General features: G+C 48.8%; 2 protein-coding genes and 1 long non-coding RNA gene across 6 annotated transcripts in view; 1 reads left to right on the top strand and 2 right to left on the bottom strand.

Annotated features, from left to right (window-relative positions):
- LOC122375511 (translation initiation factor IF-2-like) overlaps positions 1 to 6,011 on the bottom strand; it is a 6,481-nt gene extending 470 nt beyond the window's left edge. Inside the window, exons 1-7 of the mRNA XM_043354933.1 lie at positions 5,634 to 6,011; positions 3,449 to 3,645; positions 2,834 to 3,062; positions 2,564 to 2,650; positions 2,022 to 2,305; positions 1,459 to 1,582; positions 1 to 1,195 (exon numbers count right to left, since the gene is read on the bottom strand). The exon at positions 1 to 1,195 is cut by the window's left edge and continues 470 nt beyond it. Of these exons, the coding sequence (XP_043210868.1) occupies positions 702 to 1,195; positions 1,459 to 1,582; positions 2,022 to 2,305; positions 2,564 to 2,650; positions 2,834 to 3,062; positions 3,449 to 3,645; positions 5,634 to 5,658 (1,440 nt within the window). The 5' untranslated portion in view covers positions 5,659 to 6,011 and the 3' untranslated portion in view covers positions 1 to 701. The remainder of the gene's footprint in view (positions 1,196 to 1,458; positions 1,583 to 2,021; positions 2,306 to 2,563; positions 2,651 to 2,833; positions 3,063 to 3,448; positions 3,646 to 5,633) is intronic.
- A 7,309-nt stretch (positions 6,012 to 13,320) lies between these two features.
- Positions 13,321 to 38,483, top strand: LOC122375509. Its single transcript, XR_006255413.1, has 2 exons — positions 13,321 to 13,646; positions 37,349 to 38,483. It is a non-coding gene; the product is annotated as an uncharacterized LOC122375509 (long non-coding RNA).
- On the bottom strand, positions 18,705 to 68,514 carry LOC122375508. 4 transcript variants are annotated; one of them, XM_043354929.1, is made up of 15 exons: positions 68,121 to 68,514; positions 67,763 to 67,917; positions 66,444 to 66,702; positions 45,639 to 45,758; positions 44,728 to 44,847; positions 41,070 to 41,144; positions 40,345 to 40,543; positions 39,465 to 39,608; positions 38,532 to 38,634; positions 33,607 to 33,791; positions 32,731 to 32,929; positions 27,248 to 29,088; positions 26,909 to 27,099; positions 26,434 to 26,667; positions 18,705 to 19,478 (listed from the first exon to the last, which is right to left on the bottom strand). In XM_043354929.1, exons 1-15 carry the CDS (start codon positions 68,209 to 68,211, stop codon positions 19,078 to 19,080), a joined length of 4,317 nt encoding a protein of 1,438 aa, XP_043210864.1. In that variant the 5' UTR covers positions 68,212 to 68,514; the 3' UTR covers positions 18,705 to 19,077. The 4 variants fall into 4 exon arrangements, with proteins under 4 accessions (XP_043210864.1, XP_043210863.1, XP_043210865.1 ...); XM_043354928.1 differs by having other exon boundaries at positions 26,467 to 26,667; positions 41,070 to 41,177; positions 68,121 to 68,500; XM_043354930.1 differs by having other exon boundaries at positions 26,467 to 26,667; positions 68,121 to 68,458.
- Between the last annotated feature and the right edge of the window lie 3,094 nt (positions 68,515 to 71,608).

The following is a 71,608-nucleotide window of genomic DNA, read 5'->3' as shown; positions in this document are numbered from 1 at the left end:
TCACAACCCAAAATCCCACCCACATTTCGGTGAATATGCGAGCCTACGACTGAGCTGCAATATCCAGCTCTGCGGTAGTAGCCTGGCCGTATTACAAACCCACTTCAAGCACGCTCCCGAAGGCACAGCGACGCATCGCACACAGGCTGGCGGGTTGAAATTCTGTCGGCACTAGCACTGCAACACTACGCTACTGATTGGCACTCACCCAGTCGGGACTCGTCGTGAACAGGTGCCCACGTCACACGTGTGACGAGCCGGACGCTCGCTCGCCGCGGCGAACTGAGCGTCACCCGACGCCGCCTGGTTAGATAGACGGGACGTCTAGCTGCACATGCGTCCGGGTTTGGTGGCTCCGGCCCAATAGGCAGGCAGTGGTAGCTACGGAGTCTAGGCTATGCATTGGCGCTCTTCCACAGACGTTCCACTGACCGCTGGTTCATCTGAGCTCAGCCCTTGCATTACTTCGCCAATGACTGTTGAGCTCAGCCAGCAGCCCACTCAAATCAATAATTTAGAACAAAATCACATCAAAAGTCTCATGCATCAACTCGACCGATCCGGCGGCTTCTAGAAAATTCTGTCTTGAAAACCTCTTGAAGTCAGCTGTCAGGCGGCTTTTTCTCTGTACTCGGCCCTCAGACAGCCCTCTCCAACCGCCTTTCTGAGTTTATCTCTCAGCTCCCCCTCATGTGAACGCTTTACCGTCTGGTATCGCCCAGCCGGCTGTAGACCGATGATCCCTTCAACTTGATCACCTTGCCTCCAGCAGTGGTGAGCTGCATCCGGCCGCCGCCGCCTGCACCCAGCCGAGCCTTCACTCCCGCCGCCGGAGGCGGCTTCAGACGCGACGCGACCGGTCGGGGACGCTCCTCCGCCCACTCCTCTTCGACAGCCGGCCGCGTGCGGACCACGGTCGGACGCGCCAGCGCCGGCGGTGGTTTCAGCCGACTTCCAGCTGTTCTCGGCACTTCCCCGCCGCCCTCGCGTGTCGTCCTGACGCGGACGGGAACATCACGCACCTCCCGTGTCGCCGCTGAGCGGAATCCCTGGTCGCGCCCGGCCAGTCGCTCTCTGGCAGCTGCCGAGCGGACTCCCTCCGTGCGCGACGGAGGCGCTCGGTCGGAGTCCGGGGAGTCAACTTGAGGCACGACGCGTCGCCTAGCCACGGCCCCCGCCTCCACCCGAGTCCGCACTGCCGGGCGGAGGACGGACACGCGTCAGACGGCTGAGAGCTTTAGAGACACTCGGATGACCCTGTTACAACTGGGTCGAGGAGACTTGTGGGGGAAAGACTAATGCTACAAGATATGACAGCTGTTATACGTGAGACAACCTTTCGCGAACTGTTCCTCAAAGCTGATTCATTAGGCTACGAATGTATTAAAAACTCTAATATGGATGATGATGAGCTCAGAGTATTTCCAGTTTTCCAAAATGACATGCTCCTTTCCGTACCTGTCCCCACAGTCCTGCGCGGCGGGTCGGCTGCTCCGCCCGGCTCGCTATTGTCGAAGGTGATTTTCTGACGGGGCAGTCCGGAGGCAGTAGGCAGATCCGGCTGCAGGCCCAGCGGCCGGCGCTGTCGACACAGGGCCACAACAGGTGAAAATGGGGCTACAACTGCCACACCAGGCAAATACAGGATCAAATGGTAGTCAGCATGACGTCAACACATGCATAATTGCAATGCTCACAGCGGATAAACGCAGGGTCACAACAGTTACAGCGACTTCGCAGGACTTGAAAAATATTCGTGGACTCGTGAGGGCCGAGCTTGCATGAAGAAAATATCAGGTTTACAGCACAAATGGTGGTGATCCTAGGACAAGGAATAAGCGCAAAACTTAAGCACTATCAGACAAATAAACATAAAATCATCAGTCCTTGGAGCAAAACCATTTCTAGTCAACCTATCTTCATCCTATTCAATGATACCTTCAATGCACGTGTCAACTCTCCATGCTCGACATCTGTGATTGTGTGGCATGTCTTCACGCTCCATGTCCTCCGTCACGTACCTGGTGAGGCTGCACCGCAGCCGAGATGCCTCCCAGTCCAGTGATGGTGAACCGGGTGGATCCACCACCCGTCCTGCTGGCGCCACTGGCAGAGGCAGCGGCGGCGGTAGTCCTGCGCGGCGCCTCTGCCCGTTCACTGTCCGGCCCACGGAACCCCGGTCGGATGGGCGCCGAGGAGGTGTGCCCGACACGGGAGACGGTCTGCGTGACGGGCCGCGCCCGTGCCGCGGGGGACGGAGCCGCCCGCACCCGCTCCACCATCGCTGAGCGGCGCGGCACCGGCTCTGGGGGAGGAGGGGCAAGGTTAGCGGGTGAGTTGCTGGAGAGGGGGCCGCTCTGGCGCCAGGGACCTGGGCACAAGTCTGCAGACGCGCCACTGGGGGTGACTAAAAACGGAGGCCAGTTGGGAACCACGGAAAGTCAAGCATCCAATAGGTAACAATGTAACACGATGATGTTGGCTAGATGATTCGGTGAGCCAAGCACTTGTATCATGACAAACCCAGCAAGGAGGTGCCCAGAGAGCACGATAAGCCACTTACCCGGTTCTTCATCGTCGATATCGGGTGCATCCGGTCCCGGAGGCACGATTCTTCGCTTGGGCGTCGGCGGTCCGGCCCAGCGGCCACCTGAGGAGCGGGGACAGCACTGTCAGTTCGACGCAAACTCTCACTCACGGTACGGCAGAAGTTCATTGTCGTCAAAGGGGCATCATCCCATACACTGCGCACACATATTGAACTTAGAACCGTCTACTTACAGCACGAGTCCGACCACTTCCAGATGGCGGGACAGCCGTCACAGACACTCACCCTCGTCGGCGACGTCGCTGCTGCGTTTGGCGCGGATCGGCGTGGTTGGCTCGGTCGGCCGCGGCGCCGGCTCTGCCCTCACGGGTCGCGGAGAGGGATCCGACCTCAGCGGGCGGACAGCGGCGCGCGGAGCCGCCACAGCAGCGGCCGCAGCGGGGGCGGCGGCGGCCGGGCGGGCGCGCGACGCAGCCACCGCCTTGCCGCTGCTGATCTTCTGGGCGGTGTACGCCTTTGGAGGAGAATGGAAACAATGTGTAAATACATGATCATACATAATTAAAAGCTAAATGGTAGGGTTACCAATTACCACGCCATTTACCAACACATTGATGTACTCGTAGCCCGTAGGTCGGGTTTATTTAGGCTTTAGGGCGCGTCGAATACGAAGGTCATTTTCCGCCCAGCTCGTTGATTTTGAGGCATACATATGCATATTAAGAGGAAATGTGCTATGAAAACATTCAGTTCAGATGCAAAAGCCACATGACTATACAAGAAGAAAACTACAGAGTTAAATCAACAGTTCAGCAAGAATATGATAAACTTAACTGTTACCTAGTTCATAAGCATTCTATACAACAGAGAGGACACTAACGAGCTTTTCGTTTTCCATACCTTCTGGCTGACCGATTTGGCATGCTTCAGGATGGCAATGACATCGCCCATGAGAGTGATGTTCATGTCCCTGAGGTAGTCCTTGCTGAGATCAGGCAGCATGTCCAGCCTCATCCTGTTGTCGCTGAAGGTGACGGCGTAGTCTGCAGCCACCCGGTTGGGGATCCCAGCACCCATGAAGAATCCCAGCCAGTGATCTGTGGCACATGAGATGCTTGTAAGTCACAAACTTTCCATCAAATACTATAAAAGTTGGCAATGCAAATCTCAAGAAACATGGAGGCAGGTAGCATAGTTATAAAAATTGTGCAGTAACTAGGTTGGGCAGGTCACAAGTGGGAGGTGTGAAATTCTGGGTTAATTTTTGGCAATCAATGGTCAAATAGGTGTGATTTATGATTGTTATATTATATTGAAAAACATTGATTGTAATGTGATTGTAACATTGATCAATATGCCATGTAAATAGATAGATAGACAGATAGATAGGTTTGGATTCCAGACTAAGAAGTCCATCGACATGAGAAGGTGATAGATGGAGATGGATGAAACATACACCCACACATACACACAAAGACTATGACACATTCATGAACAAAGCACATTCATTGTTGAACCGCATGACAATAGAGCCTTCTGGTCCAGAAGCACTTAATCTTTGATTGAAAGCGAAGATCACTGGAATTTATTGCTCGTATGATACCTACTATTGTTACTCTGTTCAAGTCTTCTAATAAATTTATAGGTGAGTTTCCTCAAAACGCTTTCACATTTCAGCACTCTAAAATATGTGCATTTCACACCTTTCAAACTTAGATAACCCAATAACTTGTTTCAGTTCTAGCACTTATCCTCTGTTTGGAAGCCAAAGGAAAGGTGCCCTTAAAATACTTGACTCATCGATTATTGTTATAGGTCTGTTTTGTTTTTGTCATCTGCCTAATTGATTAAACATGCGAGGTATTACGAGCGAGCGAGCGAAGTGAGTCTTTTCAATATAACGGAAAATCTCAGCATGAGCGGCCCGGCTCGGCCCGGCCTGTAACGCTTTTGAGAGGCTTATATCTCAGCAACCACTGGACCGATTTGCCTGCGGTCTTTTTTGCTGGGTAGCCCCATCCCTTCTACCCCGTAATTGACTACTTTTGACACATCTCAGTGACCGTCGTGGCACATGCCACGTGAAAAGTCAAGGGTGTCCAAGCTGTTTTGCAAAAGTAGTGATTTTGAGAGACTCATATCTCAGCAGCCGCTTGGGAGATTGTCTTGCGGTAATTTTTATAGGGTAGCTGCATTCCTTCTACCAAAGGTCGGATACTCTTGATATATGTGAGTGACCCCCACTGCACATGCAAAATACAAAAAGATGTGCCAAATTTGTTCCCATTTCAATAACTCGGTAATTACTGGGGCGATTTCGCTGAAACTTGGAATACAGGTAGGCATCCACCAGGCAATGGCGCATGCCCATGTGTTGCGGGCTAGGGTGCTACTCCACGTGCGCATATGCAGGAGGCGCTTCCAGATCTCGAGAACGCCTGGGCTGATTGCGCTCAAATTTGGTACACAGTTGGGGACCGGTTAGTAGGATGCCGTGCAAAAGTAAGTTTGGACCCCGTTTGCACATGCGCACGCGCAGAAAGCCGCTTCCAGGGCGGTGTTTCACGGGCTGCTGCTACCACGCTGCTATCAAATTGCGCGAGCTGACATCACACTTGTGGTAGTGTTGGAGCAATGGGCCTGTTGATGTCTCCATGGAAACCCAATTTGACAAGTCATAAAATCGGCGTGCTGCTATCACCGGTGAAACAGGGCCCTGATCTCAGGAACGGCTGGGCCGATTGCGTTCAAATTTGGCACACCGCTAGCGACCGGTCAGAAGGGTGCTTTGCACAAGCCTGTTGGAAGTACCCTCTCGCCCTTCCGCACATGCAGGGCTCACTATCTCGCCCGCTCGTTCTTCGCCCAAAAGGCATTTTACCTACTGGTTAAAAATTTATCAAGTAATAGTACCAGTAAAAGCATGAAATGTCGGTGAAGGTGCATTGCCTTGTTTTGCATCAGCTTGTAGGCATTGCTCACCAGCTTTTTCCAAACCTCAATAGTGGGTTCTGCCTCGCTCGTAAGACTGCTCATTATTATGAATGCATCGCATGCAAATAAGCACTATGAGAAAGACACTTACCAACGGAACACTCTCCGGAATCCATTTTTTCGTCTTGGAGCAAACGAAAATTTATGATCTGCACACAATGCCCTTCCAAATGCAGGTGCTATAACTCATATAAAATGTGTCTGAATTCTTCTAAGCGCTTCTAAGCCACAAAAGCGAGGTTTCAATTTCAAAGCTAACTGCGTTGATCAAAAGGAAATTTCGGGATTTGTGTTCTATTAGTGACGCATGAGCTGAATAGACGAATATTGACGAATCAGCAGATCAAATTTTCGTTTACAAGCGCAAGCTGAGGCAGATCGATGTAAAAAAAAATGTTAAATAAACACGACATTTAATGGCGCATATCTTTCGAAAGCAGTTGCAGGAACAGTGCAACCAAAATAAAATAGTGTTTCTGGTATGCGTGGGGGTTGATTGTAAAATCAGGGAGGCACCGGTTCTAACGTCACACGAAAATATCAGTCGGCTGGTTGTGGCACTGCCCCCTGCCGGCGCGACTGTGCTGCCACCTAGCTAAGCCTAGTCAGCCTAGGACGGGACGGTTTTATTTGTTCTCGTCTAGTGGTGCAGCTTGCGACGACACTCGGTCGACATAGCTGTGCTGCAACATACCCCAGGTTCGGAGTCTCTCGGACGGCCAATCCTGTTCCATAACCACAGCTAAATCCCCGCTGACCTTAACCAGGATTGGCCGGACGACGTTAAATCTTCGTAGTTCGAGAGACACCGAACCCGGGGATAGTCTATCGAAGCCTTGGCGGCTGAAGAAAGGCTAGACATATCTCACTTGATTTTGGCGTGGCCAGCCTCACTCCTGTAGTTTTGCTTCACAGAATTCTGCGTCCTATTGAGTTTCCGGTTACGTAGTACACGACCACGTTCAGGAACTCGATGTTTTTTAGATACATCACGTAATGACAAACTTTTGGCAGCATTTACATTGGTTGCCTGCATATTTTGGTGAGGAAAAATCGCTATCGCAGTAGTACAGTCAAGACATACCACAAAGGATCAGAGCTAAAGCAGCATTATTAACCAAAAGTGTATTGCATTGATCACCAGCATGTTCGTAAAATAAAATACATCAGGAATAAAGATGACAACCAAGCCGCATGGACACTTATAACAAACATGAACGATAAAGTGGCAACACAAATGAAAGAGAGAAGATGAATCTGCCCTTCGCAATCGTCAACTTAAAATAAAACTTCAAATATACAACAACAGACCTCTGTGCATTAAAAGAACACGAATACACTCGCTTTGTCGTCGACACATAATGGGAACATCCTGGCGGCCCAGCCAAACAGCGCGCCCGCCTTCGAGTAGGAAATAGCAGCGGCCGCAGAAGTGGCCAACAGATAACTACCACATTGTTCGTCACGCCACCTGCACTGAAACGTAACAGCTATTTAATCGTGAAATGTAGCTATCCATCCAAAAATGCTGCACTACACCAGCACCACCGCACAGTTAGCAGATAGGTACGTAACGCAGGTCCTGGTCTCTGTCTCTTCCGAGTAGGGTCTCCGGACCGGTCACCAGCGCCACCATCTCCGCGCGGTAGCTAAAGCACAGCTCTCCGGCCGGGGCCCGCAGTTCCTCGGCCTCTTCGTCCAGCCTTGTCCTTGTTCGCGGGGCGGCCGCCGGCAGCCACGCGACGGCAGCGTGTTCGAGCGCCCCTCGGACGTAACCGATTGGCCACCGTACTAAGGGCACCCTCGTGAATGTGCAAATGTTTTGAATGATTAGATCAGCAGCCGCGGATACGGATTCTGAGCAGTAATCGCCACGCACTTTGTATGTGGATCGCTCTTAAATGTAAATACAAATACAAATACAAATACAGCCAGACCAGCACGGCTCCCGCCCAGCACCTGAAGACTCCGCCCTCCGCAGATCCGTCCGTCCAAAGCCGGACAGCACACAGGGGCAGGAACGCGAGGTGCAGCGTAGCCACGCTTTCCCTTTCCGCCGCCGTGGCCCCAGCCCGGATCGGGCACACGTCCAACCGGAAGGTGACGCCAGCCGTCTGTTGACACGGTGGGATTCTCGCTCTCGCCCAGGCCTGGCGGCCTCGCAATCTCCAGCCTCGGACCGAAGACAGGCGCGCCGGTGCCGAGGCCTTGGCGGTCGCGCGCAGGGGGTCCCCTGATGGCAGAGCCAGCGCCCTCCCCAGCAGCCTGGCAGCCAGCGTCCAGCTTCTCTCCTCCATCGGAGAAAGTCGGGCTTCCGCCATTAGTGCGTGGCACGGTGTTGAGCGCGGACACAGGTGATGATGCGGCCGCCTCTCGCAGTCCTCGCTCCAGAAGATTCACGTGCGAGGGGGCGGCCGCCGGCAGCCACGCGACGGCAGCGTGTTCGAGCGCCCCTCGGACGTAACCGATTGGCCACCGTACTAAGGGCACCCTCGTCCAGGCCCCAGCTATTCAACCAGGTCGACGGCGCCGTAGCCGTCACTCGAGCCACGCCACAGAGCTCACGCCTCAAAGCGGTTGGCTCTCCGGTCCTCGGCATCCGGCATCCGCAGTGATTTGGCGTAGCCAGGACAGGTGAGATGCCGGCCTCAGTCATAACCGGAAAGCCTGTAAAAAAAAATATGTGATTGACAAATGGAAATATATTGTAAGCATAGAGTTGAGAAATCATGACGCACACTGCATTGTGACAGTAGATACTTAAGTGCGATTGGCAGAGGAGGGACTTATTGTAAGAAAACAATGAGCAATTGAGGCATTGATTTGGTTCTGTAGGTAGCTACCTACCCTTCACATATGAATGTGGATGATTTGTACCATTAAGAAAAACCATAGGCGTAGGAGCGGAGGGGGGGGGGCATGCCCCCACTTTTCAGCTATGCTAATTTTTAAAGTAAAATATTTATTTTTCATTTAAATTCAAAACTAAGAGCAAGAAATGGTTCGGCAAGGTGAGATGAGCACGAAACTGCAAAGAATTTGTTCATAGGGGTATTACGGTTCCCACAAAGTGACATTGAAGTTCTCTGCCCCCCCCCCCCCCAACTTTACGTGAGGTTCCTGCGCCCATGGAAAAAACACATTGCATTATGTGCATCAACACTTAACCCTTGCACGAGGGCCACAAAGCCCACTATAAAGCCCACAAGACACCATCTGAAATCAAAGCATGACAAATGATAGCATGTAGGCACCTGACGGCTCACCTACTACATATAACCTACTGGACAAAACATACCACATATATCAATATGTATGTGCAGATAAAGTATGAATGCTAGGTTGATACCAAGGCTGTTTAGTAGGTTGTAGGTATGCTGAAAGGATGAAAGATGGGTATTTTTTCAAAAAAACATATGATCTACAGTTCATATGAACATGCAACATGGGGTTAGGTAAGGTTTGATTTTTGTTTTGTACCAGACTGGAAATAATACACGTGATGCCTAATATGTCCGGCATAGTGGCGGGATTGCGCCGAAAATTTCAGCACATGTCCGGCGTAGGTAGGTAACTTCGCATGCGCCGAATTCGGCGCATGGCGGCAGACGCCATAGCCTTGATATAGCCTTGATTGGTAGATGTGCACATGTGCTTTATATAAAAAGGGTTTAATTTTTGCACAAATAGGTACCTAATTTTTGGCGCAAATTACACAGAGACTTCAGTGTCTGGGTACCCACCTTCCTGTCAAGTTGATACTTGACACACCATCCTGCTATCTGAGGCGGCCCAGGAACCAGCTCAGGCAATCTATATTATGAATTTTACAATGAAAGTCAACAGTCGTGCGGGAATTACACCACTCCCCATTAAAATCTGATATCAAGTAATTAGTTAATGACGATAATCCCGCCACCACAAATCTTATGAAACACATCAACAAAGAAATACCCAGGGGGGTTCGCTCCCGTGCCTTCAGCATTACGAAAAATGGCAACAGCCCGTGAGCAGCATCAGCGCTCACGCACATGTTCAAGGAAAACAACGTGTAATTAGCTGCTGACGACGGCCCTCTCCACCAATCAGCGCTCGGTAACTCGAGCGCTGATTGGCTGGTAGCAAACGCGTCATATGTGGGTCTCTTTTTTTGCTATCAGTGAACGCGTTATTTAATACACAGTGGCCTATGGAGAATGGCACGCGGAATTGAAGGTCAGTGTTTTATTGCTTCGTACATGCGAATGGGGGTATTTGAGTGGCATTTGACACCATTTTCGAAATCTACAGTGAATTTCTGATCGACTCATGTATATATTTTTATGAATTTGACAGTATTAATGCTACATAGTCGATGTTTTATGTTGGTGTTGTTTCTCTCGACCTTTGTCTTGGACTTTAATCATATCTTTTCTCGAAAGTGCTTGCCATAACCAGGTCTAAACTGTATCTGTATAAAGGGAATATGTGTTGAATATGAGGGGAAAGTAGTAATGACCATTCTGAGTAGTAAAGTAATCTTGATTCTGCCTATCAAACTGCCAGAAGGTGTGCTTGTAAGGTGATTGAAACTGCAGTACGGGTTGCAGATGTGGGTTTGACATTAGCATTGTTGTTGTAACCCCACTTGCTCTAATAAAATGGCAACATGGGGTTATGTACACACTATTGCACAGCCTGGTATCAAGCTGGTTGATATGTGGAGGATAATGAAAGCATAAAAGAATAGGAGCGTTGCGTCTTGTGACTTATGTCATGTCATTTTAAATCAAATGATTGTGATTGTAACTTTTACTTCAATTATTATTGCAAGTTTTGACCTTTTTTATCATCAATTTTTATGTGTACCAATTTCATATGCCTGTGTAATGTCTGTGCGGCTTTGTGCAGTGTGCGTGTCTTGAAACAAACCAATTTATTTTGTACCTTTTTGTACTTCAACAAATGTATGTCAAAGGACAAAAATGTCATGTCTATTATCATTGACACTACTACAGCTAACTTTGCCTGTATTCCTATCTTTCAGAGGCATTCAATTCAATCTGCTTTCCAGTGCAGTACCTTAAGGAGGCTGCAACTGAAACTTGCACAAAGGCAATCAAGTGTCACTTCATCAGCCTACAGTAACAGCCCATCTGTAATCAAGATATGGATGAAGGGGCATAGAAGAACAACCAGTTCAAACATGAAAAGATTGTATTTTGTTTTGGACTATTTCTTAGCATAACAGAACAGTACACTTGCTGCTTTTTATGTTTGCCCTGTGTGCAGTTTTGAATAATTTTAACCATGAGATGCTTTTGTCAACTATTCTCTTTACATAAACTTCCTTTGTCATGCATGTGTAATTTTGAGTTTACATGCATAATGTAGGCACATTTCCCTTGGCTTCATAGAAGTTAAAACTACTTGCAAGCTTTGGTTATGGACATTGGTGCTATATATGATGCTTCAAATGTGTCCAGTAGTTGATGAAGGGAGAAGAGGAGTAGGACAGCTGATAGCTATTACCAAAAGTATGTGCTTGTCTGCACTTCGGGCTGTTTTACTTCCTTGAGTTAAAAAACCCTCATCTTTTGTTTCTTTCCTGTGTGCCCATTGTTTCCATGGTGCTATACATAAACGTCAAGTGTGAAGTTGGTATCCAAGTGAGCAAAATGTGTATAATTATTTCAGTCCGTCTTGAATCATTCGTCTTGAATTATATCCCTAACTGACATCCTGTTATTTGTCCTGCAATGTCTGTGCCTGTGTCCGCCCCTACCTCCGGCTCCAGCCTCCAACCAGCCCTGCTGAGCTCTGTCGCCGGCGCGGTGTGTCGCAACGTGCTGTTTCTCCACTCCAGCCGACAGCTGCTAGGAATCGTCCTGTGCCATGCGCCATGCGACACAGCAATTGTAAGCTGCAGGTCACATTCGGACTGATTGGCTCCGCGTATGTGCATCCGGCCGGGAGCTAGTCGATATCAGGGACGTGGGTCGGACTGTTGTGGCGGCGTGCACTGTGCTGGTTGAAGTTGTATTTCTGTTAGTGAAAAGCATTAATACATAACCGTGGCCGCAGCCCAATGTTATTGTGGATTTCAGAGGGAGTGGCCAGTCAGGAGGGCCCCATGTGGGTATGGATCCAGTGTCCAGTGGGATTGGCTAAGATTTCCGGTGATTGATAAACGCTTCTATGATAGTAAACCTATTGAGTTATGAGGGGAGGTCACGTGACGGACCTGACCTTACTAAACTCTTGTGAAAACACGACACATACGAACGGTAAGAAACCGACAAGGACAACTCTTCTTTCTGCCAAGTGTCATCTTTCTGTGAAGGATTTCTTGGCACTGAGGAGTGTTCAGAAATTGCGTTGTTTTTGGACTGTGCACAGGGGCGTCGACGCGTAAGGAAAACTGGTCCGACTTTTTCTCGGGGGGGCCCCCGTGGCCGCAGCAGGGGCCCCTGCTGCGTTTTCCCGTGGCCGCAGCAGGGCCCCCCGAGAGCCCCAACAGGGGCCCCCGCGGCCGCAGAAGGGGACCCCGCGGGCCGCAGCAGGGCCCCGCGGGCCGCAGCAGGGCCCCGCGGGCCGCAGCAGGGCCCCGCGGTGTCTAGCAGGGCCCCAGAGGCGCAGCAGGGCCCCCGCGGTCTCTAGCAGGGCCCCCCGAGCCGCAGTAGGGCCCCCGCGGTCTGCAGCAGGGGCCCCCGCGAGCCACAGCAGGGCACCGCCTAGTCGAAAAAGTGGTCCGACTAGTCGGAAAAGTCGGACCGGTGTCGACGCCCCTGACTATGCAGAGGCTCACGAGCGGCAACATAGGTCAACAACCTGACCTACCTTAAATATGCGACTTGTACCATAAGATCCAGCTTGATCAAAAGATAGGACATGTCAAATTTCATCTCTTTATCTCAAAAGAATTTTGAGCTATCGTAAAAACCGCCAGTGTGGCACCATATCGCCTCCGCGCGCGGTCGGAAGGCAAAAGTTCGCCGGCTCTAACTAAACAAATAGTCGTCGTATCGCAAATTCATTGACGGCGTTCGAAGCGTCGTTCAATTTACTTTCGAAACATATCCTAACATTACCATTCAACTGCCTAGCGCAATCACCAACAAGCAAAAGTTCCGCGCATCCCTCCTCATACAGTGTTAGCGGCGGCCGGCCGCCGGCCGCTGACCCACATTCGCGTCATCAGGGAATGCCGCAACTAATTTATTGTTTCCAACTTTTTTCCCGGAGCGTTCTACCTGGTTTATATAGCCTTGCTAGTATTCTATGTACCGTGTGTAAAACGCAGTTCACACTTGCCCGTAAGGTCTGCCGGTGACGGGCCCGACACCGTCAAAACGGCCGAAACCGACGGAGCGACGGCCGTCAGGTCGACGGGCATGTGTGAACCGGCAGCGTTTGACGGCCGGCAACAGCTGACTGCGCCGGCGCCGGACCTGACGGCCGTCGCTTTGGAAAGTTCAGCAATGTTCAACTTTTGACGGTGACGGGCCCGTCGGTTTGAATGTCTGCGTGTTGGAGGAAGAGGAAAAGGAACGTTATCATGCAGCATGAAGCTCAAATGCATTTTTAAGATAGTTTATATCATTTTCTATCCATTTGTTGAGATGAAAGTGTTTATTACGGCACGATATCTTGAGATTCGATCCCTGATTTAAGTCAGCGAACCGATGTGTCTTTCATTAAAATAAAATTGCAGCATTATTTGACATAAAAATGTAAAAGCGTGGTATTTTATTTCTGTAATTCAAAGAATATTTTTAACTTCTCGGCCTTTACCCTCCCCCATCCCCTTCCCCCATCTGCGTCCATCTCGAAAATAGTGCGCCATTTCTGTCACAACATATGGCAGCCAATGGGAGCTACCAAATCTCAACTTTCGTTTGACGGGCTGCAGGCCGTCAGGTCGACGGTGACGGGCCCGACACCGACAGACTGACGGTCATGTGTGAACTGCGTTTAAAATGAAAGGCTGGAATGAGTTCTATAGCCTTGGCTGGAATAGCGATAGGTTCAACTTTCAAGAAGCCATGGACCATGGAAACAAATATCTTTATATACCCTGGAAACACTGTCTCGAAACGCCTGGATTTGCAGTGCGAGCCGTAAGGTAAGGTGAGGTGGGAACTGGGAACCTCAATCTGAATCGTCATCCGATGTCCTGATACCTACTCCGTAGGATAGGGCCTTGCGATGTATCAGCTTACTCGGGTAACGTCTGACTAGTGACTGATTGGAGTTCTGAATGACTGATTGGAGCCTTGGACTAATTCATTCACTTCACGGTCCAAACCTTCAGGAAAGTCTCGGTGATAGCATATAAATCTCACTGTTAAGGCCTCAATCGCTCGAGTACCTATAAAGCCAGAACGGTTGAGAGAACCGCCCGGGACGAGACGACTTAAATCCAGGGGCGTCGCCACGGATTTTTGAGTGGGGGGGGGGGGTCGGGTTTCTAGTCTTCACCCGATGGGTAGGGGTGTTTTTTTTGCCACACTTCCCAGTTTTGTGCGTGCGTATGTGTGTGTGTGTGCGTGTGTGAAAAATCGGCGCGCAGCGCCGCCAAATTTGGTATAACCTATTAGGTAGGTATACCTACCTACATCACTTGCGTAAAAATTATCACTGGTCGCCATGTCAAGTTCAGTTATACGGTATGCCTCTATAAAAACTTTCCCCTCTTGCCATTCTTTTAGCTTTTCTCCCATAACTTCGAAATTTGGTACACTATACTGTACTGGTACCTAATGTCAGTTGGGCAAACTAGACCTTTGGAATCAAAATATGGAGGCATCAAAAGATTGATTCCTTATGACCATATTTGGGCATAAATGCAGACCATTTCTAACTTGTCAATCACATAAAAATAAGAGAGTGTTTCAAGAAGGAGCATGCCTGATCTTGAACAGAAATGCTGGAACTATCTCCTAAGCAAAATAATATTGCTCCTATCATAACAATTTGAATTCTATAGGTAGTGAAAGGCAATCAAGGAATTGATTCACTTTAAACAGATAATCATAATATTGATTCCCCATCAGCTGGCTAATCATTATTTTGATTCACAGGTAATGTTAAGAGATAGGCAACAATGACTTGCAGGAATACATCATTTATCTTGCTACTATTCTCATTTAGTGGTATCCTTAGCACTACAACAGATACCTATAGCATTGTTGTAGTTAACCTTCACTACATTTGATAACAATTCACAATTTTTAAATGTCAAGAACACAAAAACTGAAGCAACAGGTAAAAACCATATAATAAATATAAAAGCACTACAACAATGATAATAAGGGGTTTGAAAAATTCATTTTGCCATTTTACACAAATACTGATTGTTTAGTATGCGATTCATGATACAAAAATAACATACAGTGTGATTTCCTCAAAACAGCTTTTACGTGATGGACAGTGGCTCTGTCTTTCTCTCATTCACAAGGCCAAAGGGACAATTTCTTAGTTTTGAGGTAACACTTTTTGGAAAGCTACCACATTTTTCTACCTTTTTAAAGAAAAAACTCACCGTCATGGGCCTTTTTTCAACCGTAACGATTCATTTGAAGTCAAAAGTGTACCCAAATGACTCAAAAAATTGATTCCATGCCCATATTTGGTCATGGCTCCTCCCACCAGAATCAAATTATTGATGCCTCCATATTTTGATTCCAAAAGTCTAGTTTGCCCAACTGATGTATGGGGTTATACGTGTCAGCAATTCATGATTCTAACTGAGGATTTACATCTATGATCTGAAGGCAGGTCAAATACGTGACCTCATCATTAGAAAATAATGAGAAATTAGAAAAAGCACGAATGCCTCCTGCTTTGAAAAAGTTCGACAGAAACGCAAAATATCTTTGGAGCCATGACAAATCAGCTCATCATTGCCAGGGACAGGGTGCAACTTATGGCGAGTGATGACTCGAAAGGTCATTCGTGGAAATGTCCATCGATGGCCACCAGCATTTTTTTCTACAACTTTTGACGAAGACGCGGTAGAGCGATGACAGCACCTGGAAGGTGTTCACTGTTCAGCTCAACAACACGGATCCATTCATATGCAGCAGGAGGTCCTTTTTCGATCAGGACATAACGTTGACCTGAGGTCGTTTTAACGTTAATTCTGAATGGTCAAATTTTAACTCATGTGACGCGTCTCAAAGAGATCAAGACGGTGGTGACAAGACATGACATATGTAGGGGAAGGTGGGGTAAGACGGACCAGCTAAGGTTTGAGGCCGCATATCTTGCTACACTGCTCTCGTAATTCATATTATTTATAGTCTTCGGAATGCTCAATCCTTCCTCTGTTGATATGTGTAAAGACTAAATTTCAAATTAAAGACATCTAGGTGGTGGATGCGTCAAAAACTCAGACAAGAAAAAACGTGGGGTAAGACGGACCACCCAGCAGTGCCTACTACCCGTCCATGTGTGTTACACTTCTGCTCTGTACTCTTGTAAGAAAAAGTAACCAGAATGGTAAAATAACAAAATGAGCCTTTATTCTTTACTCATGTGTGATGAAAGTGCAGCTAAAAGCAGGGAACATGTGTGTTGATTGTCGTTTGGCATGAATGCATGCTAACTGAGCACTTTCATGCATGGCTTACATGCAACAAAGACTCCTTCCTGAAAAATTAGCTTACTTAAACTTGTGTCAATGTTTTGGAAAAAAAAAACTTTCCATATGCAGGGTACAATGGACCACCACAGGGTAAGATGGATCACAGTGGTCTGTCTTGCCCCAAATCTAAATTCTGTCATTATCATGACGTATATGTCAAATAGCCCAACATTGCAAAACCTTGCCTTTCCTAATGTGTGACTATAACTATGTTTATAACTTTGTTCTTCACAGTAAAGTGCAAAATAGAAACTAACCATGCAAGAAAGGCGCCGTAATTGAATCACCCGTAGACCTCTTATATTAGATCGGTTTGACGAAAAACAACATTTTTCTCAATAACTCAAAAGCTATGCGTCCTAGCAGCATGAGCTCAAGGTGGCCATTGTTACGAAGGAAAACAAACATAGTGAGTGCATAAAGCAGTAGATACCAGCAGCGGTTCAGCCGGGAGGGCTGGTGGTCCGTCTTGCCCCGCTGGGCCGTCTTACCCCACCTTCCCCTACATACCATACAAATTCACGGAATCGAAAGTTATTGCAAAGCAGATGTTTCGACAGAATCTGTCCAGTTAGCTGTTTGCCTTCTTATGGGCCAAACATAGACCTGAGATGAAATCTAACGCGAAGCTAGCAAAAGAGCGTTAAAAGAGCTATCGAATAGTTTTCTGCTTCACTGTAGCCCTTCTATTGGTGGTTTCCCAGTCGCTACCGTATGTATAACGTATACTAAACTAACGCTGAGGCATGCTTTCGACCCCTGATCGATCTACAGGTTTGCGGATAAAAGAGCATGCTGCCCGTGGCCGTGACGAGAGAAAGCCGATGATACCCATTTACAAGTTTTCGAGTCATCTCAGGACTCAGGTCATCGCCAATAAGTAGAGAAACTCGGGACCTGCTAGAACTTAACGAATGTAAGTTGTGATGGTTTTTCGAGGTTCTGATTACGAATGTTATCTTAGTTTTGAACGAAGATGATGACTCCATGCATTTGGGGTAGATCAGGTTAGGTCAGATCGACCAGTACCTAATAGTGGATGACCACCACCGATTGCTTCCTAGCATGTTATATGAATAAGCAACACAACTACTTCTTAAATGTTCAGATGGGCGCTAAGTTCAAAATCAGCTCCAAATACTACCCTATCAATTAAAAGCACGTTATGAAAAAGTGAACTAAGGTCATCTTTATTTGAATCAGGGATATCGATTTATTTTAAGTAGGTGATTAACTCGAGCGCACCGGAAGTTTTGTTGCAATCGGCTCCTTTTTGCGCGACTTCTTTGCGAAAGCCCGAGACGGTTCCATCTGACTCCCTTTCCCCTACATGTGCACTGTACAGCTAGTTGTGACGGTAGCCATGGGGCTGAGGCTAGTTTGTAGTTTTGTAGTTAGGTACTGACTACTGATCCGACGAATCGACTGCGACCATTTTTTTTTTTTAAACGATCAGACGAACGCTCGGGGCAGTTTTGGCGCGTCCAATCATTTGAGGGATAAAAAGGTACTAGGTTGGGGGCTACTTAAAAACATTGTTGTGCTGGTGTTCCCCGCCCACAGCTAATTGACCTTAAGGTAATTGGCTAATTGGCTTTAGGGAGCTCTTGAAGTGATTTTGAATCTGATGTATTTGTTGGTGTTGCTGACGCCTGCTTCACTGACATAAAAGCTAAAAAAGCATACTCAGCATCGCAAAAGTGGGGGGGTCGACACCCCCAGTTTTCAAGAGTGGGGGGGTCACGACCCCCCCCCCCCCCGACCCCCCGTCGGCGACGCCCCTGCTTAAATCCCTAATGCCTTGTCCTAATGAGCGTAAAATAACTGAAAAATTTGCTTGTGCAGACTCCGTGCTTTCTTAAAAAATCTTAAACCCAATAGCTTATTTCCATAAAGATAGGTGCTCGGTACTCAGTCCAGTCCATGCATCGATCCTCGCAAGCCCTTCGTGATTCGAGCTTTAAGCCACCGGTTGAGGTCACAACTCTCCCGTGCCGACTATCATCATGACTCAACGCCCTGTACCTTCTGGGCTCGCCTCATGGGATCAGTGATCCGCGCCGGATCATCAAACGGTTAGGACGTGCCCGGGGATCAACCATCCCCTTCGTTGCGGTTGATCACACGGCACCCGTTTTCGGTTTGACGGTCATCCACATCCCTCAGCAGGTAACCGGTATCTATAAGTGTCAGCTCCGATTATAGCTCACTCGGCGTCGGCACTCCGCTCTTCGGTGGCCGTTTGACGCGACTGGATGACCGCGTCTGTTCCATGCGGGCGAGGGCGCTAACAATTACCTACCTAAGTACAGAGTACTCGCCTCTGTCCACGCAATGTTTTATGTTTCCCCCTACTAATGTTATCGTTTCTGGTTTCATGACCCTGCAATGGGCTGGTCAGACCAAAGCCATTGGTTCACCGTTCGATCCGTCGAAGTGTCATGGCTGGTTTACCGTTTATACTTCATTCAACTGATCAGCATTCATTTGGTTGACGGTTACCGGTTGAAACATTTCGGATCTGTGAACGCTGTGTTCTTCAAAAGCCAACCATGCCATTGTATTATTTCAATACTGGCAACATCACAAGAAACTCACGATAAATATAATTCGCGATGCAACAATTATCGTCCCCCTTTACGGCGCCAGCCCAGGAGGCGCCCGCAACAAACAAACAGATCTCCGGCCGGCGTCACAACGACAGAGAAAAGTCCTGGGTTGAGACGCGATAGGCGACGTTCGACAAACGCAGATCAGCACATCAGATCCCAAGCGTAGATATGGCAAAGGGAGATTCGCGGGCGAAGAACGCCACATCACAAGTTTCACAAATAGCAATGTTTGACAAGGTTCCGCACTGGTGGTCCGTTTCGATTTCTGCCGGACTTTGTCCGTCGCCCCGGTCGACCTACAGCGACTTTGCGTGCGTGTGCCGGTCGGGGTCGCCGGGCGCCGACCCACCCGTCTGCTCCTGTCTCTCAGTCCGCGCGGCCGCCTCGCCGTCGCTGAAGGCGCCGCGCTCGTTGGTCGCCGCGCCCGGGGGTTTCTCCGCCCCTCCCTCCGCCGTGCCGCCGCCGTCGGTCGGTCGGATGCTGAACGACACCTGGTACTTCCTGTTCTTGTCGAGCAGCTGTGTGGGCAGCTCGAGCGCCTGTTTCTGACCACCGTGGTTGAGCTCCAACCGGAGCGGTTTGCTCGGATCGTACGAGCGCAGGTCGACAGGCTCAGGCAGCTGTGTGCTCGGGTTGATCTTGGGCAGGATGGTCTTGGTGGGTGCCTTGGCCGCGCCGTGGTGGTTGTTTTTGGTGACTGTCGGATAAAACACGGTGTTAGATCGGTTTAGTGTCAGCGGTGATGTGGAGCTTACGTTAAAGGGACCCTCCCACCTTCAAAAAAGTTAATGAATTGGCATGAAAGTAATGTCGCTCGGTTCAGAAAGAGCAAAAACGAATATCTACCAAATTTCATCGAGAAATATTCACCAATTTTCAAGATATTAGACTTTTACTTTTGTTTACTTTTTGGGATCTCCGCTGTTCCTAGCGACTTTATTTGAAAGTGCGGCATTTGTTGCGTGCAAAGCAGCATATACCACCGCGTGCTACAAAACGTTTTAGTCAAACATTTAACGGACGTTCGAAAGCCTGATGACGTCATCAGATTCCCGTAATGGTTAAGAGATAGGGACCAAGCTGGTCCCACCCTGCAAGTAAAGGGAAGAAATTTCTTGAACACCATAAAGCTGCGGGGGTTGCGACCAGGATAAATGGTGGTTTCTGAGCCTGGCCGCAAACTTGGCTATCTCAACTCAAAACTAATGTTAAGGTGGGAGGGTCCCTTTAACCCGCGAGTTGCTGGGGGGGGGGGCGTTAAACGCCCCCACTTTTTTCGCCGGGCCATAGCATAAAAACGGCGCGCCGCAGGCGCGCCAAATGTTGGGTACCTGTAGGGAATTGATTGAAGTTTATTGTGACAAAGTTTCAAAAAAATCGGTCGGAAAATTTTTGAGATATCGAGGTTTTAGTGACGTCATGATTTTTGAATTTTCGACCAAAAACGGCGTATGTTCAAAAAATCATATAAAATCACAGAATAGACATACAGACATGCCGTAAACGCCATTAGACTGCCAATACCATGAACAATCAAATGGCTATCTTCGATTATTGATTATCGTTCCGCATTTTCCAAAATCTTGAACTGAATCTTGACAATTTCTCGTGACTACTTCACGACTATGATACATGCATTTCTTAAATTAAACTTTTTTAGCCAAACACGTACACATATGATAAAATGAATGTCACCATCGTGTTCTACGCCCCAAATTACCCATAAAACATGTGTCACGGGATGCGAATATCAGTTTTGATTTTCGGGGATATGTGCCTACCCGGTTGACCTGACCTTGACCCTGACCTATGCTTGACTGACCCCTACATGGAGCTGACACTCTTGTAGGCCTTATACGATGGATTGTGCACCATTTTGACAGAGTTTATGACGAGAGGCGCCCATTGCGAAGTCCTGAAGTCCATGCTACTGAAAGGCCGATTTCAGGTGTTTGACCTGACCTTGACCCGACCTGTGACCTCAAAACTCAACTTTAAAGTACTCATCTGAAGCGTCTCATCGCGCTCTTTCGTTTGCCGCCTCGTGCGTTTCGTTGCGCCTATTGGTTCTCGAGTTATCGGCTGGGGGCGTTTAACGCCCCCCCCCCCCCCCCAGCAAACGGTGGGTGGCGAAATACCCCAGCAACTGCCGGGTTAATGTATTAAACACTGGACATCTGCGGACAATAAAAATGGAGACCGAGAGCTAGCACATTCCATGAACGCTTGACTCATGTGTATACTAACTGGACAAACGACCTGAGTGGAGCGGGACAGGTGACATGTCACGTAACATGCTTACGAAAATCATTCACTTTCCGGTCATGCCGGGAAACGTCTTACACATTTGTTCCGCGGGTTACGGTTCAAACACACAACAAGCACGATTGTGTTAACTTTATTATCATGATGCTGTGGATGAAATGTATGTTAGATGAGTTGCAAAAGTAACTCGTGAAAACGAGTATTAAATCATTGTTTCAAAAATATTCGCAGCAAAAACTGTAAGAAGCTTTTCCTTGAAATTATAGCTGTGAAAGCAGTGATTTGATGCAAAATATGCCACTCTCCTTTCATGCTCTCTCTCTCTCTCTCTCTCTCTCTCTCTCTCTCTCTCTCTCTCTCTCTCTCTCTCTCTCTCTCTCTCTCTCTCTCTCTCTCTCTCTCTCTCTCTCTCTCTCTCTCTTTCTCTTTCTCTCTCTCTCTCTCTCTCTCTCTCTCTTTCTCTCTCTTTCTCTCTCTCTCTCTCTCTCTCTCTCTCTTTCTCTCTCTCTCTCTTTCTGTTTCTCTCTTTATCTCTCTCCCTCTCTCTCTCCCACACTATCAATTACTTGCTCTCCCACTCTTCTCGCTCTCCCCATTTCATAAGCCGTTGTGAGCCGCCACCAGCAGCCGCCACGCGACCTGGTGCCTTGCACAATCGTGGGGTCACGTGAATTATGGGGTCATCCCCTTGCCGTTAAAATTGGTCCTCAGCATGTGTAGTGCTGAGGTAGCAGTGCTGTGCATAAACGAAATCGGCAGAGAATTGAACTATACAGCTGAAAGTAAACATAGGTGATAAAATAGACGGCGCTCTTTTAAAGCTCTTAGCGTCATTGGTATCTTTTTACGCTAGATATAGTTTTATGTTTCAACACTTCACTTTTTGGTTATGTACATAAACTGCAGTGTGCTTTTTGCGTATCCAAATATGGTCACAATTTATAAAATAGGTTATCTCAGGCCCTCGAGCTGGATCCGGTCCGAAGACCGTCCCATGTCTGTCCCGCGGCTGGTATTGGGTCCCGATATTATCGGCTGATTTGCACTTTTTACCTGCCCCGCTCAGTAAGGTGTTAGATATAACCGTCCATGACCATCGTGTAGGGCGTGAAGAATAGGCCTTGCGTCGCATACCTATGCAGCACAACGTGACCTTCCGTTCCTGACCTGCCCTTACCTTACCTCGAGTTTAGTGTTTCCGCAACTGAGAGCACGAACAAAATAAAAATGATCAACTAAAAAAACTTCATGCTCTGGAGCGACTTTTCTTCAGGACTGTCAGATTATCGCAATATCATTAGGTGAACGGCACATCTATGTAAAATAAATTTATGTAAATCCATAACAAATGTAGGTATTTTGTAAGAATATTCCCGTAAATATTGGCACCTACCTACATATGAATTACGATGGATGTGCAGTGTGCACCAATAGGTACACAGGGGTGTAATTTTATATCTCTTTGTGGGGCAGATGCACCCACAATCCTGAAATATGCCTTCACAATGATGAAAATGCACCCACAAGGCTTTTACAGAGCTATAAGCGTCCTTTCGACAGCACGGCGTCCTTCGCATGCTCTAACGGCGTCCTCCTGACCGTCACGCGTTCCTGGAGGATATAGCGTTTTTAATCACTCGACGCCCTTCTGGGAGAATGGCGCCCTTTTGACAGCACTGCGCCATTCTCATGGTCTAACGGGCAACGGCGCCCTCAGTCCTGACCGTCTCGCGCCCTTATGTCTCTGTTTCTGTCCAGTGTCCACCGTGCATCCCTCGACTGTTCGGTGCCCTTCTGGCCTCTCAACGCCCCTGGACCATATAACGTTTTCAATCACTCGGCGACCTTATAGGAGAATGGCGCCCTTTTCATGGTCTCACGGCGCCCTCGTAACCGTCTGGCGCCCTTCGTCCCCACCAACTTAGCACTACTGACTGTTCGGCGCCCTTCTGACCTCTCTGCGCCCCAAGATCATATAGCATTTTTAATCACTCGGTAAGGCTCTGATAGAACTGATTTTTAATCAGTTCTAGTAAGGCGTCACCACCAACTTAGCGCTACTGACTGTTCGGCGCCCTTCTGACCTCTTAAGTTCGGTGTTAACTGGGTGGCGCCCCTCTACATTTTTTTTTTTTTTGACGCCCTTCCGGTCACTTTACACTTTTTACCGTGTATTTGCTTAGCCTTAGTCAGACATGTCACTTGAAGCGCGCTTCGGCTAGCAATGTTATACAGGGTTTGGTGTTTGTTTAATTTTTCAAATAAACAAACATAAACAAACTGTTCACGAAGGAATGTGTTCGCGAACAAGTGACGTCATCGGTCAAATTTTGGTAAACAAACAACGAACAGTTCGCGAACGTTCATGAACTGTTCGCGAACACGGTAAAGAGGGGGTAGAAATATACATTCTTGGACGATACCGCGAAAACGAAATATTTCTATCGAGAGTTTTCAAAGGATTTCATGCACGAGGCCTTGGCCGAGTGCATGAAATTCTTTGAAAACTCGAGATAGAAATATTTCGTCGCGGTAGAGTCCTAGATACCAGTAAAACGCCTTTTGGGCGAAGAACGAGCGAGCGAGATAGTGAGCCCTGCACGTGCGGAAGGGCGATAGGGTATACTTCCAACGGGCTTGTGCATAGCACCTTTCTAACCGGTCGCTAACGGTGTGCCAAATTTGAACGCAATCGGCCCAGCCGTTCCTGAGATCTGGAAGCGGCATTCTGCACGTGCGCACGTGCAAACGGGTCCAAAATGACTTTTGCACGGCACCCTACTAACTGGTTCCCAACCGTGTACCAAATTTGAGCGCAATCGGCCCAGCCGTTCTCGAGATCTGGAAACGCCCCCTGCACGTGCGCACGTGCAGTAACACCCTAACCGCAACACATGGGAATGCATTGCCTGGTGGGCGCCTACCTGTATGCCAAGTTTCAGCGAAATCGCCCCAGTAATTACCGAGTTACTGAAATGGGAACAAATTTGGCACCTCTTATTGTTGTATTTTGCACGTGCACTGGGGGTGAGCCACATGCATCGAGAGTATCCTATTTTGGGTAGAAGGGATGCTGCTACCCTACAAAAATTACCGCAAGTCAATCGCCCAAACGGCTGCTGAGATATGAGCCTCTCAAAATCACTACTTTTGCAAAACAGCTTGAACACCCTTGACTTTTCACGTGGCACGTGCGACGATGGTCACTGAGATGTATCAAAAGTAGTCAATTACGGGGTAGAAGGGATGGGGCTACCCAACAAAAAAGACCGCAGGCCAATCGGTCCAGCGGTTGCTGAGATATAAGCCTCTCAAAAGCGTTACAGGCCGGGCCGGGCCGGGCCGGGCCGGGCCGGGCCGCTCATACTGAGATTTTTCCGTTTATTGAAAAGACTCACTTCGCTCGCTGCGCTCGCTCGCTCGTAATTATTTCCTGTATGTTTCTTAATATCGTTCGTTATCTGCTTAAAAAAGGCCGAAATATGCATAAATAAAATACAGTAACAATAACTACACGTTAGATACTGAAATACTGGCAGTTCTAATTACTCAACATTTCAGCAAAGCTTACAAATTTTCTTTAAAACAGAAGCCCTCGATGAAATCAAGCTATCCAAGAAAACCATCCAAGAAAACGTCTCGCGCAAAGTTTCTTGGATGGCTGGATTGCATTGCTAGACTGCATCAAACATACAGGAAAGACCCCCTCCTAAGCCGTTTCGCTCCTAATTGAGCTAGAACCTTGCGGAAAAAGCCAACGTGTGCGTCTTAATTAACAAACCACAACGATTGGTATCCGATTTCAAGGTCTTACACCAACCCCTGAGGTCAGGTCAAGTGTCATAAAGTAGGGGTTTGGTTTTTGGTCAGTAACTTCGCCACAAATGGTGGCAGAGCCGCGATTGTGTCACCATCGTGCTCGTCGTGGTTAGGCGCGTCGAAACTCGAATGATATACTTTTTGTTTTGATTAGGTCTTTTTAGGATGTTGACCTCAGGTCAAGGTCAGGTCAAAGCCACTCGTGTCACAAAGCTGCATGGAGGATATCATGCTGCATATCATTCGATGTGGCAGTTCTTTCTGAGTCAATTGATGGCTCAACCGTCTCGCTAGCTCAATTCGATCGGAAGTTATTAGCGAAAAGCTCCTACTGCACCAAACAACCTTAGTGGCGTCTTATATGACGTCATGCCAGGTCCTAAATGCACAATTTAAGCCTCAGCGTTGCAAAAATAATTATGAATCACGATTCCATGTGCTTGAGATATGACTGGTGCATTTTACACATGTAAAACATGCCTGCAGTCATGTCTGCACCTTATGATAACAATTGCTCGAAAGATATCAGAATTCAGAAATGATGACTTGTTCATGAACGTTCATGAACGTTCACGAACTGTTCGTGAACAGAGAATCGTTGGTGAACATGTGACCTTGAATGCCAAAATTCGTAAACTATCAAATAAACAAACAAATATGAACATTGTTCACGAACTGTTCATGAACAAATATACAAACACCAAACCCTGATGTTATAAAATTCGGTGTTAATTTAGGCTCCCACATAAAGAATATCCATTGCGCCCCTTAGCAGCCTGGCGCCTCTACAGCTGGGCACACACAATCATTTTCGGAAAATTACACCCCTGGCAATGCATACCTAGGTGGGAAAGTGGATGAGTATATGCGCGTGATACCTAATATGTGCAAAGTTCCAAACACCCATACTAGCATATGCAAGTGTACTTAAATTAAAGTATTTACTATTTTACGTTGAGCCGAACAAAACGTACATGCTCTGCTAATCATATCTTGCGCGATTCTCCAGCTCTCATTTCAAAGCAAACATTTTTTTTACACATTTTGGACATATTTATCATGCCTTATGCCGAGCAAGTGACATTTGCAGGTGCATTATTTCTTTGCGCTAATGGAACAAAAGGCTAACCAGAGGTTGATGTTTTTTTACGAACGCATGCACTAATTGCATCCAGCATTCATGCTTTATCACATGCTTTGCCGAGTGTGCAGTGGATTGCTCAGACCAAGTCACCAATGTGGCTCTCAATGGAGGCGCTCCGGCGGCTGGTGGCGTTACAGGACCTGACCTGACCTGGATGGTGACTCTGAGAACTTTACCTATGGTCCGTGCCAATTATTGGCTTCTTGACCTTGATCTCATGATTTGATATTTGCTTTTGGTGCCCCATCGCTCTTTACCCCAAACAACGCTATACTACAGCCCGCTTCGATTCCTCATATCATCACTTAGTAGGTATCGCCCCAGGTCAGGTCAGGTGACACGCCGCCTGCGCCGGTGCCGGGCAGGCCGGGTCGGCTCGGGCGGCTGCTGCTGCTAGCTCCGGCCCCGCCCGCTCCCTACTTACGCCAGCGGCGGTGCTGCCAGCAGGGCAACTTACTGTACGCCACGCACGGGATGCCCGTGTAGGCGTGCGAGGCGTGGTGGCAGCCCTGGCCGGCCTGCAGGGCGGCACGCAGCTCCTCATCCTTGACACTGTCCTTGGCGCGCTGCAGAGAGCGCTTCACACGGGCCAGTTCCTCGGCTCGCCGTGCCTTGGCCGCTCGCCGCTTGGCCGGCACCTGCAGGTGCTTCAGCTGGGCTGCGGGAGGACAGGGTACGGTGCAGCGGTCAGGGTGAAGTTGTGGGAGCGGAGGACGGTCGCGACTTCTCGCGACTTATGCTGGTGCATAGAAGTGCTGACTTTTTTTAGAACACTCGATCTGGCTCGAATGATTAAGTCAACGGCGGTATATTTAAAAATTGGTACGATACTTGACCGTACAGTTTTGGTGTACCTCCAGGCTTCATCAACAACAAACTATGTCAAAACTACTGCTTACTGTTGAGGTACTCCTCGTATGCGGTGTAGGTATACGGCCCCTTGAAGCTCTTGAGACTGAGCTTGATGACGCTGGCGTTGAAGTTCTCCGCCAGTCGCTTGATGAACGCCTCCTCATTGGTCTTGTTGACCCTCATCTGCACCCTCTTCAGCTCCAGCAGGTCCTGGAATATCTTCTTTTCGGCCTGGACTCTGGAATGGAGAATATGCAGGGAATTTTAAGAACTTGACGTAACGAATAAAGCTACATATAGTAACTTAAATAAAGCACGGGATTTAAACATAGCAACCGTTGGTAACGCTCTCATCTTGCATGGGCGACACTGTTGAATCGGCTCACCTGAGAGCCTGCTCGTTGGCGGCCGCGTCTGCGTCCTTCATCCCGTCGGCAAGCTTGTTCTGCTGCGCCTTGGACAGCGAGCCAAGGTCCTGCTCCAGCTTAGGCACGCGCTGCATCTGCTTGAAGTCCTTCGCCGAGCGGACCCGTTTGAGTTTGGGCACGCCGTTCTGCGAGGGCCGTATCCCGCTGGCCCGTGGGGTCGGGTGACTGCTGGTGTCGGCCGAACTGGGGAGGATCTCCGCCAGAGGCCGCGGTCCGCCCCGAACCACGTTCCTCGCGGCCGGATTCTGGCCGTCTCCGGGCCTGTCACCCTGGCCCGGGTGAACTATGTTGCTCTTCCCGACACCCTTTTCAGACAGTTTACCTCCCTGACTGCTGATCGCCGCCTCACCGAGCTTGCTGGCCACCGCGGCCTTTGCCACGTCACTCCGGAGCGGCCTGCCGTCCGTCGCTGGAGCTGCTCCTTGTGAGTCGGCCCCCGGCTGCTCGCCGTCACTGGCGAACCTCTGTCGGGCGTGGCGCGGGGGCGGCGCGTCGTTGTCCGACCGGGGCTGACCGCCGCGCTCCACGCTCGCTATGCCTGAGTCAGCTCGCGCCGGAGAGTCTCCGTCACTGTGCGGGGCGCGGCTGCCGTCGCCGGCGGCGGCGCGGTGTCCTGCAGCTCGGCGCCGCCGCCGCTCCGTCCCGGTTCGCGTTCCACGCTGCTCAGTGCCGTCCTCGCCGTCTGAACTAACAGGGTCCGAACCAGAGGCGCGCTGCCGTCTCCGGCGGCGACGGCGCCGACGCTCAGAGGAGTCGCGGCTCGGCTCGTCCGGGTCGGAAGCGTCCTTCTCCTCGGTTTCGTTCAGCTCGCGCGGCCGCCGATGGTCGGGTGGATCTGACGCGGCCTGACGCCGGGGTCGCCGCCGCCGAGGGTCGCTGTCTCCGTTTCGAGAGGGGCCTCTGGAGCCGCGTGTGCCGTGAGGGTCCTCGCTATGACTACGACGCGTGTGACCGACCTCGTCGTGACCTTCGCTGTAATCATCAGAATAACGTGAGTTGGGTTCATGTCTCCTGTTGTCCCGTTTTCGCCGTGTGCTGCGTTCGTCTCCGTCATATTCCTGTCTAGCATTGTGATCGTCTCCGTCCGCGCCCCGTCTTCTGTGCGTTCGCCGATCGTCGTCGTACTCGCGTCTCCGCGAGCCTCGCTCGTCGTCACTGTAGTGCTTCCGTCGCGATCCCCGCTCGTCCCCGCTGTGATCGTACCTCCGTCTCGTGCGCCGGTCGTCGTCGATATCATCATACCTCCTCGAGCTTCTCTCGTCTCCGCTGTGGTCGTATCTCTGCCGTTGGCTTCTGTGGTCCCCGTCGTACTCTCTCCTGCGCGATCCCCGTTCATCGTCACTGTACTGGTACCTCCTGGAGCCTCGCTCCTCGCCGCTGTGTCGGCGGTAGCGCGCGCCGTCCAGCTCCTGCCGGCCGTCGTGTCCCCTCCTGTTGCGATGGTGGCGGTCAGTGCGCCGCTCGTCCCCGCTGCTCCCGCTATGTCGTCTCCGCCGTCCGTCATCGCTGTAGTGCCGCCGATCGCGTCCCTCAGGGCCAGAGTCATACTGCTCGTCCACATACCGCGTGTTGAGCTCGCGGCGCAGACGGCGGCGCACCACTTCCACGTTGTGGATATCCTCGACGTCCTCGTCGCGTACCACGCGTCGGTCGCGCCGGTGTCGACGCTCGCTGTCCTCGCGGCCGGAGTCGGGAGTGTCGTCGGCCGGTCGGCGGGCCCGTCGCTCGGAGCGCTGATCCTGCCACCAGGCGGCGTCGTCGGTCGAGCGAGAGCGCTGGTGTAGACCGGGCATGGCCACCTGCGGAAGGGGGAGTGTTCAGTGGACAGCGGGGCTGGTGGGTGGTGACATGTGACCGCTTACGTGAAGTAGATGCGGTTGGTCAGAATAGGACTACAAGTTGCAAAGTACAATGTGAACGGTTATGTACCTAATCTGCTAATATATTCACCTAAGTATAGGGCGCCCCAGCAAAAGTTAGCCTATTTAATAAGGTTGGAATCGATGCTCCGCATAAAATAACGTTCATGGCCATAGCTTTCTGAATTTCATTGCGTATCTGTATTTTTACAGTCGTGGTATTCTGTTCAGGGAAGATTGTCATCGCTGTTTGCACGCGAATGGTGTGAAAAATTATCGAAATTATAGTCACTTGATTTGCACCTCCCGCGCCCGCACTTTGCAAACTTGTCGGAAATAATTTATCGATGACGGCATTTACATGTCCTAAAGCTCATCTTCTCACGAACATTTACGTTGCATTGAATGTGCCCACATCGTAGGAAAAGCAAAGAAACATAAGAAAAGCAACTATATTGCATAGGTCATCAGTGTGGCACATTGGTTTCCCAAAATGAATAGACGCTATCATCTACCGATGCAATTGTTAACAGCTATGTTTGTGCTAAATTTCTGCCAAGTTTATGGTCAATTTCGTGAAAGCATACCGCTCGAGATGTTGACAGAAGATAATTTAAATGATGACGGTACCCACTCGATAAAATTTGGAAATAAGGACTCGATAAATGAAATCATGGAGAATTTACCACCCCCAAGAGACGACTCGGATGATCCTACCGACGAAGACGTGATGAGAGGCTCAGAAGAGGATGGTGAGCCGATCAAGCCGGGCACTTGCAGCGTTCTCCAGTCTGGGATTCTGGAGTGTGACGGTCGCACCCCTCGGGAGGCGAGGTCAGCGGCCGAAAACCACCTGGTGTCCCTCCCGGACTCCGACGTCTGTCCTGACGACGGCGACGAGTGTCCCGCCGCCGAGGACATGACCTACGAGGAGCTCGACTGTCCGCTCACCTGGATGCGCCTGGAGGACGCCTGTTACGCCGCTGCCTACCGGATGCGCGCCACTCAGCGCCGCGCGCGCCGTTACTGCCGCTCGGTCGGCGGCCACCTGATACACCCCATCAGCGCGCGCGAGGTGCGCCACTTCACGGCGTTCTTCACGGACCTGTGGGTGGGCGCCGAGTACAACCAGACGGCCGGCGAGTGGCAGTGGCTCGACGGCACTCCGCTCGAGAGCAACGTCACCATCCTTGGCGGCAGGACGCCCGAGAAGGGGCGCAGGTGCGTCCGGGTGCGCGCGCGAGACGGCGCCGCCGCAGAGGCCGGTGAGGGCGCCGGCGAGGGATCCTTCATCAAGACCAACTGCGGCGGACTGTACCCGTTCCTGTGTCGCGCGCCGCTGCTGCCGCTGATCGCCTGGCAGAAAGCTAAGGACGAGGAGAAGGCGCGTCACCCCGAGCCGGCGCCGACGGCGGATAATCCGTGTCCGCGCGGCTGGACGGCCATCGCCGGCTGGTGCCACCACTCGCCGCGTCTAGTCGGCGAGTGGGCCAACGGAGAGCTCTGGTGCAACGACAACCGCAACAGCAAGCTGGTCAGTCTGCGCAGCCGCGAACACGAGCTGGCCGTGGACAAACTGGTGGGCAACGGTTCCTGGTATCACATCGGGATGCGCTACCGACGCACGCCCAAAAACTGGGGCTGGATGGACGGCTCAAAGGTGGAATACACTAACTGGAAGCACGGCCGACCGCCGACGTTCATCGAGGACGATAATAGAATGAAGGATACGTCCTGTTCGTACCGTTATGTGGACAAGGATTACTGGCAGATGGCCGACTGTCGGGAGCAGAGAGTGTTTGTATGCGCTTTCAAACCAGAGCTCCCCGAGGACCAAGCGGAGACGGATAAAGACGCTGAGAATGTCAAGGAAACGGAGGCGACGGAAATGCCAGACCAAGAACCGATTAAAGGCATCATGGCAGAGGAGAAGCCAAGCATTTCAGACACTACTGACTCGACAAAGAATGCAATAAAAGAAGCAGAATCCAGCGATGGTTCCAAGCCGACTGAGGCGTCTAGGTCAGCTGGTGCTTCGTAGTTAACACTGAAAGTGAATGTAAACGAAGTTCACTGATGTTCCGTCTCCGTTTTGAGGCGAGGATAGAAACATGTAAAACATTTTACGGATGTCAAAAGACTGCACGAACGCCATCAACACAATACCTGCCGTCCACCGATGAGGTTTCCTAATAGCCTGCGTCCCACAGAAACATGTGGTAGAGTGATTTTGTTCCTAAGTGGTGCCTTCTGGCTGTTGGCTAAGGATGGTTGGTTGGGTCGCGTGATCATATCTTGGTAAATAAAGAAGCCCTTAAATAGCACGCAAGGAGTGGACCAGCATCAGCTATGCAAAGGGCCTCTTAAGGGGCGTTTCGGATTCTAAAATGTCAGCCACCCGAATAAATGGCGTTCAAACAACATCGATTGGCCCCAATTTAAATGGCTGGCAGATGCTGAACAGGAAACAGTCTTCCACTGCTCACTTGTCTTGCGAGAACAATGAATAACATCACAGCTGAAGTTGCGTGTTTGTGTTTTGCTTCCGTCACAATAATTTATCCACTAACGCAATGACAGACTCAACAAATCAGCAACCGTTTCGTCCTATACCACCAAACGCCTCTGCTTTGGTGCCGGAGAGTGCTGGCTCTGGCAACTTGAAGAGCTGGGCAATAGCTAATAGCCACTACATCACTACCCTTCACCTTCCCTGGAAGGCGAGAACAGACAGGTAATACCGGCTCGACGGCGGCGCAATGACTGATGGCAGACAGCACTGCTAAGATACCGTCGTCGAGAAATCAGTGCGCGCCGCCGGTGACCGCGATAGGCCTCAGGCGACCAATGAAAGTAGAGCGTTACCCGGCGAGCTGGATAACAGACTGTTGACGTGACCTTTCGTGACCAGCCGGTCAGTGGATCGTTACAGCGGCGCAACAGCTACTTAATTATTCGGTCCAGTTATGATGATATCACAACAACAGCTGTGCATGGTGGACATAAGACAGTGCTTCGATCAACAAATCTCTCACGATTTTAGTGCAAAAGGTCAAGAATGAAATATGCACCAAAGTGAGATGCACTTTGCACATTGCAGTTTGCACAATATGTATGTCATACAACATAAAGCCATGTATTAGCTGGTTCATCTATGATAAACCATCGATGTCGGAGCCCTACTCGACCGGATTTGAGTTTTCTATAATGCATACATTTCATGGCTACACGTCAGCAGCTAGCACGTTCTCACTGGCCCACGTCCTTCTTCAATACGACGTGTCCTAAGCCACGAGCGCTGAACATATCCCTTCCACCCTGTGTTTCCTCAAATCTGACCCGACATAGGTAGGCCCTCAACGACCTGACACGGGCAGTTTCCCACTGACTTGACCTGGGTACATCGCTCATTGACCTGACCTGAGGCCTCTTGCACCAAAATCCTCTTGCTATGGCAAACAAATTTACCACCGTTAGATTAGCTTATTCTGAAACCGGTTTTTCGATTTTACCTAGCTAGGTAGTTTGGTGCAAGAGGCCTTTGATTGCCCCTACTGACCCAGGTATAAATCCCCTACTGACCTGCACGCCGGCGTGCTCGGTGTGCTGCCGGTCTGTCTGCACGCCGTCCTCCACCGGCGTCGTGGTGAACGTGGACGGGCCCGAGCGCAAGTACGAGCTCAGAGACGAGTGCAGGCCGTCAGAGGACAGGTTTAGGTTCAGGTACGTCTCCGGCGAGAGAACGAACGCGCTCTGGGTCTGGGACTCGCTCAGTGCGCTGCTGCTCGGGGAGAGAGAGAGAGAGCGAGAGAGAGAGAGAGAGAGAGAGAGAGAGAGAGAGAGAGAGAGAGAGAGAGAGAGAGAGAGAGGAGAGAGGGGGCTGTTAGTAACATCCTGTTGTAGTGCGAGAAAGTTGTACAGCTTGGTGGAGCATTCTCATAACGGCATAGAACAAGTTTTTAATGACCTTTATCGCAAAAACATAAGGCGATATTCTCACAGGTAAGCGAAGTCATGACAAACAGTCATTAGCTAGTGCAGGTGCAGTCCCGAGCTGTGTAAACATTGGTGCTGCATAAAGGTCACTGCCGTTGTACCGCTGGACGAAGGCGCTAGGCAAGCAAGTTAATGCAGTTTCGACGCGTGTAAAGCATTGTTAAATAGTTCTCGCTGGTAAAATACAATAGCGGCGCAATAGCGTATGCCGGTGAAATACAAATGCATCCGTCGTCCTATTAATTGTCCGGTTATGCATCCGTTGGAGTTAAATGATCAGAAGCTGGGTTCAACGTGTCTCATGGCCGGGTGCAGCTGCTATTTGCATAGTGCGGTTGCTGAGTGTGACACTCCTGTACCTTAGTCCGTCGGAATGTCTACGAATGGCTAAAAGAGATGCCTATGATAAACTCTGCAGATCAGAGCGCCCATAGGCAGTCCGACCTACGGCATCATACTCACTGACTGAGAGCCTTCATCATGGTATCCTTGTCTGTCAGCGTGCTGGCCGGTACCCCTCCGTGTAGCTGCAGGTACTTGGCGCAGCCCCGGTTACCGCGATACAGCGCTGAGTCCAGCGGAGTCATCAGCTGACCCTTACTGGAGCGCATCACCGGGTTCACGTGCGCGTGCAGGTCCATCAGAACCTGCGAGAAAGAACCGCGTCGTCACCATGGGTCATACACCACGCAGGCTAGGAGATAACTAAACATTGGAGAACTTCTGATGACATTGTTCGTTGGGTTGGTTGAGGTTCTCCGTACCCTGGAAGGTGGTGAGGTGCCTTTGGGAGCACCCTATTAGAGACCGGCGCAAGTCGCGATAGGTCAAACGGTGCCGCGTCAGAGTCGATTGCGAGCCACTGTGATCTATGGTGGCTGGTTCCCGAGCGACGCATTCGTTATTTATCAGCTGGGTGCTGCCAGATGCGGGGCCAATGCATTACCAATGACGTGCGGCCGGGCGCTGGGTGATGTCATATCCTCCGTTTGGGCCGCATATCGGCCGGTGTGAGCACAATACATTTTTAACGTGGTCTGCTTAGTGCAATCAATGACGAATAAACGCGAAATGTGACTCGTACTGCACTTTGACAACTGTTCCTGCAACTATTATAAACAATTTCATTTTTAATTTGCACTGTCAACCAAGAAGAGAAAAGTGAGAGCGGGACCTGCCACTGGCGGTATAGCGACAAACAAACTGAATGGCTTAATGCTGCTCTTCCTATTCAGAGGTTAATGCATTACAACGAGATACATAACTGCCTGTGCTCAAACTGACTGTTTGCGCAAACATGAAATAGTTGTGCTTTGAATAACATTGTCATCCTATTTGCCGTTGCTTCCACCCATCAATTTCTGGCTGCTCATTGTAGCGTGTTTACCACATTCAGCATCAAAACAAAGTATAATTATCCAGGTAATCTGACTCTAATCCGCGCTTGTCCGATCGACGTGTTTGTTCATTCGGCATGATTCGGGCCGAATTTTTTTGGACGTCTCACAGTGGTTGATTTTACGACATATGCGTCTAGGCGATGATCTGTGCAAGATGTTTATGCGATTCATTTTTCGTAACTTAGCCATCTTTTATCAGTAATTAGGTGAAAAAAATGAATGGAGAAGATGAGACTAAAATACCAACAACATTTAGTGTCACGCAGATGCAGTAGAAAAGATAAAAATATACCAAATGCATAGCACAAGAATTTCTTCGTGCTCCATCCCATTCCCCTCACTGTAACCCTCAGTAATCGAGAACAAGCTTGTGGTGGATTTCCAGCTCTACCTTCACGCCCCCGCGGGTCTCTGTCAATGCGCATTTGGTAAAAACATTGTCCTTTCGCGAGTCAACTTTTGTCTCGCAATAATAACGCTGTGGTGAGCTACTTTCCAGAACCTTCCCGACACTATTTGCATCTCCGGTCGGCAAATGGAGTACTTAGACATTATAACCAGAAATTTCATCGTTCCCTCTGTTCTATCCTTCCCAGGTGCATCCTCACGTACAGTGGGGTGACCGTTAGCGGGGCTGGGTGGCCTGTCCGCGCGTGACGGCCCGGCGCGGCGGGGCGGCGCACTGCAGGTTGGTCGCCCACACCAGTGTCTGTCCCTAATTTTCATAATCTTTCTGGCTCTGAGATCTCGTTGACTGCAAGGGTCTTACCCTACAAAACATACGAGACAAAACCTAAAAATTATAGTGCACCGCAAAGCTGCAAGCATCGCGCTGCCCGGCGAAACTGAAAGTATTTTCACCTCCCCTCGCTAGATGGCAGGAGGCGTTGTCGCCTGAAAGGTATACTGCACCGCAGCCATAATCGCAACGCTCTTTGTAATTTTACCTCTGCTCGCTAGATGGCAGCAGAGGTTGCTGCCTGGAGGGTATACTGCACCGCAGCGCTCACTGTATTTTCACCTCTGCTCGCTAGATGGCAGTAGCGGTCGCTGCCTGGAGGGTATACTGCACCGCAACGCTCACTGTATTTTCACCTATGCTCGCTAGATGGCAGCAGAGGTCGCTGCCTGCAGGGTGTACTGCACCGCAGCACCCACATGCAGTGCTTCCATCCCCGCTCCCTAGATGGCAGTGGAAGTCAGCGCCTGAACGGTATACTGTACCGCAATGCTCATACTGAAACTGCTGATGAGCGAATGAGCGAACTGGGATTACGAATCGCGGAATAAAAACATTTTACCTATAAAACATCCGAAAAGGATGTGCTGACGAGTGATTAGGACTTTACACCTTCATAATGCCTAGGTGAACCAGTGCGTAGTCGTGCTACGCAGTTACGCAGCTACGCCTATTGCTTGCTTAGTCCAACGTGAGCTCTGTGTGGCGCGTCATGCCTCCTTCAAGCCAACAGAGCGGCGACGCCTGCGGTTAGGTTGCGATATGTAGCTTTGAAGCAAGCAAGGTTTTCAGCACATAAGTCATTCTTGGAACTTGTGATATTAATCGGTTCAGAAAGTTAGTTGGACCACATTCGTTTTCCACAAACGTAGACGGTATCTAATTCATCTATGTCTGAATGTATATATGTTCTACCCTATCGTGTGGGAGACACAATTTTGTGTCTAATTAATAAAGTGGTATGAAAGTTCAGCTGACCGCGCTGATGGATTACCGTGATACACACCTATTTCTATCACCGAAGCACCAGAGTCAGGACTTCGTACACTGTGACTGTAACCACCATCACATGTAATAACAATCACATGTAAGACTCATGCATAGTTGCCTAGGATGGCGTGCTGGCTACTGCGGATACACGTAGCTCGCGTTCATGGGCCCTCGTTGAACATGAGTAGGGACTGCTTCATGCGGTTCAATGACCGTGTAATTCATTGTCAGCAAGCCAGCTGGCGCCATTGAAAGTTGCCACCAGACGACACAGTGGCACTTCAGGCGAAATGTCTATTGGGAGTGGTATATGTCGATACCAAAGAAAGAAAATAGCAGGAGGTACGTACTTGCACACAATGTCCTACTCGTTGCATTGTGATTGCACCCCAGCGGACGGAGTCCTTTAGAACGTCGGCATTCGTTCGTTGGAAACTGTGGGACGGTCCTTGCTACTTATTCAAGCTGCCATCCTCCTATTCAGTATTCATGTGTGCAGTATGACACTTTATGTGAACAAACTGTTAGCAGTCCTCGACAAAAATTACCTTACTACTCCGCGACTGGCTGCCAATGTAAAGCGTCACCAGCGGAACCGACGTCGTCTTATTTTGCTGTGTCACGATCGCATCAGTCTATCCGCTCAATTTGACGTCACGAGTTCCCTCTGACGTCATTAATGACCACTGTTTGATTGATGATGCCAGCACGCACCGTGGGTCGGAGTTGGCACGTCTGCTATGACTTAACGAGCACGGATATCTATTCGAGGCGTCTATCTTCACTTTGTGAAGCTTAGAAACTGGACGAAAATCCTCTCGATGACCGTTTTAGCTCGCCAAAATGAAGTGAAAGTGGGACCCCCGGTCATGAGTAATGGTATGGTGTGCTAATGTCAATTATATAACGTCTTAAATTTTTAAGCCTAGCTCTTCTCTAAGCTGTAAGATAGCGGTACGCTTCGTTGATCGTTTACAGTGTGCGTGTAGCCTTACGACTGAATTCCCCGACATTTATGGTCTATTCGAAGAGCTATTTCATTCCTACGAAATGACCTGCACGTTTGGCGTTCCAGTTCTGTGACGCAGTGGCAGCCAGCAGCATTCAAGCCAAGCACCCCGAATGGTATGCAATTCAACGTCGCAGTATGTTGCACGATCGACCGAACCGAACAGCACCTATCGACCGGTTCAAACCGGTATCGACCGGCACACCTAACCTGCCGGGTTGGGTGTGCGGGGCCGGTCTGAAGCGCGTCAAAACACCGTGCCGGGGGCGGCACCAGTGACCCAGTTTGGGCTGTACGTCGGCGCCTCACCACGGAAACGCTCCCTCGAGACGGGTACATTGCCCGGAGGGGAGGGGAGGGAAGTCGCGGCCAGTGTGCGTGAGTTGGGGGAGTATTCTTGAGTGACTCATTCAGCGGGTGAATCAGGACGGCCGTCGAGTCGCCATTTTGTGTGGTAGTTTGGCGAAATCAATGCCTGTTAGGGGTAATCTCGCGATCTTAATGCGCGGCTTGCTGGGTGACACTCACGATGCTTAGAGACCATGAACGGCAAAGTAGTATTCAAGCCTTGAGTGGCGTGCGGTACGCCATAAGTAAAGCTTTCAGGAAATTTGAATTATGTATGTGCAAAGGTTGCTACGAGAGATGAAAACAGGTCTTTCATGTCCACAAGAAGCTGCCTAAAATGTTCAAAATTGATGGGTGGTGCGGAAACATTTCATTTTGAAGCGGACAGACATGACTTGAAGGAAACGTCTAGCTGATGTGCATTTGCGGCAAAATATTTGACACGGCAAAATGCTAAACATCGTTCGTATTTCCAGAATTATTATAACTAGCCGCCATCTCGTCAGCTACATAACGCTGTGGCACATTATCAGTTGTTGTGTGTTCTTTTTTCTATCCATTGGGTACGCAAAAGCCTGATGCTCCGTTGTCATCCTCGCCTTGTACATACGTTTATGCCAGGCCGGCTTCTGGAGTGTTTTTTTTCTCTCTTAGGATATCCACAGGGCTGACGTGACCTTCTATCCATAATATCCATAGGTCTGTTGTCGCTTTCCATTCGGAATATCCATACGTCTGATGTGGCCTTCTGCGTGAAATACCCATTGGTCTGATGTGGTCTTCTACCTGGAATATCCTGTAGCCTGAGTTGACTTTCTACCCGGAATATCAATACACCTGCTGTTGCTTTCTATCTGAGAATATCTATATCTACAATTTCTACAGAGTCTGACGTCCTCACCTTGCACATCTCGATGTTGTTGTTGATGGCGGCCACGTGCAGCGGACACCGCCCGTCATTGTTCGGGTTGTTGACGGCCTCCGGACGGTGGTGAAGCAGCCAGCTGCGGTGGCAGGATGTAGAACAATGTCAGGGGTTGATGGTAGCTGTTCCTAAAGGCCTGAGGCGTGATTTGTTAGCTGGGGTGGGAGGAAACGATAAAGAGAAAGAAATATGCATAGGAAGAGTGAACAGAGGGAAAAGAGGGAAAATTAAATGAGCTGTGTGTGGCACAACGATTCATTTCGTCGTTGTAGCTGCTCTACAAGATGCAACGCTTCACTTGATCGTTTGCTCACAATAGCTTTGACATAAATTATTGACTTCGTAACGATGCATTACAAAATCCATGAAGCAGCTGCAATGTATCGTCACATGGGCCATCACTGAGCCGCCCTGATCGTTCAGCGAAATGAGGTTATCAGGAAAACTCGTTTGCGGGCTAATTACTCCGTTTATAGCTCGCATTGACTCATGAATCATTAATTCATTCGACCCCGGCAAAACCTATGGGGAAAGTTTGGCTAGCACAACTTTGCGACCGACCGCATAGTAGTGTCGGGTCGAAACGGACGCGGTCAGTCGGCATGCAGGAATAGGAAAATGCCTCTCCACTTTTCCGCTACCAATTCAATACACTGTTTTTGTATCTAATGCTGATGCGTATGCTACTGGACATTAATGCAGCGCAAATAGGTACACAATCGTAGAATAATCACACACTCTTTGATTCTCCTGAAAACAATGTATAACAACGCTCAGCATTGACTAAGGTTAAAATTGTGCATGCGAGTTTTTACTGATTGAGCCGTTTCACACTGTATCATTTCCGTCCCGATCACCAATTTTATGCATGCCCTCCCACTATCCCGATTCCCGCGCTGAGATACTCACGTGACCAGTTCCTTCCTGCCCGACTGGACCGATTCGTGCAGAGGCTGGTCTCCTTTAGCGTTCCTCATCCACAGGTTAGCGTTGTGCCGCCCCAGCATCCGCACCGTCTCAATCTGACCCTTGGCCGCACCGCAGTGTGCCGGTCTGCGGTCATAAGTAGGGTGTTCGGCGCTGAGGGACCGTCGAAACCCCAGCGATTTCTTTATGCAGATTGTCACACCGTTCACCATTGTCAAAAGTAGTTGTTTTTGTTGCTGTATATCCCTAAAGCAATTGGTTCTATGCTTGATATTTGGTGGCGTACGAAAGATTTCTGGACGATCCTAGCTTATGCAGCGGACGGGTTGCTACGAAATAAGACGTTTGCTTTGACATTTCGTGAGATTCTTGAATGTCCATTGCATGAATACTGATAAACTAACCCGTTCTGTTTGTAAATTGAAGGGAATATTAGCTTACAGCTAACACGGCTGCCTCAAAACTGGCGTGTCTGCGCTATTATGCTGTCATCAAGAAAGTTCAAGAGAGAGGTCAGAGTTCACACCTCTGCAACAGGTGGTCCAGTGAGGCGTGTCGACGGCCGGCTAGTTCTGACACCTGTTTGGCAACTGAAGACAAGGGCTAATAAAACGCTCACGGACACAGGCGTAGACAGGCAGACAGACACCAGATGGACGGATCGACCGACGGGCGGACGGACAGAAGGACAGACAGACAGACAGACAGACAGACAGACAGAAAGACAGACAGATGGACGAAAGAATGGGCAGACGGACACTGACATGCGAACCAGTTCTCTCATACAATCTATGAATATTTCTCCAATCTCGCAGACGCCATATCCCCCGCATGAATCAACCACACCCCCTCAGCCACTCACGTGCGTCCCTTGCGGTCCTGCCGGTTGGGCTCTGCGCCGCACTTGAGAAGCAGCTCGGTGCAGTCGGCGTGGCCCAGAGTGACGGCGTAGAAGAGCGGCGTGCAGCCGTTACTGTCCGTCACGTCCACCTCAGCGCCGCAGAGGGTGATCAGTGTGTCGATACAGTCGGTGTGACCGCGACTGGCGGCGCAGTGCAGCGCTGAGGGTGGCCACACGGGTCACGTAAGGTCACAGGAGGTCATGGAGCGTAGTGAAGGTCGGCACGGGACAGGCAGAGTGATGCGGCTGAAAGTGGGAAGGTGCTTGGTAAATTCAGTGACAATGTAGCGAGCATGGTAAGCGCGGTGACTTGTGTGACGGGGTTAAGTGCTCAAGTGACCGGGCTCTGTCAAAATTTGGACTTTTATCAAGCAGGCACAAAATGTGACAGTGCTTAAACGTGATGTAAGCGTAAAACACGGCGAACACTTGTGATAAAATTGCGATTATCACGCAAAAATGTGATGAGTGCCAAGGCCCGTATCACGGGTCAGCAATGCATGGAAAATAGATGCACGTTAAAAAGCTTAAAACTGTGAATGGAGCAAGACATTTGACGATATCACCCGTGAACAAATCGTGAACACATGAGCAGACGAGCACGACATGCGCCCCAGCTGTCGCCCGCGCCGGTCGCCGCGCCTGTCCTCCTCGCGGCGTCCTCCGATCCTCCTCCCAGTCCTCACCAGTGAGACCGTCCTTGTCCTCTGCGGAGACGGCGGCGCCGGCGTTCACCAGCGCCACGAGGGCGTCCGGGCTGCCTGAGGGACAGTAGATCTTTGACGGCCGCGTCTCTGCCGACAGGCGGCGGCCGTTACGGACGGCGAACGGTGAGTGAGAGACGGTGGCATCCCGGGACAGGAGTTGCTGAAGGGACTGCTGGCCCCAGTGATGGGACAGCTAAGATTATTGTTTCCAAGCTGGAACAATTGGGAATGCTGACTCCAGGCTCTTGGTTCTTGGCTTGGTTAGAAAAATTGGCTCGGAGTTGGGACAGTTGGCTTCAGGGCTTGGTCATGGCTCCAGATGTGAAATGTTGTTCCAGGACTGGTATTATATGGTCCAGAAATCAGTTGACTCCAGCGCTGGGACGGCTAGGATCCCTGATTTCGGAAAAAGATCGTTGGTTCAGCGATGGGATTGCTGGCTCCATAAATTGGATTGATGGTTCCATAGATGGGACTGCTGGCTCCAGAGAGGATTGCTGGCTCCATAGGTAGGGTCGCTGGCTCCAGGGAGAGGATTTCTGGCTCGGTCGCTGGCTCCAGAGGTAGGATTACTAGCTCCAGATATGTATAGCACTGCTGGCTCGAAGGTATGGTATTGCTGGTTGCAGAGAGCGAGAGGACGACTGGGTGCTCATGGAACATCTGGATAAAGGAATACTTTTGGACGAGCGCAAGGGCCTGGTTTCCGAAGGGTTGGTAGTTAGAATGTTGGTATGAATTGGTAGCAGTTTGCGTTTGTTACAGCTTGATTCCGTGACGAATGACGAACTGTTCCATGAAAGGGGGCAGTCAAGCGTTTCCGCATTATGCTTCGTAATTGATAGAGCGTGATGGTTGAACGGTAACTGCACCTTTTGTTGGTGTTTTAATGTCACTAAACACAATTTCCAAATTATTTACTGTGCAATTTATCGTTTAACCCGCGCACCGACGGGGGTCTGCACCAACTTCGCACCGACGGGGGGGGGGCGGATGACCGCCCCCCCCCCTGAGATCTCGAGAACGAAGCAAGATAGCGACAAGCGGTAAACGGCATCGGATACGCACGGTCAAGATCTACAATTTTTACTAAGGTCATTTTCAGGTCAGGTCAAAGATGACGTCACAGGAGTCGAAAAAGTCAAAATGGCGGCGCTAGATATGGACAGAGTTTTTCTCGAATAACTTTCGAGTTAGTCAAGATAGGAACAAACTAAGGGCATCATCGTGATCCTCTCGTCAATCCGCATCGAATGATATATATGTTGACCTCGAAAGGTCAAGGTCAAAGGTTGACCTCAGGTCACGTGACCTCGAGGTCATCATGTATATCATTCGATGCGTCTTGACGAGCTGAACACAATGAGACCATCCACGCGTCTGTATCTTGTTCCTGTACGGAGTTATTGGCCAAAAACCTTTGATGACCTTTGATGACGTCACATGACCTCACAGCTGCCCAACAGCAAAACAGACCTCAAGGTAGTGAAAGCTGATCGTATATGAAGTCATGTATGGTATATGGGGCCATTCCGACCCGTTTTAGTGGTAAAAACAGGGAGTTGATTTTTCCCCCATATAATGGGGAGGTCGCGAAATTGACCTGACCTTAGGTCACCGATATCAAAATTCCGAGATATACAAATTGTAGCTACTAATGACCTAATAATATCCGGCGACTTTCAAAGGCCTCCGACATCTACTGTAGCTCTGGCACGGTGACAAAGTTGCAAAAAAGTGACTTGAGGTTGGGTCATTCAAAGTGACCTGGTGACCTGACCTTAAGAGGTAAGAGGTTCAAACTTGCACACCATGTGTAAAATTGATGAGGAAATAGTCATACCAAATTTCGCGGCGCTACGCGCCGCGGTTTTCCCGCTATTCGCGAAAAACCCCAGGGGGGGGGGCGGATATCCGCCCCCCCGTCGGTGCGCGGGTTAAGAGTGTTTTACAAACGCAATAGAGTGACGCATAAAGTCTCGGATTAAATATTTCGGGCATTCATGTAAATGAATTAATTTTCCGCTTGGACTGAATTTCAATAGAAAATTAAAAGCTTTTTACATTCACCGTTCAAACAATTAAAAGAAAGTTATGGTTACATTTCCACCGACTTTTTTACTCATTTACGTTTGTCAGAGAAACTTTCCATCACCTTCAGCTGTGTCCACTCATCAAACGGTTAACAATTTTGTCAGTTGTTCTCACTGCCACGCGGCACGCGTCTTTTGAGCATTGAGCCCTCTAGGTATTACTCCCTGCTTTCTGAGTCAGTCACGTCGGCAGCTAGCTCCGCGGCCCATCTGAGGGGCAGACAGGAACTGAGATTGGCTTTCCTGGGGCGCAGCTCTGCCCACCTACCCGTCATCACCTGACCACGCCGACCGCAGAGCTCATTAACTTTGTACGCCCACTGCAGGCGTGACAGTGTGCCGGCCCGGATTAGGTCAAAGGAAAGGCTCTGAGTGATGGTTTTACACGGCCGGCACTCTGAGCAGCAACTGACTCCTGATGATGAGGGTAGGAACGTCTCCACCTCTAGCAGCACGCCCCCTCAGAGGCCATCCTGGCCTGTCCGTGGAGGCGGTATGTCTCCCTTAGGACGTCTCTCGGTGGTAACACGGTCAGGTCGACCGCTCGCCCACAGCTGTGTTGACGTCACGCCTGTCCCGTGAGGCGGCGGGATGGCCGTGCGCTCGTGAACGGCGGTCCCGGTGGCACAGAACAGCGGGGTCGATGGAACTAGCGAGGGTACGGTGTCTCAATTGGGATTGTCGGACTGCTCGAAACGCTCGGGTCAGAGCAATAGCGAGTGTTTCAGCAGATTGGAACAGAGTTCCAGGGTTCACTGCGTGATTCGAGAGCATGGTGTCAGACTACGTGAGCATAGCTAATAGCTTAGTTAAATTTCCACATTGGAGATGGTATGTAAGTACCACAAGGAAACTCGTAAAGGAAGAATCTAATTTCAACACTGGATCTAAGGACGGGTGTTTGAAAGCAATTAACAGAAAACTTCATCACAAAACTGTGGTCAGAGTGCTGCTGAATAACTGAGAGTATCATATACTGTATTCTCCTTTGCTAAGTGCCAACTACTAGCTCCTAAGCGCGAACTTTTGCGAGTACCTTGCGAATGGGTATAGGCAAGTGCCGAAGATTACATTCGCTGCTGGCACTCGCTATAAAAGTGGTTGCGAATTCAAACGTTTCTCAGAAGTTGGAAGAAGTTCTCAGACTCACAGGCTTATTTGCGTCTCTTTAGAATCCAAGCTGTCTGATTGCATGCTTCGGGGCATGATAGGTATCGTAGAGAACTTCAGTGACTGCGGATAAGCAAAGGATTGCGCATACTTTTTAACGTTTTTAATAAATTAGAAAGGCGTGGGCCATTCTGCCTTCATTGATTGCCTTTCCTTGCAATATCGTTCATGTCGCAATATATGATAATGCATAAAAAATTGCTTGGGAAATCATTTAGCCCTGCATGCGCCTATAAATAATTCCACATAATTAGCAGAGTGGACCTTTATTTCCCGAGCAGCCGTGTTGCAGTGTACGAAACCGGCACCGTCTCGCTCTGAACATCAGCTGACGATGTTGGGTTTCACTGTGCGCCGCTGCACAGTGCACTAACCTGCTGACGCCGCCCAGAGGAGGGCCTGACGGCCGTCGTGATCCCTCACGGTGACATCCACGCCGTGGGCGATCAGTTTCTTCAGGGCAAGCAGCCCCAGCTGCACGTCTGTGGCCATCTCTGGTGGAGAGATTAGAGCTGTCAGCGTGTAGGTATGAATTCGTGACGAAGTAGGTAGGTACCATTTAGCTCTTCGATGATAAGAATAATTGAATGAACAGAGATTTAACACTCAAGATGCTGCGAACACTAAGTCTTAAAGGGACCCTCCCACCTTAACATTAGATTTGAGTTGAGATAGCCAAAATGGGGTCCCTGGCTCACAATTACCGGTTTCGGCACTCACAACATCGAGAAATGCCTTAAATCGGAAATATTGAATTTCAAAATTGCAGCGTTTTGATTCAGAGGGGCTAATGCTTAGGAATACCCCTCTGAATGTGTGACGTCAGCGCAGATATCTAACGATTTTTAAATGTTTGACTAAAACGTTTTGTAGCACGCGGTGGTATATGCTATTTGCGCGCAACATCTGCCGCAAACGCCGCACTTCTAAAATAAAGTCGCTAGAAACAGCGGAGATCCCAAAAAAGTAAACAAAAGTAAAAGTCTAATATCTTGAAAACCGGTGAATATTTTTCGGTGAAATTTGGTAGATATTCGTTTTCGCTCTTTCTGAACCGAGCGACATCACTTTCATGCCAATTCATAAACTTTTTTGAAGGTGGGAGGGTCCCTTTAACTGGAATAATAAACGAAGCTGCGTATGCTATCGACTTTCGTCTTAAATTCAATTAAACAGGAATTAAACAATTCCTGATTAAAGCAAGTTTAACATTAGCCGTAATAAACATTCATGTCCCACCTAGTATTGTCATTAATCATGAATACACAGTGCGGTCGCTGTTTACCTGAGTTTGGTCCGCACATCTGGGCCGCGTAGTGAATCGGGTAAGCCCCGTGAATGTCGGCAGTGGAAGGATTAGCTCCGGCGTCCAGCAGAATGTCCATTATGTCCAGCTCGCCGCAGACTGAAAAACATTGAAAAACATCACGTGACTTCAATCAGCCAGCTAATTACAAAGCCCTCGCAGATTGGGCCTGGTCAAAGATTACATTTTCCAAAGATTAAACGGAAGACTATACAAACAACTATCAAAAAATCACTGGATGTGGAGATTCGTAATATTTCCATAATTACTCGTAGACCGTAGTTTTAGGAATTATATTATGTTAATCAACGATTAATTATATCAGATTAAGCAAGGTAAGTGCGCTTTACATTGTCCATGAAATCATGAAGTGGGTGTGTCAAGTGGTTCTACTCCGATGGAAACTGCAGCCCGCCGCCACCGGTCCATTCTGTGTGTTGATGAAGTCACGTCCCCGGCGTGTCATAGCTGATAGCGCAGCCGATTATCCTGTAATCGATGTCGAACCGCTCAGATGACACCCTAGCCCCGTCCCACCGTCCCGAGCGGGCCATCATTCGCGGCTCGGCCCGCTTCGGTGGCCTGTAATACGCACCAACACGCAGCCACGAGCTGACACACAGAGGCAGTGGCGGCCGCATAATTATCGGGTCGATCGAGTGAAGGTCGAACTGGCGAGCTGTCAAACGGTGGCCGCTCAGCGGTCACGGCCGACTAAACTGACCCACACCCTACCTGGCTGACCTAACCGACCGGCCGGGCCCACAGCGCCGCAACGGTCAGCCTGCAGGCGGAGGCGGCGGCGCCAAATCGAATCGTAAATGGTTGATGGGCGTGCATTCATTGGTCGAGACGGTACAACCGGTTGAAGCGATAAATGATAATATTCAACTGCGCTGCGACCGTCATTCGATGGTTGAATACTGCACGATGGAAGTGGCACCCTAACATCATTGAAAATTGGTACATTGATGCATTGCTTATTTACAGCTTTGACGTCAACCAGGCGGACAAGCACTGGAACCGAACGATCGCGTGCAGCTGCGATCGTTGTGTCAATAAGTTATCGTTACTTCTAACATTTATTTGAACGTGACATCCCGCCTTCAAAACTGCAGTAGCATTTTGCACGCGTGACCATTCGGTGAGCTAATGCAGCGGCCGCTACTGTTGAATTGATACGCACTTTGATTGGTCTCGGCTGTGCCACTGGGGATGTTTTCACCGCTCCATCGATTTAACTACAGATCCGAGCCGGGCCTGTTCATTCTGTTGGGCCAATCGATGAGTGAAGGGCCCTCGCCTCAATCCATAGTCACCACGGTCACGATCAGAGCTGGCCAACAGTGGATGTGGAGGCATCCGGTTGTATGGCTTTTCGGTTGGTAACATCACTCTTTAGGCCTACAAACATATGTGAATTTAATTGAACAATAACATGTTTGTGAAAATGGGCGTTTTCTTTCCGTTCAATTCAATTCAAACAATTAAGTAAATCATGTATGTAAAATAAGCTAGCCCTGGCAATGAGTAGAATTTAACTCCTACTTACGATAACATAAATTTGATATGCTATCAATGATCATAGATCAACTCAAGATGTGCGACATTAAAAAATATGTATTCATTTATTGGAGCTAATGTCGCATAAAGCTCTGTACGTGCCCGCGCAAATGTAGGTAAGTTGTAGTGGTGTCATTTTCCAAAAAATGTCTGACCGATACCGACCGAAACCGAAATTTGGGAAAAATTTCCGACCGAATACCGACCGATAACATCCCAAGCCAAAATTTGACCGAAATTTGACCGAAATTCTATTTGCTATTACTCTACCCCAAAATTGAATTATTTGGTAAATTCTGATGGAAACTAATGGGAAATGGCATTTCAGTCCAAGTTCAGTCAATTCTTAGCCACTGCAAAATACATTTTGTGGTAGAAGTTACTTACAGTTAAAGACTGGAACTGAGTTTCACAATGGTGTGTATTTGTGGGGCCAACTGAGTCAAAATCAGCCTGCTTGTGGTTGTGGTTGGACAATTGGTGGCTGCTGCCTGCTGAGTGGGATGGCTACTGAAGTTGCCAAAACATGGCATCCCTTGTAGTATTTGGGGGAAATTTTGCAACTTTATCATTAACATCCCAATAACTTTCATTTTAACTAGGCAAAAATGGAATACTTTCTCTTTTTGAAAATGGTTTCACTGACAGGGTGACCGAAAGTGTCCGATTTTTGGGGGGCCTGACCGACCGATTACCGAATCGGTCAGCATATCTTTTCGGTAACCGATTTTTTCGGTAACCGATTGACACCACTAGTAAGTTGAACAAGAGCCTGGACTTAAGCCTCTGAAGTATTCGAAGCCCGTGAGTCTCTCTGATTGGATGGATTTATGGGATCAAAAGTTTACCAGGCAGAGAGGCTGTAGTTCCAGAGCGTTGACCCCAAACACCTGCCCGCCGCGCCGGAGGTTCCCACTCTCGGGCACCATCCGGTGGTGGGAGTGGGTTGAACACCAATCTCTGCAGTTTGATCCGCTTAGAAGTTTTGGAAATGCCAACCCTGATACCTGATGAGTAAATGTTTCCTTTAGTCATAGGCGGTGGAACGGGGAGGGCACCGGGGCACCGTGCCCCCCTTTGATTTTGGCATTTTAACATTAGCTCTATGGGCGTTGCATGGAAAGAATGGGACCAAAAGTCGGCAGTGCCCCCCCCCCCCTTAACCCTCGCCGGCCGAGGGGGGGGGCGGGTGCCGCCCCCCCCCCATAGGGTTTTTTCGCGATAGCTCCGAACACGCTGGCGATAGAAAGCTGAAACTTGGCATACCTGACCTTTGATCCAAGCCGCATCTTTTGACACCAACCGCATTTTTGGGTCAGGTCAGGTCACTGACCTATGACGTCATAAGTGAACCTCTGCACGGTCTTCAGATGTCGCAACTTCGCAACGCCCTCACTGCCAGAAGAGATGTCACAGGGAAATGAGACTTGCAGGATCTAGTATCCATTATGAGTCCCACAACTTGTATATCTCTGATTTTTCCTAAAGGTCATATGAGGTCAGGTCATTTTTGTGACCTCACCATTATAAGTCAATGGGGAAAAATGAAAACTGCTATTCTGGCGCCGGGAACGATCTCCAACTATCTCAAGCACACAGAATCGTGATTTGATGCACTCCTTGCAAGGTAAGATGCGTCACTTTTGCAATGTTGACCTTGCGTGACGTCATTTATGACGTCATCAAGGTCATTTTAGTTTTTCGTCAATAACTCTTGATCAAATTGAGCTAGCGAGTCGAGAAAGCCACCAATGGACTCAGGAAGGCCTGCCGAATCGAATGATATGCGACATGACCTCTTTCGACCAACTTCGTGACCTTGGGGTGCTGACCTGACCTTGACCTGAGGTCAACACCCCAGAATGACCTGACCCGGACAAAAAGTATATCATTCGACGCGCCTGGACGAGGCAAACACGATGCTGCCAAAATCGGCGCTCTGCGGCCATTTTTTGCGAAGTTATTCACCAAAAACTGAACCGTACCTTGGGGCACTTGACCTGACCTCAGAGGTCACCGGTTGACCTAGGACCTTAAAATCGGATACCAATCTCTGCGTCTCGTAACGGCGCACACGCTCGTTTTTTCCGCGACGCGCTAGCTCCACCAGGGGCGAAACGGCGAGGGGGGGTCGTACCCGCCCCCCCCCCCCCCTCGGCCGGCGCGTATGTAGAAAACCAATAGGTCCGGCGAGGGTTAATTGAACGTGTTCCGCCGCTACTGCCTTTAGTGCTTGCTTCGTCTCTGAAGGGGATTTTTTTTCGAAGAAGTTGAGTGTTGGCTTAGACCTTCAAATCTCATCAAATCACAATCTGCAAATTCCCGAGCAGTTTCTGAACAGCCTGGCAGACTGTTTCTGCCCAACCCTCTCACACGTCATTTGGGTGTGTTGTGATGGGCCAAGTGTTTGTCGTAGCCGTTCCAGGAACACTGCGCGTCTGCGTAATGTGATGTCACTCTGACTCTGTTATTATTGCCATTCGGTTCCAAGGGTGGTCGACGCGCTGGGTAATAACAGGCCGTGTGTGTCCGGTGGTCGTCCCCTCCCCTCCTGAGTCGATACCGCAGCTCTGACACCACCCTGCGACCCACTGCCCGCGGCTAGGGCGGTTCGTTAGCGCTGCAAGGGAGGCCAGGAGCAGGGGGGAAGTAAACGACCGTGTGTTACCGAATGGCGGCTCTGAGGGGTGGGTTTACATTGGATTTATATGTGGAATCACAAATCACACAAAAGCACAGACGTGCTGTCAGTCACATAATGCTGAATCCCATAGGTAAATGTCAGTACCTAACCTACTGATAAAAGCGCGATATTGCGTTTTTGCGACTGTCTTACCCGAAACAGTAAAGACAGACTGGACCTAAGCCACTGTGAAACGGTGTGTTGTGCAATGCGGCTTCATATTGTCGGACTCGCTTGGTATCGAGTTGGCGTATTTTCAGTAACAGAAACCATTTCATACCCTCATGACACCTGCAGGTACTCGGTCATGTATGTATGATATATAGCACACAAACAGGACTGAATGCTGCCGCTGTGTCGCTCCGGCGTTCCTAACCAGCTTTTGTATTGATTTAGTGGCGGTTTCTACCGATCAGCCATGAGTGTCGAGTCGAGGTGCCGCCTGTGTCCTGTGTGGAAAGTGCTGCATTGTATAACGTATTGACGCCGTCCCGTCACCTTATAACGATCGACGGAAAGTGAAGCATGGCCCGGCGCAGGTCAACGAACTTCCAGAATCGCACGATGTTGCACATGGTAGACACAATGCATGCATGCATCTGACCTTGTATCTGACAGAATGGCAGGAAAAATATACCTACTAAATAAGACCATTTAAATGGTCAATGGTTTAATGGTCAATGGTTCAATGAGTCGCCAACGATATGCAATAATAAATGTTATCCGGTAGGCTTAACAAGTGTAAAGCTGTGCCATTCAGTTGTGATGTTGTAGATCCTGCCAATGATTTTTTTTCACACATGAGCAGAATGAAAAATATTGTACGCATGCGATATAATGTGACTGTGGTGATTCAGGCAATCACCACAGCTCAGCACAAATGCTTGAATAAGAAGTCTGATCATGGTTGGAGCCGTGTAACTCATGTGGATCATTAACAGTCATGGAAACCTAAAAACAAGTTATACCTATCTAATCTGTAGAAACGAAACGCCAATAACCTTAGAGTTCCTCAATGCACTAACTTGATCACTACCCTCTTCTTCCATTCCTACATTCAACTATTAAATTGCGTGGGTCGACCATGTGGTTATGGGAAGGGTTATCAATGGCGGTGAAGCGTGAGCGCCTGTCAATGGGTCAGACACTGCGGAACCGACCGACTGACTGCCCCGCGACCAGGGTCGGCCGGCGGGGTCACCGCCCACCCAGGGTCGGCCGGCGGGCTCGCCGCCCATCCAGGGTCGGTCGGCGGGCTCACCGCCCACCCAGGGCTGGCCTGTGGGGTCGCCCCCCACCCAGGGTCGGCCCATGTGGGGCCGCCGGTGGCAGGGGCGCCAATCGACTCGGCGACCTGCCGCCGCAGCGGTCTGTTTGCCGATAGCTATAGCAACATTGCTGGAAGGTCATGTCGACATCGACCGGCCAGTGAAGTGCCCGCCCGGCCGGCGGCGACGGACGGGGCTCGGTCAAACGTGGGTCATTACCGAGCCACGGTGGGCGGCAAGGTGGAATTTGACCCCGCCAGGACCTTCGGCGGCCCAGCAACACAAACTGTTTGCTTCCTTCCAGTTCAGGCCAGGCGGAACACGATGAAGATGTTTGAAAAAAAGTGTGCGATGCTTGAAGAATAAAGAGCTGTTTTCGCTTTATATAATTATTTTTGGTCTCAAATAATGTACTGATTGCTCGGTGCACGCTAGAAGTGTGGTGCTCGGCATTTGAAATGTGCATTTTGTGCAAGAGGAAAAGCTATGCAGAGCTAAAAGCATCAAAAGTCATGCAGCCTAGCCATTTGAAGCCCTGCTAGCCAAACGTTAGATGGTCATGAACGCCAATGGCCATGTAATTTGAATGGAAGTTAACGCATTACCGGCGTCATGCGATCAAATTGAAGGCAACTCCGGATCGTATTAAACAAGGTTTACAACGACATCTCGACATCAAGTGCACATTAGAATGAGGGCAATCGAGGCTGCTCACGGATATCTGAATAGACTCGCAGCTGTTTTCCAATAAAAGAAAACCACCTTGTTTTGAATGATGCTCCCGTAGAAGGCTTTGGTACCTATACATGAAAATATTATTGATTCAACTTGAATGCGGATCCCCACCACATTGACGACAGCGAGGCTAGTTGATACACGGACATTTTCTTCGGCTGTCTTTTTAAAGAAGCGTAATTCAGCTTTGGTGTAACATAGGTATGTAGTTCAATTATGTGTCGATGAAAGTAAGATAATATAATACGACAGTTTCGTATAGGCTAAAGAACGGCTCATCTGCACCCATGCCTGTTTTCTGTAGACCGATTTTACTCATTGCTACAAGCCCTCTCGGCTTTGCCATCCATCAATCGGGACTCAAATATTCACAATGCTGGGTCTCTGTCGAGCTTCACTGCACTGCAATGGTCGCTCGATACAAGTGTTGTGTGTGGCGTGTTGGCCAGTTCCAGGAAAGCAGGTCGTGAGTGACCAGATGTGTTTTCTGTCCGTTCAGTGCAGCCATATGGCGTTTTCCTTAGCGGGTCGATGTGGCCAACACACTGCAACGCCGCAATGAATGCACAGCCGGAACTTACTAATGAGTATCCCACGACCGCGCTGGGTCGTAGTCAGCTCGGCTGGGGGGATCCGTGCTATCGTAAGTTATATCGGACGTGGCTGCGAAACTTCTCTCGGTACGAAACTTCTCTTGATCGGAAGAAAATCGGAGGGATGAAAAAGAAAGAGCGGCAAATCGGAGCTACGTTGTACGTAAGTTGTTTCGCAGCGTTTAAATGCCAGTTTTACTACGATTTAAATGCCAAGCAGATCAGCTGACCTCGTAGTACCATGTCGATAAGGTCGAATTCCCCATACGTCTATAGTGTAAAAGTGACCCCTATTGCAAATGGGCTGTCAGGGACACCTCCTCCTCTGTAAATTTGGAGGGATGATGTGTCGGCATTCCCACGTTCGTTTCGGAGTCCATCTGTTCCATTTGGAGCCCGTCAGTTGGCGTCAAGAGTTGGCGCAGCGAGCGCCCCGAAGACTGCGTCTGCGCACGAGGCTTCGCGATGTAGGAGTATTTTGACGAAATCGCCCTCGCTGCAGAAGAAATAGAGGGACTTGTTGAGAAAGAGGAGGCCGCAGTGTGCCGACGACTTTAAATTGTACGCCAACGCCAAGACCAAGGCAATCAGGGGGCACTCAGATGATCGGGAGGTTTCAATTGATCAGGGACCCACCAGGTGACCAGGGAACCCTCTGATAACCAGGGGTCCTTCCAGTAACCAGGGACTCCTTCAATAACCAGGGGCCCCTCAGTAAACGTGGGCCACTCAGGTTACTGCAAGAGACAGGAGTCCCTTATAACCAGGGACCGGCAAGGTCTCTCAGGTCCGTTTTTGACAAAGCTGTTATTGATGTCATATGCGAGCCCTTTGCCACCAGCAGAGGGCCCTTTCAAGCCTTTTTTAGGGCCGTTTAACGTCTCTTGAGTTTCCTTTGAGGCTAAGGGCCTCTTCAGCAGCCGAGGGGTCTTTGAGGCCTTTTTGAGGGCCTCTTAACGTCAGCTGAGGACCGTTGGACGCCATCTGAGGACCGTTTGGGGCCTTCTGATGGCCAGTAGATGCCAACTGAGGGCTCTCTGACACCAGCTGAGGGCACGCTGACACCAACTGGGGGCCTCCTGACACCAGCTAAGGGCGCTTTTATATTTGACACGAGCTCAGGGGCCTTTGACGCCCTTTGAGACCTTCTGAGGTCCGTTTGACGCCAGCAGAGGACCCTTTGGGGTCATATTAGGGCCCTTTGCTGCCTTTTAAGCGGCCTTTGAGGCTTTTTGAGGGCCGCTTGACGCCACCTGAGGACCGTTGCGGTTTGACTCCAGTTACGGACCGTTTGAGGCCTTCTGATGGCCATTTTGCGCCAACTGAGGGCCGGGGGGCCCTCTGACACTAGCTGGGGGCCCTCTGACACCAGATAAGGGCCCTTTAAGGCCTTCTGAAGTCCGGTTAACGCTAGCGGAGGGCCTTTTGAGGCCAAATGAGGGCCCTTTGAGACCTTATAAGGGCTCCTTGAGGCTTTTGAGGGCCGTGTGACGGCATCTGAGGACCGTTGTACTCCAGCTGACGACCGTTTGAGGCCTTCAGATGGACTTTTGGCGCCAGCTGAGGAGGGCTCACTGACACCAGCTGGGGGCCCTCTGACACAAGCTAAGGACTCTTTAAGGCCTTCGGAGGGTCGTTTGACGCGAGCTCAGGGCCCTCTGACGCAGGTTTAGGGCCCTTTGACGCCCTTTAAGGTCTTCTGAGGTAGGTTTAACGTTGGCTGAGGCCTGAGAGCCCTTTGAACCCATCTGAGGGCCCTTTGAGGCCATCTTGTGGCCCTTCATTTGGCCATCTGAGGGCCCTTTGACACCAGATGAGGGCCATTTGACGCTAACCCAGGGCCCTTCGAGACCATCTGAGGACCCGGTGACCCCATCTGTGGGCCCTTTGAGGTCTTTTGAGGGCCATTGAAATTTCACCACAATACCCCTGGCTGCGCTACTGGGCATTTATGGACTCGTATGGGCCTGCTGGGGAACGAGATGGGCCCTCCCGGTCTTTTTAATCATCATTTCAGTTCATTTTACATGGTCTTCGGCGGTCTAAAGATTAGGGGCCCCAACTCGAATGGGGGGGGGAGGCCCGTGTGCCCTCTCCTGTGTGCGGCCTTGCCGACACTACACCGCTTTCCCTCCCTCCGCCATAAACGCACCGCTGCACTGTTAGGCGCCGACAAATACGGACCGGCGCCGCAACCGGCTCCCCCGCGGCCTGCCTCGCGTTGACATAGCCCTTCCCGAACACCAGTGTAACCCCCACGCGGCCTAGGTATCGCCGCGCCCACCTGTCCGCGGCGCGGCCTCTGATGGCGTATCGGATCATTGATGGTGCGATACATGTTTTGGTCAGATTTTCGCAATTAACGCGAAAAATTGCCCAAAACACTTTTTAAATTTCAAAATTGAAAAAAATAATTACAAAAAGGACGTGAAAGTGACCGTTTTCAACGTGTAAATTTAAAACGCTCTAGCGCAGCCATTTTTGAAGAAATCGACTTCAAATTTTGCACACGTGTTCATCAACCATATTTGTTTAACATATATTTCGGTTTTGTGAAAATTTTGAAAATTTCTTATATTTTTCTCTTGAGAAAGAGGTAAAGCTTCGCTACGATCGGCCTTCCGATCGACCGAGAAGATTCGTAAAGTTAGTTCGTATCTTCACCATTTGCGATACAACTTGCGTATCTACTTAGCCTACGATGTGATGGATCCCTCCAATATCTGTTCCGATTCAACTTACGTTTGATCGCAACTGCGAGGTGCCTTGCGATCACATGGATCCCCCCAGCTCAGGCTGGGGGGATCCGTGCTATCGTAAGTTATATCGGACGTGGCTGCGAAACTTCTCTCGGTACGAAACTTCTCTTGATCGGAAGAAAATCGGAGGGATGAAAAAGAAAGAGCGGCAAATCGGAGCTACGTTGTACGTAAGTTGTTTCGCAGCGTTTAAATGCCAGTTTTACTACGATTTAAATGCCAAGCAGATCAGCTGACCTCGTAGTACCATGTCGATAAGGTCGAATTCCCCATACGTCTATAGTGTAAAAGTGACCCTTATTGCAAATAGGCTGTCAGGGACATCTCCTCCTCTGTAAATTTGGAGGGATCATGTGTCGGCATTCCCATGTTCGTTTCGGAGTCCATCTGTTCCATTTGGAGCCCGTCAGTTGGCGTCAAGAGTTGGCGCAGCGAGCGCCCCGAAGACTGCGTCTGCGCACGAGGCTTCGCGATGGAGGAGTATTTTGACGAAATCGCCCTCGCTGCAGAAGAAATACAGGGACTTGTTGAGAAAGAGGAGGCCGCAGTGTGCCGACGACTTTAAACTGTACGCCAACGCCAAGACCAAGGCAATCAGGGGGCGCTCAGATGATCGGGAGGTTTCAATTGATCAGGGACCCACCAGGTGACCAGGGAACCCTCTGATAACCAGGGGTCCTTCCAGTAACCAGGGACTCCTTCAATAACCAGGGGCCCCTCAGTAAACGTGGGCCACTCAGGTTACTGCAAGAGACAGGAGTCCCTTATAACCAGGGACCGGCAAGGTCTCTCAGGTCCGTTTTTGACAAAGCTGTTATTGACGTCATATGCGAGCCCTTTGCCACCAGCAGAGGGCCCTTTCAAGCCTTTTTAGGGCCGTTTAACGTCTCTTGAGTTTCCTTTGAGGCTGAGGGCCTCTTCAGCAGCCGAGGGGTCTTTGAGGCCTTTTTGAGGGCCTCTTAACGTCAGCTGAGGACCGTTGGATGCCATCTGAGGACCGTTTGGTGCCTTCTGATGGCCAGTAGATGCCAACTGAGGGCTCTCTGACACCAGCTGAGGGCACGCTGACACCAACTGGGGGCCTCCTGACACCAGCTAAGGGCGCTTTTATATTTGACACGAGCTCAGGGCCCTTTGACGCCCTTTGAGACCTTCTTTGGTCCGTTTGACGCCAGCAGAGGACCCTTTGGGATCATATGAGGGCCCTTTGCTGCCTTCTAAGCGGCCTTTGAGGCTTTTTGAGGGCCGCTTGACGCCACCTGAGGACCGTTGCGGTTGGACTCCAGTTACGGACCGTTTGAGGCCTTCTGATGGCCATTTTGCACCAACTGAGGGCCCTCTGACACTAGCTGGGGGCCCTCTGACACCAGATAAGGGCCCTTTAAGGCCTTCTGAAGTCCGGTTAACGCTAGCGGAGGGCCTTTTGAGGCCAAATGAGGGCCCTTTGAGACCTTATAGGGGCTCCTTGAGACTTTTGAGGGCCGCGTGACGGCATCTGAGGACCGTTGTACTCCAGCTGACGACCGTTTGAGGCCTTCAGATGGACTTTTGGCGCCAGCTGAGAAGGGCTCACTGACACCAGCTGGGGCCCTCTGACACAAGCTAAGGACTCTTTAAGGCCTTCGGAGGGTCGTTTGACGCGAGCTCAGGGCCCTCTGACGCAGGTTTAGGGCCTTTTGACGCCCTTTAAGGTCTTCTGAGGTAGGTTTAACGTTGGCTGAGAGCCCTTTGAACCCATCTGAGGGCCCTTTGAGGCCATCTTGTGGCCCTTCATTTGGCCATCTGAGGGCCCTTTGACACCAGATGAGGGCCATTTGACGCTAACCGAGGGCCCTTCGAGACCATCTGAGGACCCTGTGACCCCATCTGTGGGCCCTTTGAGGTCTTTTGAGGGCCAGTGAAATTTCACCACAATACCCCTGGCTGCGCTACTGGGCATTTATGGACTCGTATGGGCCTGCTGGGGAACGGGATGGGCCCTCCCGGTCTTTTCAATCATTATTTCAGTTCATTTTACATGGTCTTCGGCGGTCTAAAGATTAGGGGCCCCAACTCGAATGGGGGGAGGCCCGTGTGCCCTCTCCTGTGTGCGGCCTTGCCGACACTACACCGCTTCCCCTCCCTCCGCCATAAACGCACCGCTGCACTGTTAGGCGCCGACAAATACGGACCGACGCCGCAACCGGCTCCCCCGCGGCCTGCCTCGCGTTGACATAGCCCTTCCCGAACACCAGTGTAACCCCCACGCGGCCTAGGTATCTCCGCGCCCACCTGTCCGCGGCGCGGCCTCTGATGGCGTATCGGATCATTGATGGTGCGATACATGTTTTGGTCAGATTTTCGCAATAAACGCGAAAAATTGCCCAAAACACTTTTTAAATTTCAAAATGGAAAAAAAGTGATTACAAAAATGACGTGAAAGTGACCGTTTTCAACGTGTAAATTTAAAACGCTCTAGCGCAGCCATTTTTGAAGAAATCGACTTCAAATTTTGCACACGTGTTCATCAACCATATTTGTTTAACATATATTTCGGTTTTGTGAAAATTTTGAAAATTTCTTATATTTTTCTCTTGAGAAAGAGGTAAAGCTTCGCTACCATCGGCCTTCCGATCGACCGAGAAGATTCGTAAAGTTAGTTCGTATCTTCACCATTTGCGATACAACTTGCGTATCTACTTAGCCTACGATGTGATGGATCCCTCCAATATCTGTTCCGATTCAACTTACGTTTGATCGCAACTGCGAGGTGCCTTGCGATCACATGGATCCCCCCAGCCTCAGTCCCGTAACTAGACATGTCTATTTTACACTGTTTTAACTAGACATGTGGATTGTCCCCTGTTTTTGATCCGTACATACCTATATATTCCAAGTCGGCCTCTGCTGATGTGTCAGTCCAGACTCTGATTATACATGTCCCTTGCTCACATGTAGCCCATTATTCGTCCAAGTCTGCTGCTATTTCCAACATTCACAGGCAGCGGGATGCTATGCAGATCCGTTTCCCTCCTTCCTCTCCGTGACTGCCGGGCTACTCAGCCGTGACAGAGGTCCATTGGGCCCTCAATCAGTCGCGAGAGCGCCGTCTCGGAAAGCGACCCGTGAGCCGGGAAAATCTGCTTACGGCGACGGAAATAGCCCGTCTGCCACACTGATTGCTCGCCGCCGGCCACCACGTATCCGTGTGTTCATCCCGGTGCAGAGGAAGGGACGGTGCAATGCAAACTTACGGTTTTTATTGGGGCGAATGAAATAGACTTGTTTGTTTGAAGTCAACGCGACTTCGATGACCCTGTGAATTGTGATACAGTGTTGCGATTGCCTCTCAGTTTAATGATTGAGTACTGCATATAATTAAGCAGTTTATGGAACAACTATCAGCACACCAAGCCATGTTGGGAAGTCCTTAAAAATCTCCTAAATCAGCAATCCTCAAAAAATGAACTCCCAAATAAGTTTCTTTCAAACTTGGGAGATGAGATGGAAAATGATTCAATTATATCTAATCACTTCAACAAATACTTTGCTGAAATAGGAAAGGAATTAAAAGATGTCATTCCACCTTGCAGTAGAGATCCCCTAGAAAATTTGGGAGAGCCTGTGATAGATGAAATGAATCTATCTCCAACTGATGAAAATGAAGTGAAAACAATTATCCTGGGGTTAAAAAATGTTGGAGCAGGATATGACAAGATTAACTCAAGAATATGTAAAAATACATATAAAGCTATACTGCCTCAGCTAACTCATCTCTTTAACCTATGCTTGGAATATGGTGTTTTTCCAAAAAAACTAAAAGTTGCTGTAATTAAACCTATTTTTAAAATGGGTGACCCAGCTCATGTGATGAATTATAGACCCATCAGTATATTGCCATACCTATCAAAAATTCTAGAAAAATTAATATATGACAGGCTTCTAAAACACTTCATGCATCACCAGCTGCTTAGTGATAAGCAATTTGGATTCCGCAAGGGGTTCTCTACATATATGCCCATTCTTTTAATTCAAGACCTGATAGCAAAGGCCTTAGAAGAGGATAATATAGTGGTTGGTATATTTCTTGATCTGAAAAAAACCTTTGATACTGTAGACCACAACCTGCTCTGCCAGAAACTTAAAAAATATGGGGTCTGCAATACAGCATACAATATAGTAAAATCATATCTCACTGATCGTCAACAAACAGTAGAAGTAAGAGGCAAGTATTCTGATTTCAAAAATATAGATGTTGGTGTACCCCAAGGATCAATTTTGGGGCCACTGCTTTTCATTATTTACATAAATGACCTTGAAAATATTGATAAAAATGTTGAGTATTTTATTTATGCTGATGATACAGCAGTTTTCTTCAAACACCACAACCCGGATGAACTGCAATATGTGATAAATAGAATAATGCCTAAGATATCTGAATGGCTTCATTCAAATTACCTTTCATTGAATGCATCCAAAACAGTTTATCAACTGTACACAAAACGGAAAAGTAATGTGACCATAGACATAGCAATAAACAGCATTGCTATAAAAAGACAAGATACTGTAAAATACCTTGGTGTGCTCATAGATGATGACATGAAATTTATTTCTCATATAAATACCATTACTAGTACAGTAAGTCGCAACTTAGGCATGATAGGTAGAGTCAGACCTTTTGTGGGAAGTAGACAACTGCTTTGTCTTTACAATGCAATCGTACTTCCATACATTAACTACTGTTGTTTTATCTGGGGTTCTGGATATGCTCATCACACTTCAAAGCTTCTGACACTACAGAAAAGAATCATGCGAATAATTGAGGGAATCCATATCCCTCAAAGTGCCAGTCCGGTGTTTAAAAAATATAATATCTTGAAGGTACAGGACATCGCAAAACTGCAAATAATGCTTATCATGCATAGATACATATGCAACACACTCCCACCCCAAATTAAAAAGTTATTCAGTATTTATGCTGAAAACAACTATGGGATCAGACAACGCAAGCATTTTAAAAATAGTTTTTCAACAAAAAACTATAGACTATGCACCATAAGTTGCTTAGGACCAAAGCTGTGGAACACCATCATGGCACCAACTTCTCCACTAAGTGAAGTACCGAAATCCAAAACAGTGGTAAAGAAGTTGGTGAAAGATCATTTCATATCAAAATATTGATATTTGATAGAATAGGGTTGGGACCTATCTGCATGCTCTGTATGTTTTGGTAAAATAAAAAAGCTCAGAATTTTTAATGATTTAATTTAAAATCACTTTGTTAAAAAAATGCCTAGTTAGTTCAGAAATTAATTATTTGTGGCTGAAAACGACTTGCTTCTGATTGGTCGGGCTAATCATGACGTCACATGTAGGTATATAACTGTCTGTATATTTGGCGCAGTTGAGACATACATTTTCTATGTATTTTCCTATGGTAAATCGGAGTGATTGGTCGTGTTTTCAGTGTCTCTTTATTTTGCGCTGGTATTGCGTGGCTAAGAAGTTTTATCAAGAATGGCATATACTAAAATGTTCCTTTAATAATGGAGCTTCAATATCTGTGAGTTTTATTGGCAAGCGAAAACTGATTTCGCTGTTATTTTATCTGGAAATTACTCATTTTTTTAGGTCAATATTCAAAATATTTTACGGGAACAAGTTGGCACTTTTCTTGATTTTTGCACTCAAATCGCGTGCGATTCAACTGTATTGGAACTTGCAAAGAAGCTTGGTGATTAATTAACTGTGTTGTTATGGCACTGTTTGCAAAGCATGGATAATGAAACTCTGCCAAAGACTTAGCTACAGCAATGCCTCAAGTAATACGCAGGAGGGACAGAATTCAGAGTCCGATCGAGAAGAATCGGTGCAAATGCTACGAAGACCAGGCAGCTCTGATACAATAGCTAGTCGTCTCACTACTCTCACTCCATTAGACCAGCTGATTCCTGACAGCACCGACTCGGATGCAAAGATGGAGCTCATCTTCCAAGCCAGAAACCAGTTCTTTGATGGAAGATGTGATGCTGCCTCTGTCTCTGCTTTGTTGGCCACTTTGGACGGGGCGGAGCTCCGCTCCTTGCGTGAGCGGTTATTCGCCTGTCATCCAGAAATAGTTCCTTCGTTTGCTGGCCGTTCCCTGATTAGGTGCAATACGGGGAGCTGTAATCAGGGAAGTAACTTTCCATATGAAAGGGGTGCAGGTGCACCCCCGTCCCCCATCCACTAGAAGTGCACCCCCATAGGCTAAGCGGCGCCCCACACGCCGCCCCACACGATTAGCTCTAGAGCAGATGGCGAGGGTGATTTCTCGGCTACATTCCATCTCGGCGTCGTGATGCTTGTGGGCTTGGAAAGCGTCCAGTCGTATGTAGGGTAGTGTAGGGGTAGGGTTGAGTTCAATAAGGTCCTTACATTTGAAAGGTTTGAACAACCCGCAATCAGCACAACATACCACAAGTTAAATAAAAAACTACCAAACACCGCCCAACTAATATTAATAAACATTACAGCCAAACTAATGGCCTAAATAAAAATATATCTCAAATCCTAACAGTTATCGCGGGTGATGGCGCCATGAGTTGCTATTATCCAAAACAGATGCAAATAAACATGTTTGTATGTCCTATGTATGTTTGTTTTAAAAACGTTGCAGCGGCGCTGGGAACTGCAGTCTTAGATCTGGGTATGTTTGGCATCTGCAACTCTTCATATACACATTAACCCTATTTCGGACGGGGAGACCTTTCAGGATTTTCCTGTACAATTGCCAAACGCCGCGAGACATTCAGCTCATATTTGGTGACTTTTCCTAAATGCTCATTGCGCACATCTCAGCAAAAAAAAAAATGCCGGGTCAGGTCAGGTCAGGTAACCAGAGCGGGTTTGTTGACCCCACCTCAGAAAAGTTTGCAAACACGTCAGAGCTTGAGTTTTTCACGAAGTTATTTCCTCTCATCAAGTCTTCAAAACAGTACCTGCAGTATGTGTCGTTTGTATATCTCAGAATTTTTGATCTGTGACCTGAGGTTAGGTCAGAGTCGTGACCTTTACATTGCAAGCCTATGGAAAAGTATTGAAATGCGACCTGCACCTCGAGTAAACGAGTCAAAACCACCCAATTCTTTAAGAATTATGACGAATTATCTTATCTTTCTAGTTGAGGTTTATTTGCTATTGGGTCTACAGTGCAGGGATATTTCTATCTCGCACTCCTCTGAGATGCAAAGATAAGAATTTGTTATATCTGCATCCCTCTGAGATGCAAAGATACGGTCTCGAGGGTTCATAGCGAAAAATCAAGAGTTCATGTGATGATGGGTCGATAACCGAACGACATTTTTAATGGCTGTTTATGGATGAAACTTATGAAATAACAACAAACTACTCTGAAACTATTTTTACATAAATGAATGCATTTAAATATAATATTTTATTAATTAAAAATAAACCTCAACATAGAAAGATATAGGATTCCTCATGGCTCACTCGTGGAAGATCGGATATCTTTTCCTCGCGTGTTACAGAAAAACCTCGCTCCTTCGTCGCTCGGTTTTTCAGTAACCCGCTTGGAAAAGATATCCTTATCTTCCACTCGGAGCCATGAAGAATCCTCTATATCTGTAATGATTCAGGTGCCATTTACTGACAGGGACACCGGAGAGGGTTATCTGAGCCGAGATCATGTGAGGTGATATCTACCATACATCAATGCTCACAATACTTACAATATTGACAATGCTTTTGCTTACAACACTTACAATACTTACGATGAGACCAGCAAGCACTCTGCCGTTACAGTTCTAACTTCTGTTTCGAAAAACGACGTTACACACATTCGCTGCCAGCATAACATGTATTGTTTGACAGTAACAAAATACAATTGACATCTGAACCCCAAACGGACCGCCATCCACTCAAATTTTATAACCCTGACCGGTCAGGGGGCGAATGGAGGTCATTTCCTGGGCATTACACTCAGCCCTTGCACAAAATATCTCACCTCACAGTGATCATTACAACAATAGCACCGACTTGATAGTGGATTTCAAAGTATTTGCATCAGCTCTTCCTGCTATTGCAGACGATCATCTCCTCAGGGTAATGTTGTTCGGGACATGAACGAAGATCGTTTTCGGAGTTTCATAAGTGCTACTGCAACAGCCTGGCACAAAACAGGACTTGTACGCTCTTCTCTGCACTTTGCCCTTCAGTATATCACAAAAGAATTGTTTAGAATCCATCTTACGCTTCTTTCACAGTCTTCCTTGCCACCGTAGGGCGTAGATAGATTGCTGTTGCTGGTAAGTTAAGGCACGGTAGATAGAAATTACCTCGGTTCTCAACGCCTTAAGTTATTTTTATAAAAAAAGAACAAATAAATGATCAATAAGATGACAGGAATGTAAACATTTTAATCGTAAAGTAGTCCAAATATTGGAATGAGCTTTTGCTTTTCAGCATCCTCCGATTCATCATCTTTATCATTTGAAAATTCGAGGTACATAAAATGTTTATCACGCGCTCATGTTAAGTGGGAATATAGTACACGGCAGACACATCAATTTTTGACACTGAACATTTCATCCGTAAATGTTTTAGCATAATTTAAAGCTAAAAACAGCGCGAATGGCAGAGTGAAACAAACAACATCTTTCACCCATTGATATAACATGTAATCTGTGGTGCGCCAGATGCGCCATTATTTGTCAACCGCAGAAGGTGACATGTGACGTAACAGCATCAAGAGCATCTTTTTTCAAGAACTTTTCAAAACAAGTTTCCTATCTTTCTTCCCCCATTTCTCTCAGCTTATTGATTTTATGAGGCAATGGTATGCACCATAAATTCTGTGAAAATAGTTTGATCATTTTCATGCATTCTTAAAAAATCGAGTTCCCAACCCCATTGTTCATCTTTTCAGAGTACCATCTATGTACCAACATATATGTTAGTTGATGCTCCAACATGTATTATACTTTACAGCTACTTCATTGTTTTGCTGTAGATATCATAACTAGTGTAATATACATATGCTTAATATGTATGATATGTATATGTATGCTGTGTATGAGTATGTATATGCTATATACGCTATACATATATATGTGTATATATATGGTATATAATGTGTATATGTGTGATATGTATGTATGTATGTGTATATGTGTATCAATGTATGTGTGTATTTGTGTGTATGTGTATGTGTGCATATGTATATCATAATTTATATGCCTTTTGTCTGTTTACATATATTTTCTGTATTCTGTATTCTAAAGGCTCAACTGCCTTAATTTTTCCTTTTTTTCCTTTTACAGTACAGTACGGTACAGTAGGTACACTGTACAGTTACAGTACCTTTTTTCTCTTTTTTATCACTTCTTTCACTGTACCCCAGGTACGATGACCAGTAATACATATGTAGGTACACACTTGCTGATAATACCATTGATGATGGTAATAATGGTTGTATGTTGATGTATGTTATTTACATCTCTTATTGCATTACGAATGTACGTTGATGTATGCTGTTTGTTTACATCGTTGTGTTACATGTAAGTGTTTTGTATTGACGTCCTACCGTGTATTATTGTGGTATCAAATATCACCCAATAACCATCGCTGGAACCGGTGAGACCGAGCGGCAACAAGCTTTGCTTAGCTGCGGGGTCTCACTTGGCTCCAGCAAAAGCAAACTGCTAAAATGACCAGATAATGTATGCATATATTATTTTGCATATTACTCAGAAAATTGTATAAATGTTAAATTCTCTGCATGGCTGGGTCTCCCATGATCACTTTAACCTTTTTTATTGGGGATTGTAGTGGGGGGTCAGTCAATGACTTATGAGCACATTGACTACTTTCTATCTTATGATTATACCATGCCTACATCCTCGCTCCCTTCTTGTCTTCTTTTTATTTCTTTTCCATTTCTTAGCTGGGAGTGCCGCGACATTGCTTTTTTTTGTTTTTCTCTGGTGTTAACGTAAGGGTACTGTGTGTCGCTGGGTTCGAGGGTGGGGGCACTCCTGGTCACCTATTAATGGGTGGCGGCGTAGAAAAAAAAAATGTTACATGGATCAGGCCTGCAATACCCATATGACTAAGCGAATGATTTGGGTGAAAAAACAAGGTTTTTGTGTATGATGTGTTTGTTTTAAAAACAGTACTGGCAACGGCAATACCAATTAATGGTTGAAGTTGCAAGTTTGGTGGTTTTCTTCGACTAGCTCTGAGCTATGTTTTTACTGGACAAACAACAGCAGCCCAAAATATCTCTCTGCGTCCGTCGGTAAACGCTCGCTGCTGAGGTTTTTGGAGGAAGACTCCGGCCACGCGAGCACGCAATCCCGTCATCATTGAGCTGCGCCCTTGGCCCACCGGTGATCTAATCCCGCGAGCTACTCCACTGAACCGCCAGACTGACCTGGCCTAGTTCGGAACAAATTGGCCAACAACGATCCAGATCAGGGTCCCGATTGGGTTTAAATGCTGATCAGTATTTTTCTGTGCTTCTGGTGATTTCCCACAGTTGCTTTTTATAAGACGCATATCATCCGCGCTAGGGATTGAGATCCGCTTTTGATTCCCAATTCGGAATTGAACTGAATCTCTCCTTCATCACATCATGATTATATAGCTAGATGATAAATTGAGCTAAATTAAATGTTTAATTTGGTTGTGTGCCGTCCTCGCCCCTCATCCGTGGCCCAGTGGATGTACCGTGGCTACCCGTGCTGCCCCTGTTCTCACCTGTGGCCCAGTGGATGGCCGAGTGCCTCTCTCTCTCTCTCTCTCACTCTCTCTCTCACTCTCTCTCTCTCTCCTCCCCTCTCTCTCTCTCTCTCTCTCTCTCTCTCCCTCTCACCTGTGGCCCAGTGGATGGCCGAGTGCTCTCTCTCTCTCTCTCTCTCTCTCTCTCTCTCTCTCTCTCTCTCTCTCTCTCTCTCTCTCTCTCTCTCTCTCTCACTCTCTCCTCTCTCTCTCTCTCTCTCTCTCTCTCTCTCTCTCTCTCTCTCTCTCTCTCTCTCTCCCCTCTCACCTGTCGCCCAGTGGATGGCCGAGTGCTCTCTCTCCCTCTCTCTCTCCCCCTCTCTCTCTCTCTCTCTCCCTCTCTCTCTCTTCTCTCTCTTCTCTCTCTTCTCTCTCTCTCTCTCTCTCTCTCTCTCTATCTCTCTCTCTCTCTCTCCCTCTCTCACCTGTGGCCCAGTGGATGGCCGAGTGCCGCTCGTGGTCCTGTGCGGACACATCCGCTCCGCGCCGGAGCAGCAGTTTGACCAGCGCCCTGTTCCCGGAGATGACGGCCAGATGGAGCGGCGTGTAACCGTCCTCATCCGCGGCAGAGTGCAGGTCAGAGGCCGCCGATAGCAGCAGCTCGGCGCAGCTGGTGCCGCTGCTGTCGGCGCAGTAGTGCAACGCCGTCTTCCGCGTCCGGTCCCGGTCCCGCGCCGCGGCGGGCTGAGGAGAGGGTGGTTACTGATTACTATGGACGTCAAACCCCTTGAGGCCCCACTTTTTTGCGATAATTTTTTAATGTGTCAACATTCGTTGACAATATTCTGGCAATGTGTGTTTCAGAACCTGCCGAAACTTTTATTACTAAGGTATTTTGATGCCAAACGATTATGGAAGGTACCTCTCATTCACTCGTAATGCTAAGGTCAATTCAGGCCCGGGCAGAGGCTTGCGCTCGGCCACACTCGAGCCCCGCCACCAGCGCCATCTGCTCTAAATGCCATCTACCAGCGCCCGCTACCGCTACCAGCTACCGCCCACCATCAAGCCTGAATGGAGCGAGAGACGCAAGTGACTGGTCGCCGGGCAAGGAGCGCCGGAGGGGTAGGGCGGAGCTTAGCGCTGACGTCATTACGTGGCTCCACCCCATGAGCGCGTAGCCTCTACCCAAACAGTAGATTCGTTCCGTGAAATTTAACATTACGAGTGAATGAGAAGTACCTTTCATAATCGTTTCGCGTCAAAATACCTTAGTAATAAAAGTTTCGGCAGGTTCTGAAACACACATTGCCAGAATATTGTCAACGAGGGTTGACGCATTTAAAAATTATCGCAAAAAAGTGGGGTCTCAAGGGGTTTGACGTCCATAGTAGTCGTTCTAAAGCTTCCATGCTGCAGCAGGCTGGGGAACAGGGGCTAGTCTCTGGTTCTACTCGCGGGAAGCGGCAGGCTGGGAAGACATGGCAAAGGCTGCACACAGTTGTCCTTTGTTGGCAGGATAGGCTGGGAACAGAAGGAAAGGTCGCACACATTTCTCTCTTCGGTCGTGTCTCAATTTCCTGAGATGACATTTCAGCTTTTCTTTCATTGCAAATATAAAATGACACGGAAATGAAATATGAAAGACGTATTTAGTAGTTACTACTGTTCATATATTGAATAGAACGTCGGTTCTATACGTTTAGCATGCGAAGTCAATTTTGCAAATTAAAACGCTGAATGCAAGGATATTAAACGCGAAATGGGACGCTCAAAGTTCATCAATCGTTGACCCCTTACTGACCTGTGCGCTAAGGATGCGTCGGACCTCCTGGTCATTCTCCTGTTGGCAGGCCAGCATCAGTGGCGTGACCGGCTCCACAGGTCGGGTCATGACCTCGTCCTCCTGTCGCGACTCGTACGCCGCCGGCAGCTCAGTCACGGTAGTCATGGTGACGCCTGAAACACGGAGCGTTAGAGACGTCATCAGCGTGATCGGCGGCGCAGAGAAGCCATCGGCGTATCGGTAAAATCGGCTGACATCTGGTGGTCAGTTTAGGTGGGTGAGGGTGGTTGCGACTGTGCATCAGCTACGGGAGTAGATAGCTTGAGGAATGGGCTGTTGGTGGCTTAGCAACGCAGTGTTACAGCTCAATGCTCACCGTTCGATTCCATGACCGTTTTCAAGTACGGCCTCTGGCTGCGAAATTTCACCGTCTTCTTTACGGGCTTCGCTCGTCTTTCGGCGACCATCTTATGGCCGATAACCTCTAGCTGTATGCCACCGTCCGCCGCCACTGTGGCTGGACTCAGCGTTCCCCGGTGTCCAATCGGTCACTAAACTCGCCGGCCATCCGAGCAAGTGCAGCAGCCAGCAACTGCCGTTACGACAGCGACTTCACTAGACCGTCCTCACACGACAGCGTCCGACCGGCTACTGAGGCCTCTGATCCTCCCAGCCGCCTCCAGGCCCCGCCTGCACGCAGCCCAGTAAAACAGAGGCCCTCCGCGGCCCCCTGCGGCTGCCGACCGGTCACGATACGACCTGAGCGGCCGGGCTGATCGGGCAGCGGGAGCAAGGTCGGGCTCAGACCCCCGGCCTCGACCCAGAGCGTGCGAGGGGTGGGGTTTGGAATGGGCCACCGGCACGAAGATCCGATTGATTGGCTGCAATGTCAACAGAGCATCCTCCTGAAACGGAAATACGCGGCCCTGTTGACTCTTATGGCTGAGACGGACGAAATAAAACAGTTAGCGAATGCGTTTTGCGTTTTTGTTTTTGAATTACTAGGTATTCATATTATTTTGCATTGACCCGATGGTATTATCCTGTTATTATCGAATGGATAACGCTAATGATTCATTACATAGCATAGGGAGTGGGACCCTTTGTCAGTTACCCGCTCTGACAAAGAAACGAATTACGTATAAAGTTTTGTTGTGGAATATTGCGTGTATTTATTTACAAATTGTTCGTTACGATATGTCTGTGCCGGATTCAGGCCCATATTTGCTGAGGAGTTGAATCAATATATGGTCATATACAATTGCTTGATTATGTTTGTGTGGGTACGGATTTGAGTTTACTACAAACTCTGTTGCATTTACTGCAAGCCAAAGAGGATCACTTTTATACCGTGTGACTTATTTTACTAACAATCTGTGGGTCAGTTGCACGAAACTGAGTGACAAAGCCGGCCTTCTTTGTGGCCTTGATATTAGAGTAACCTTGAATTGTGTGGCTGACAGTCACGAACGAACCGCGTTATCCCTTCAGCTGTCGCAATTAGTAAGGAGTGCCTCGTGAAATAGTCTGTCCCTTTAGCGTGAGCAGTGCTACTGCGGAAGTCCTTCCCATTGTGGTGTGTCTATCCAGTCTGCTTGCTCATCCTGCGCTCCTGCCGAGCCACAACCTCTTATACGGCCTTGGCCACAGCAGTGCCTTAGTCACGGACGACGGCTTCGTGAAATCGTGACTCCGTGAAAATCCTATTCCACTGTCTAGGGTGCTGACTTCGGTATAAGCATGACGGACAGTGGATTTCACATACCATGTCCAGCTCTGGCCGACGTGGGTTCTGTGGCTCATTTTCCTTGAATCATGCAGACGACAATACAAATACAGCAAAATTAAAACCAGACGTTTCCGACAACCGGCTCATGTTGTGTGCACTTACGGACACCGTGTTGAACATTACGGGCGATACTGTCCAAAATGCCTACTCGGGCACTATTCCAACGCCAGTCATCCATGAAACGGCACGTAAAACAAAAATGGCGGCCTCGTCATGTAGCTTTGTGGTGACAGTGTCGAAATGTGTTTTGCCATGGCAATCCGCTCAATACAGCCGGCCTTCTGTATTCCGCACCTCGCCGGGTAACTTGTGGCTCGGTGTGGTTTACCAGAAACGTAGTTCATCTTCAGTTTTCTTCAGTCTTGAAACATTTCCGTGTGTTTAGTGCTTATGCTGTGGAAGGCTTCGCCATACACATACGTGTGCTCGTATCTACTCGCAGCGGGTATGTTCTGTTTCCATTCCAACTCCACCCATTTAGGTGTGCACTGTGCACTATGCTGTCACTTAGAATGGAACTGTCCATTTTTGTTTGGCTTCTCTACATGTCTAGTTCCAGCGCGTCCAACTCGTCTTACAAAACCTATTTATACTTCACCAAATGTGTGTGCCCTTTGCACACAAAACACATCAGCGTTTCTGGTGGGCAATAGCGTAGTCAGACGATCTACTGGACAGCTGTCAGGCTACACTCCACCGACTAAGTAATGTTTACTCCGTTCGCTGATCGTCCATTTCTGTCCTTCCACCGCTGCTGCGGGGCGGTGCGGGTAAGCCTGGTGATTCTGTCTTCCTCGCTACAGCGAGGCTGACTCACTGGCTGCTGTTGGCCGAGACCATCGATTGCTGTTGTAGCTTCTATCTACTCTGTTCCGAAGCTGGGGCTAGACTGATCTCCGAAAGAGGTCCTTGCGTATATATCGACCTCACAGTGAGTCAGTGACCCGACCGAACTCCTGGGGTCTTCAAGATAACCAGTCACTAGTCAGACTTCAATGTTATGCGCATCGAGAAGGATTTGCATTTTTTTCATCTTCCAGTCCTTTGCTAATCAGGCCAAATCAAATGCAAATTGTTTCAAAATGCTCCTGCAAAGTGAATTCAGAATTTGTCAATCGAGCTCGCAATAGTACGCCGTATGCTGGTTGAAGTCGGAACTGTTGGATAACTTTGCTTCTTTGGCGCTACCTTCTAGCTGCGCAGGTATCAGGCTGCTTTGCCCCGATGACTCAGTTCATATATATGTCACACTATGTCTGCGTATACCAACGCACAGCAGCACAATGCATCGCTATTGACCAATCCCGTGTCCATTCAGCAGTTTGGCGATTTCGGCTCTCATCTGTACTCGCCATTATCGATCACGCCCGAACTGGTGCGCGGGGCGCGAGGGTCCGTCCCGGGGGTGGTTTTTGTTGGTCTCACATTGTTCCGGTCCCCGCTGTTCCCATTACCGATCGGTTCCGCGCAGGGCCAATGGGTCAGAGCCGGTCCCGGGAACGCAGAATCGTGGCATATCGGTCCCGTATATACGTGCGCGTACGGGGCCGGATGGCGTGCGAAGGCTATTGGGAGTTCACAGAATTCTGGAGCTGCAGAGGAATGTCATGGCCAGCGATAGTAAAATGGCATGGCTCATTTGAAATGCATGTCACGCTAAAAAGTGATTTTGATTCGTAAAATACTTTACGTTGTGAAACGCTATGAATAACACGCTGCCTGTCAAATGTCAGATACCTATACGATATGTATGTATGCTATAGTTCATGCACGGAGATGTTACGATTACGATTACGGAGATGTACCTGTTCTTATAATCGTGGGGATTACCTCCAAATGGCTTGTTATCATGAAATCTGCCTCTAACAAGGGGTAATTTCACAATCTTCATCTGTCTACATCCGCATCCAAAGATATCGACTGCGCCTTCAGGGAATAATGGCAATGTTTCGAAATAATGGTCATCAAGCGGCATAAATTCTGGTGATAAGATATAGTCGCAAACGACTATTTTATCATGAGATGTTGGCTGTTTGCTTGCTTATAGATTCATGCAAATAAGGAAGGAAGTAAGC

The sequence above is a fragment of the Amphibalanus amphitrite genome, unplaced genomic scaffold (assembly GCF_019059575.1).
Source record: "Amphibalanus amphitrite isolate SeventyFive unplaced genomic scaffold, NRLGWU_Aamphi_draft 001857F_arrow, whole genome shotgun sequence".
NCBI lineage: Eukaryota > Metazoa > Arthropoda > Thecostraca > Balanomorpha > Balanidae > Amphibalanus > Amphibalanus amphitrite.
This window is presented reverse-complemented; position numbering and strand designations above follow the sequence as displayed.

Coding starts and splice junctions, on each gene's coding strand:
- LOC122375508 (XM_043354927.1), bottom strand. CDS start 68,211: ATGGTCGCCGAAAGACGAGCGAAGCCCGTAAAGAAGACGGTGAAATTT. Junction 44,848..45,638: donor GATGTGCGGACCAAACTCAG/GTAAACAGCGAC, acceptor TCTCTCCACCAG/AGATGGCCACAGACGTGCAG. Junction 19,479..26,433: donor CTGGCAGCACCGCCGCTGGC/GTAAGTAGGGAG, acceptor TTTATCCGACAG/TCACCAAAAACAACCACCAC.